Source organism: Sturnira hondurensis, unplaced genomic scaffold (genome assembly GCF_014824575.4).
Source record: "Sturnira hondurensis isolate 20B ecotype Veracruz unplaced genomic scaffold, ASM1482457v3 Scaffold0015596, whole genome shotgun sequence".
Lineage (NCBI taxonomy): Eukaryota > Metazoa > Chordata > Mammalia > Chiroptera > Phyllostomidae > Sturnira > Sturnira hondurensis.
In genome coordinates this window covers 15,314,241-15,386,329 of record NW_028088227.1, presented here as the reverse complement: position 1 = coordinate 15,386,329, position 72,089 = coordinate 15,314,241, and the positions used below count along the sequence as shown (strand labels likewise).

Sequence of the window (72,089 nt, the reverse complement as noted above, 5' to 3'; positions counted from 1 at the left end):
ACTCATGTGCTCATGCAGTTATATACACAAAAGAAAGAAAAAGGGAGAAGGAGGAGGGGGGAGAGAGAGAGAGAGATGAGAGAGACAGGGGGAGAGAAAAAAAGCAAGAAAAGGAGTTATAGATTGAGACTTAAGAATAATACTATACTGCCCTGGCTGGTATAGCTCAGTGGATTGAGCATGGGCCTGCGAACCACACAATCGTGGTTTGATTCCCAGTCAGGGCACATGCCTGGGTTGCAGGCCAGTTTCCAGCAGGGGACTCACGAGAGGCAACCATACATTGATATTTCTCTCCTTCTCTCCTTCCCTTCCCCTCTAAAGATAAATAAATAAAATCTTAAAAAAAGAATAATACTATACTTATACAAATGTTATATATACATAAAGATTGTGCCTGTGTTACTTCACAAAGCACCATTGTATATATATTTTTCATTTGGTTCTCACTAGAAACCTTCTAACTATGTAAGGAGGTAAGGCTTGTTTAGCTCTCTCACTTTGGAGACGTTAATATTCAAAGACAATCAGACTTTCTGAAGGACAATAGATCCCAGGGTAGGGAAGCAGGTGTGTCAACAGGTTCTTGGTGGAGACAAAGGGAGAGACCCCAAGAAAGCACAGAAAGCCAATGACCCTGAACACTAGTGTTCTCCATTGGGATCCAGTGGAGATTTCCAACTGTCTTCCTTTAACCTTGCCCACACCTAGGTTAGGGTCAGGTCGAGGATGCATCATGAGGCAGTAAGATTTTAAGGAGCTTGATCATTTAGATGAATCCTTTCTAAGCAAGTTCCAGGAAAGCAGAGACCAGGATAGTAGCACAAGCCACAGAGATTAATTAATTAATTAATTAATTAAAACTAAGTCAAGAGTGAGGGGGGCTCTTTCAAAATATGAGATGCATGCAAGGGCTTCTGTGGGCCGTTGTCTAAGAATGGCTTATGTGTTTGATGTGCAACTAATTCTCTACAGACAAACAAGTTATTTTGATCTGATTTCAACCCAGAACTGAGTAAATGTTTCCAGAGAAGTGGCCCCAGGCTTGCTTCTGCAGATGCTCTTATCAATTCCTGCCTCTGAGGGAATGATCACCCTTCTCTCGCTTTTTTTTTTTCCAATTCTCACTTTTCTCAGAATCCAGGCTGTCTCAAGTCTGGCAGTTTAGCAGCTTTCTCCCTGTAGAAAACTTCACTATGTCGTTCTGCCATTTCTAAATCGAATTCAGAATTACTTTTCCAGTTTTTACAACTCATCCTGGGTTTGCTCCTCCTTCTCTTTCCAAATTCATTTCTCCTTATCTTCCATCAATCTGTCACCTTCAACTCCACCCCCTCACTCCACTTCTTGGCTTCTCAGGCAGTTACTGTTTGAATGAGAAGATTAAAAATCTCATTTATCACTTTTGAGATGTCTCACAGGAACATATTGCAAAGCTTCCCTCACACCCGAGAGAGAGGAAGAGAGAGAAAGCATGATGCCTAAAAATGAATCTCTAAAGAGGGAGCATCCCTAAAGTAGAGCAATATAAGAAATCGATGCTGCTGAGCTTTCTTACAAAACAAAATAAGCTCACAATGGAACATTCTCTTTGTAGCTGAGCACTTACCAAATCACTCTCTATTCTGGAGAAATTCTACAAATTGCTAATTCCCCTTAAAAAAGAGAATTCATGCTGTTCAAGCCACTGCAACAAGACACAGGGAAAAAGCTGCAAGGACACAACCCCACACTCACTTGGTACCAGCACTGCCCTGGTCTGTGTTACACCACTGAGAACACTTTATCTGTTCTAAGGCACACGTCATCGAAACTGCTGCCCCCATTAATAGGCCATCCGTTCACAGGCTTAACAAAAGGATGAATTCCTGATGGCCCAAGGTTACATTCAAATGGTTGCTATAGCCACCTCCTCCTTAGCAAACACTGTTTTCCCCCAAGGCAATAAAATGGAGATAATGGTGGACAAGTGTACAATGATGTAAATTGGGGACCCAGGCTCAAAAACAAACTTTTTTCCTCCTGACAGAGTCCTGCTGTGCTCATAATCTGTGCCCATATTCTGTGAGTGACAGCAGGCAATGAAATGCAAAGGAAAAGAGAGATATGTCCACGGGCTCTTCCCCAGCCCCCAAATGATGGCCAAGGGCTTTGTTTGAACTACTCTGTGGCTGATGGGAGATAGAACTCCAAGTTCTGAAAAAGACTGCCTATCACCACGTTAGGATCTTTATGATATCACTAAGGGTCTTTTGTCTTCCAAATACAATGAAATATCATTCAGTAAAAGAAAGTGATGTAAACTGCGAAATGCAGGCTACTATGTCAGAGTCAAGTGGATAGATGTATTCTGCTAGCAGGCTTCTATTTCTCTGTATAACATAGGAAAAAAAGATGAAACTGCTAGCAAAAATTAAAAAGAGGAAGGAAGGGAAAAAGAAAGAAAGAGGGAGAGAAAGAAAAGAAGGAAGGAAGGAAGGAAGGAATGAAGGAAGGAAGGAAGGAAGGAAGGAAGGAAGGAAGGAAGGAAGGAAGGGAGGAAGGAAGGAAGGAAGGAAAATTGGAAAAGACACTGGTGTTCAGGCTGCCTATCACTACCAAACCTAATAAGCAATGACAGCAATTGAATCTTGATGGGCGCTTTAATCAGGTGGCTGGCGATCTGAGAAGATGGTGGGTTCATACCCTAACAAACCATTTTGTCTTCTCTTTCCAGGCTAGACCTTTTATAAGGTGAGGGCTTTGAAATTCAGGGGGGATTAGGTGGGTGAAACTGCAGCATTCCTATTCTGGGCAGTTAGCTATTCCCAGGGTAGAGCAGTCGTCTGCTCTCCCTGGAACGCAAGGGCCCGGATGCCTCCAACTTGTTCCCAGGTGGTTATCTCTAGCCAGTGCCCCAGAAGGTCAGCTGTTTTCTCTGGAGCCAGGATGGGCCTTATCTGTAGTTTCTGAAACAAATGATTTAACATACACATTACTTGCTAGACTTATAAACTTTTACCTTAAATCTTCCAAGTCTTGAGTCCCCATCAGAAGGAAGGAAGGAAGGAAGGAAGGAAGGAAGGAAGGAAGGAAGGAAGGAAGGAAGGAAGGAAGGAAAAGGAGAGAAAGAGGAGAGGAGGAGAGGGGAGGGGAAAAAGAGAAAGAAAGTTGCCACCAGTGAAGAGAATTTCTGCTAAGTCAAGCAGGCTACATCCCCACTCACAGTGATTGACATAGACTCTGCCTTAAGCTGTGTTCACGTAGACACCAGGAGTCTGTCCTGGGGACTCTATTTGGTCTTCTTTCATCACGGTCTTTTCTTGTACCATAATTTTTTCAATTTTGCTTTTTGTTCTAAGTTGGCATAGGATTCAGATTTCTAAGTGTATCAAGTTGGGAGTATAGAAAGGAATTTCATTCTAATTTATTTTTGTATATAAAATTCAATGTAGAATAATGTGTGTGCTCTTTTTGAAAGAGGCTGTGAAGAATATTCTAGTAAAAATCTGCTTCCTATAGTTTTGTGGCCTCTGATGTGAAACAGGAGATAATCTATTTCTATTTTCATTAAAATGTACTCATAGTCTTATTCTTGTCCCTTTAAATAATATGTCAATATGCTTGTATTGCCCGCTATCAGAAGCAACTTGAAACATTTACTTCTTAAAAGGTCGCGTGCTATTCAGTTTACATGTTCTCTAGTGACACACTATCGTCCCTTTGTGTCCACAGAAGATTGGTTCTAGGACGCCCACAATCCCCAAGGATACCAAAACCTGAGGATGCTCAAACCCTTAGATAAAATTGTATAATATTTATGTATAACACATATCCTGTGTATACTTCAAATCATCTCTAAATTACTTATAATATTTTATACAATGTAAATGCTATGCAAATAGTTGTTATACTCTATTGTTTAGGGAATAATTACAAGGGGAAAAGTTTGTAAACAAAACCCCCACAGGCTTAACTACATAGTACATGACATCAATAATGTAACATTTTTAGGTAATAGTTTCCATCCACAGTTTATTGAATCTGTAGATTCAGGACCTGCAGATACAAAAAGCTAAATGTACTTGTCTTCTCTACCACCTTTTCCTCTCTTGCCAACTGCTACTTTGAATCACATTTGGCTTTTCATTACATTTTCCCCAATTCTACATTTCCATTTGCTTGCTTCCCTCTCTCACGTCCCTGCTAATTCTCTGGAGGGTGAAGGGCAACAGAATACATCACCCCAAAAATGCACCATTCTGGTCAGCGGATTATTTGGGACTGAAGGCATTCAAGACCCAGTAGACTAGAAACGAAACTTTTGCCTCTCCCTTTACTGCCTAAAAGGATTTAGATGGGGAGCCGGGCCCAGAAAGAGGGCTGTTATGAGAGAGAACTCTTATCTGAAAGACTTCCCTGCGTGGCAATGCAAACTGATTACCAAAAATCTGCTCTTTTCATCTCCCTGTGAATCGTCTTCCTCCCCTTTGAAGTCCGGGGCCCAATTTCATTCCTTAGCTCAGGATGGCATAGAAGCCTCATTGCCTGACTGCTTTTGGCTCTCAATTTTTTGTGAGGCTCCTGTATATACAATAATAAATTTGGTTTTCTCCTGTTAATCTGTCTTATGTCAATTTAGTTATTAGACCAGCCAAAGAAACTAGAAGGGTAAAAGAAAAAATACTTCCTTCCCCACAAGGGGATGAGGTTCTACCGACATTGTCGCTTTTTTCTTTTTTTCTTCTAAAGAATGGAAGAGCGAAGCTGAAATATTTAGGAAATGACTAGCTCCATAAATATCAAGATTGTGGCATATTTTTGGTGGCCCACACAAACTATTTAAAATCCAAGTGCCCTTAATTATTTTTTGGAGCTGAAATCAAATCAGGTGCCTCAGTTGTACATTTATGACAAAGTAATTTCATGCACTATGATAACCAATAGGTAAACCTTACTATTGAGTACTTGAATCCTGTAAAAGTTACCAAAATAAAAAATCCAAGATTGAAACTTGTTTTAGTTAATAAGATAAAGATTTTATTTTTAAATTAAAAAAAAGTAAAATTGGTGTCTCAGCTTAATGGCATTGTCTTCAAGCACGAAAGGAAGGGAAAATCCCATCGGAATGGGACCCATCTGCCTCCTTTTTGTTTTCTGAATCACTGGCTCAAAAGGCTGCTTAAAACCTGCTTTAGTGTAGTTTTCCGATGGTGATTTCTCCCCCTTTAAAAAAAAGAAGGTGTGCTTTTAAAATGTAAATGCAGGACGAAAGCCTGGGCCTGCAGGGAACTGAGAGGGGGTCCACAGGAGCCCACCACTGCTCTCCCTGGGGTAGCTGGAGAGAGCAGAGCCTCGTGCACAGCAGGCTGGAAGCCAGCAGTTAGAACGGGCTGAGAGCGACCTCGGCTGGAAGAAACGGGAAGAGTCTCTCTGGTGGAGAGCTGTCTGGTAGCGCTCTTAAAATTATTGTTGCCTCTGATGTTAGTGAGCAGAAGAATCAGATCAACTGCTTAAATTTTTAGATCCCTAGTCCCACCTCCTGAGTCTTGGGGCCTGAGCATCTTTAGTTGAAATCAACCACACAGGTGACTCTGATGCAACTGTGCCAGGAACCACACTCTACAGACCCCTGGCTGTAGAGAGAAGAAAGAGAAGTACTAAATGATTTCATTCATACAGGGAACCTGGTGACCAAAATAAACTAACAAACAAAATAGAAACAGGCTCACAGATACACAGAACAGGCTGACAGTCGTCAGAGGGGAGGAGGGTTATGGGGCTGAGTGAAAAAGGCGAAGGGGTTAAGAAAAAAAAACTCAGGCACAGACAACAGTATGATGATTACAAGGGGGCAAGGGGGGCAGATAAAAGAGGGGACAGGGGGATAAATGGTGATGGAGGGAGACTTGACTTCCAGGGGGTGGTGAACACACAATTAATACAATATACAGGTGATGTATTACAGGGTTGTAAAAGAAAATATTTAGGGACTATGTCACTAACACTTTCATCTCCCGATTTCTGACCTCTTGTCAGACAGTGTGTCCCAGGTTGGGGTGTTTGTTTTAGGAGAAACCACACTCGCTGCTGTTACCCCAGTTACTGGTGCTTGTTACTGTTCATTCTTAAGAAACGGAACTCACGTGAAGAGAGTTGCCCAATTCTTGCTTCTTCCAGTTGTTCAGAAATAAAAAATAATAATAAAATAAAATAATTTTAGCTATAACTGAGCCTAAGCAAAACTGAGCCTGCCTGGAAATGCCTGTTTGAAGTGCTTGCACGGGACCTGAAGAGAGTAATTGTTCTCCAAAGGGCCACTTTTATCGGGTGCGTTTCCCCCGCACTGTTTCTGCCATTCAGAAATACTGCACCTTGGTGGCTCTTTATCGTTGTCTGTTCCATCCATTGCTTCACAGCAGGCCCCAGAGTAACTGCTTAAGGACGTTTCACTTCAGCATACGAACACATCTTGTCATGCGTATTTTTGTGATCAGATGGAGGATTTGAGTTGGCACCGTACTCAGTAACTGCTAGATGCAAGTGCGGTAAACCCAGAGAAACAAATCAAAGGAAAGAAAAGGGGCCTGCAATGGAGTCACTTTAACCATCTGTGTTAGATTGGCAACATTTCTTAGAGTTATTCTTGGTAGGAAACTCAGACTTTGTCCAAGAAAGACAGTGCTATCACCTCCCCCCAAATTCATATTCTGCTATTGTGTGCAGGTCAAGGTGAAAGTCAGCTCTGAAAGAATCAGCCATAAATCTAATAAGCGGTAAAGAAAACTTGGATGGTTTTATGAAAAAATAAGTTCTTTCTAGGCAGCCTGTAAAAATGTGCTGACCTTGAATCACCAATTACAAGGTAATATTAGAGATACGCAAGACTATTGAATTTTAGAACTGTTTTCAAATGCAACACAAATACAAAACTGTTTTTTCAAAGTTCTAAAGCTAATCATCAGTAAATTATCACATAATTGAGAAGTTTAAGTGAGCTGGAGCATTATGCCTTGGACATATGGAAGATTAGAAATTCTGCTACAGGCGCTCATTGGGTCATCAGTCTTTCCCAAGTGGGATTTGCATCACCTGTGTCTTCCGTGGCATCTTTCGTGGCTGCCCGTACCCTCTGCGGCAATGGAATAGCTGACAATTGGTGGTGAGGAGGAAAGTACTGAGACTAACGAGGGGTCAGACTGGGAGGGAATTTGTGGTTTTCCTCTTGGTAATCAGAGAATTTGACATGCACACAACTTTGTACATTTCTTATGGTTGCCATAGACACTGACCCAGAGATGCCCTTGCATCCTCAAATTCTCTTTCTGAGCACAGGCAGACTGTGTGGCAAAGGACAGTGCTAACTCCTGTGTGTAGAGCACTGGTTAGAAAAATTTGGATGGCATTAATATTAAAGGGGAAGTGGTCTTGAAAGACGCCAACACCCCCTCTCAGCCCCGTGGTCCCTGGACTGTGGCAGAATGAGCAGCCTCTGCCAGAGGCTGCAGGAGAACTGGACCTCTGAGGATGTGCAGAGCAGGAGATGGAATTTAATGCAAGAAGGTTGAGGTCATAAGGGAGTTAGTTAATCAGAGATCAATAAAGTTAATGCTAGGCAAATGCTGCAACAAATCAACCCCCAAATGTCAGTGGCTAGTTTTCTGATCTCCAGGTTAACAGTCCATTGCAAATATTTTTCACTGGCTACAACTTTTCTCCATGAAGTAGTTCAGAGATCCAAACTCCTCCCAACGTGTGGCTCTGTCGACCCCTAAAGCTGCAGAATCCTTCTTGTCCAGATAGGGCTAGAGAGTAGGGAAGTCACAGAGTCTTTTAAAAAACCCATCTGTATGGTGACATAAATCTCTTTCTGATTTCATTGGTGAAAACTAGTGGCCACATCTGGGTGCAGGAAGAGCTGGGGGGTGCCAGGTCCCAGTGACATCTCTATCCTATGAAAAGGGGGGCTGAACGTTGGGAAGCAGTTGGCCATCTCTACCACATGAAGGTTTGAGAGGGCAAAATCGATGGAAATGAGAAAAATCAACAGCAGAAAAAGCAGAGAATATTATAGGAACTAGACAAGACAGTTAATGTCCAGTTAAAAGAATGGCTTTTTTGCTGGTGGTTTTGCATAACCAAGATGAGATGTATGATTAAATTAACTATCATTAAAGTTTTCAGGTAAGGAAGACTAAGAATTCAGGCTTGATGAGGTTTAAGAAGTTTGACTGGGTGTTCGAATGGAATATAACTGAGAACTAGTTCTGGGGTCTCCAAAGAAATTCTTCCCAGGTTTAGCATGACTGCTTCAGAGTTGTTCATGCCCCAAAGAAATCTGCTGTTTGCAGTAGCTAAAATGCTAAAGGCTTTGGGCGCCAGAACCAAAAATGTCTGAGTTCTAGACAAGAGCTGCCCAATAGAGATGACTGCAGTGATGACTGCAATGTCCTCTATCTGTGCTACTCAATACAGTAGCCACTAATTATGTGTGGCTATTGAGCCTTGATATGAGCCTAATGTGACCTGAATGTCTCATTGTATTTAATTCTGAAGAACTTACATTTACAATGAAATGACCACCTGTGGCCAGTGTCCACTGTACTGGGCAGCACAGCTCTAAAGGGATGTGATGGAGAGCTCTTGGGTTGTCTTCTCAGGCCTCACCTTTTTCACCTCCTCAAGCTTAGTCAGGTGGCTCTGCCCAGCCAGGTTCACACAATCTTCCCTCCTCACTGGCGTGGATGATTAACCCTGGGGTGAACACTGGACCAAAATTAGCCGATTAGAGTCTCTTCCCTGAAGCTGGGAAAATGACAGAGAATCAGTCTCTCTCCAGTCGGATTTGGGAGCTGCTGGTGGCCGTGTGTTCGGCAGTGGGGTGGCAGAAGCAGAGACAGCCAGTCTGCAGAGAGAGATGAATGAAGCCAACTTGAAGAAAACAATGAGGCAACAGGGAAGTCCAGAATCCCGGCTTCCGTTCCAGCCTCTGATTCCAAGTTACTCCTAAAAGAGGACCACAGCTGCCCCTTCCCTTTTGCAACACACTCCTGGATTCTTTTGATAAATTCCTTTTTGTATAACCCCCTGACACCTGCATTAAAAAAGCCCTAGCTACTAAAAAAAGACCTTGGGGGAAGCACTCCTTGGAGCAAAGCCCACCAACCACAAGGTGGGTGAGGAGGGGTTGATGGGCTTTGCTGGAAGCTTGGCCTGAAGGACTTGCAGCTGACCTGACGAGTGGACACCGGAGTCAGGCTGACAGCCGGCCTCTGAGGTCCTTGCAAATCCTGGATCTGGTAGTCAGCTCTCAGATGAGAGTGTCACCCTCTACAGCGCATCCAGGCATAATCAGGGTCTGAGGAACGAGACAATCTGCCAGACTCACCAATGACTGATTGATAAGCAAGAACACCAATTTATTAATTGCCTACCTGATAAAGCACAGTGGTATTCAAAGTCTGTAATGATCTGACCCCAGGTTTTTGTAAAGGCTTGATTTCCTCTACCTTCTCCCATGCAACCCACTCCATTGCACAGATGACATGTAGGTTTCCTCCATTTCTTTGTTCCTACCATTAACTCAGCCTGGAATGCCTAACTTTTAACACCACCTATCAAAATTCTGCCAGTATTTCAAGGCCCATTTCAAAGGTCATCTCTTCCCATCCTTTTGGAGTAGGAAGTCTCTCTTCACGCTCTCCTCCCATTTCACTTGGTGCCTCCCTATGCATGTAGCCTGGAATGTTTTAGAATTATTTATAAATGTCACATATCTGCAATACTCCAAAATCTTTATCACACATATTTTTTTTAATTAATGCAGCCTATAATCACATTCGCTTTTCTGGTAGCTGCCTCATACTTTCATCTCACATTGAGTTCTGTGGTCAGTGTAGCCCCTTACTGTCATAATCCTGGAGGATTTACCCCAGAGCTGCAACCTCATTGGCAGGCTAGTGAGAAAGCGGAGGGAGAAACGCAATGGCAGTGGGCAGAGCAACACATTGGAGCATCGGGAAGGCAGCACTCACACTGGACTGATCAATCTAGTGAGAAGGAAATGACAGCAGGAAGTTGTGCGGAGCTGCAATAGTGGAGTCGCTTAGCTAACCACTGTACTTCAGGGGCCCACCGAAGTTAGACAAAAACCTGGCCACAGCCCACGGGAGCAGAGAAATGAGCTCTAGGCCTGACCACTTCAGAATAATGGTTAAAGGCAGGTGGGCCTTTGGGGCCCAGCAAGCTGACAAGTCATGTCAGGCAAGTACTGATACTGGAGACACACAGGCTGGGTTCTTGTTCCGGCTCTACCACTCAACAGCTGTGGGGCTTTGCTTCTTTAAAAGAGGCTGTTTTCTTACCCATAACATGAGGGGAAATATTCCTGCTTTTTGCAGGACTGTTGTGAGATTACCTGAAGGGACAAATGTACACCAAATATAAATTCATTTCCATCACAGGCAAAGACTTGGTGGCATGCATGTTCTGAGTCCAGGCTAATTTCAGGCAGAAGCTGCTTAGTGGAGGAACGGTGATCAGTAAAAGAATCAACACTGCCAGCCAGGCATGTAGTCTAAAACAGCGGGGGTTGGAAATTCAAATAGAAAGCTTAGGTAAGAAGATGCATGGCGGTTCCCACCAGCTGCTGAATCATAACTGCAGAGCCAATGGGCCATTTTCAGTGCCTTTGATAGGGGATGGCTCTGCCGAATCCACCAACAACAACCTCTCCAACCTCTCTTGACTCTCTCGCTTCCCTGGGACCACACTCTCCTGTGACTCCCTGTTTCTCCAGCTGCTCCTGCAGGCTCTTTTTTTACCTTCTCTTATAAACAGTGGGGCTCCTCATTCTGTCCCCTGTCCAGGGCCTCTTCTCCTCTCACTTTACACATTCTTCTCCAGTGATCGCGTCCTCTTAGCTTTGACTGGTTTATCAAATATTTGATGCTGAATCCCAGATCTTCATCTCCAGCCACTCCCTCATAATTCAAAACCATTCAAGGTTCTCTCAGAAACTTGAGACTAATTTGCATTGAAACTATAGTTATCCCTTTACCCTTCTGCCTGTATTTCCCTACTTTTTCTGAAGAACTGGGGTTATGGCTCAGAAATTATTATTGAACATTCAAGTCAACACTATAATCAATCCCATTACATTACCAGAGTTTTTAAAACCATAGATCATAACCCACTATTGGGAGTCACAACCAGCTTTTTCAAGAATAGGAGAATATTGAATGGAGTGAAATGGAATGGAATAGAAATAGCAGAATGTTTCCCTCCCTAGTCAATACCTAAGAATAAGTATTGTTTTCAATTTTTTTATTTTTAGTGTGTGTGCATTTGGGTCACAACAAAAATGTTATTTTTTTACTGGGGTCATAGACAAAAGGTTAATACTCACTGGGTTAGATTACTACCTCTTCCAGAGTACCCCAGATCAAACCATAAAAGGAAGAGTTCAGGAACTAATTTTGCTGTGCATAATGCACACTTTTTCCCCAAATTTTTTAGGGAAGAATAAGGATACCCATTATACATGGGTATAATGATTACATACCATGGGAATCTGTGCCAATTGTGCACGAAAATGTGAGTGCGTGTTATATACAGCAAAATACTGTACCTGGGTTTAATTACATGCTCCAGTGCTCACTAACTGTTTTATCTGACAAGTGACTTACTCCTTCTACTTCTCAATTTTCTCACCTGTAAAATGGAACCTCTTCACAGAACTATTGTGAAGACTAAACAAATTAATACAGTATTGCCTGACATGGATGGGTGCTTTTTAAGTATTAACTATACTTAAACAAAATATCACTCTACTACAGACATTAATGTTATCAAAGTATATTAGAGCTATCCATATATAGATAGTCATATTGTATATCAAATCGAAATAGACAAACTCATCAGATTCTTTCACCTTTTCTGTGATGTGACAAATGTGAAAAATGATAGTGTTCGTACGGCACAGTGACATAAAGTGCATGGCATTCTGGCTCAAGATGACCAGCCGCATGTGACGGCAGCTTCTGGACAGGAGCAAAGGGCAGCCCCAAGGCCTGAGGGGTCCATATCTCTACACTTGCCCCACTCTCGGCAGGAAGCTCTGGACCCTTCCCCGTAGTTATAGCTGCAAATGCAGGTGGGCCAAGGTGACTGACAGGAAGGACTTACACCCCAGTACGTCTCCCTCTAGCCAACTAGATGAGGCAAAGAAAGCTCATTCCCAAGTTGATGCCAGCCTGAGGATGAGGCTGAGTCTGTGGGTGCAGAGAAAGTGACCCAAGAAACCCAGATTTTGCCTCTGACAAAATCGCTGAGCTGCTGGATCAGCCGACCCTGAAGTCCATCCTGTTCTCGATTCCCTGTTCGAGGGATAGTTAATGTTTTTATTGTTTAAGCCATTTTTGAGTTACGATTTCAATTACATTCAGCCCAAAGCATCCTAACTGATTTCATGTCTTATTCTAATTTATAGAGTTTCAGTCCTATAATTCACAGAATAATTTTGCACTATGAAATGCAAAAGTATTACACACAAATTTAGTTTTCAGTCTTATGGGCCACAGAACCCGAATAATTACAAGCATTTACATTTGGGGTTTCAGGTTCTTCTCAGATCCTCATTAACCCTCCCACAGCCAAGATCGCTACTATAGCCTGCTCCATCTGCACCTCATTTAGCTTTTTCTGCTTTTTGGTGAATTCAGTGCACTCCCATAGGTCTGGATACTTCGAGTGTAAGCTACTGGAAGCCATGGGGTCATTCTCCTGTGTACCTGTTTCTTTGGTAGTCTATGGGCAACCCTGTCATGGCAATTCCATGTCTGCTATAAAAACACTGAAGTTCACGGAACTCAATAACTGCATGGACATTAGAGCCCCATGCCCTCAAGATGGCCCATGGCCAAATCTGCTTCCTCTGATGATGTGGCCATTTTACAGATGTCAAAAGCGTGCAGCTGCTGCAGATAGGAAGGGGCAGAAAGTCACCCGGGAGCATCTTCCTAAGGTGCTCGTTGCTCTCCCAATGCTTCTTCAGGCTGCTGCCTGGCACCACCCTCCCAATGTACTGGCAGAAATACGAGAGGCATCTGAGGCACGGGCAGCCTGGAAGTTCCCGAGACCCCCCTTTACAGCCAGCATTTAAGAGCCTCCCATGAGGGCAGGGGGATGGGCGGTGATTCCAGCTCCTGTGCCTGCCTCTGCAGGTGAGCGTGTGCCAGAGGAGAGGGGTGGACTGCCTTTACTCAGAGCCCTCGTGAGTGGTTGGCACAGTAATGAAGCAGTTTGGAAGCAGGGCTCACACTGTCCCTACATTTTTCAACAACTTCCGATGCTAAACAGTGGCAAACCCACATCTGCAGCCACTTTTTTTGCTGAATGGTATTCTGTTGCATGGATGTACTGTATTTGTCCATTCACTGGCTTGCTAATGGACATTTGAGTTGTTTCGAGTAATTGGCTATTATAAATTAAGATGCTATAAACATTCATGTCCAAATCTTTGTATAAACATATCGTTCTTCATTTCTCTTGGGTAAAAATACTTAAGTGTGGAATGGCAATATTAGATGACAGATACACGTTTAACTTTTTAAAGAAACTGCCAAATTGTTTTCAAGGTGGTATTGCCATTTTACATTCTCACCAGTGGTGATATAGTCTCTTTGCCACACATCTTTGCCAGCATTTGGTATGGTCAGGCTTTTTCATTTCAGCCATTCTAGTAGGTGCGAAGTAGCCTCTCATTGTGGTTTTAATGTAGTTTTTCCTAATGACTAATGTATCTTTTATGTGTAATCTTTTAACTGACATCTGTGTATTTTCTTTGAAGTGTCTGCTTAGATCTTTTGCCCATTTGTAATATACATACACATCTGATATTCTCTAATTAAAAATACAAATTTTTTGGCTAACTCAGACTCAGTTAATATGTTGAGGCAGATTACTACATCCCCCAAGACTTCATCTCCACAGCTGCTAAATACTCCTTACTAGCAGAAAATTTTAAGTCTCACCCATTCAAGGAGTAGAACATAGAAAGTGGAATCTGATTCCAAAAGTTTTCACTGATGTTAGAAACTTTCAGTATGAGAGTAGATGGTCTTGAGACAGGGCCTGGAGAAGTCCATTGTTATTTGATGTGTACACATCCTGGGACCAGAGTATAAATGCGGTGTCCAAAGGGAACCGAAGAAAAGGAGATTATAGAGTCCCACCATGCTTGTAAGAGGCTCTGGGTTTCAGGTCAGAATGGGAGTCTTTCTTGGCGTGTGTCCTCTGCCCACATGGCTCAGAGGATTAAGCCACCTCTCGTCTGGGTCATCTGGGTACCTGATGGCAGCAAGAGTCACACGAGATGTCTGTACCCAACAGATCCACTGGAGGTTAAGACCAAGGCTCCTCTGAGAAAGAACTCCAGTATTAAGAGGGTTCCCAGAGGCCCACAGTTAGACTGGACACACGGGGAGAGGTGACACTGCTGGGGAAAAGGGCTGTGGTTCCGTGGGCACGGTGTTGCCTAGTGTGGCTGACAGCATTTTTCAAAAACAGCTGCCAACACTTCCAATCCTTAACAGTTTTCAGAAATGTGACCCTGATGTTTTTCTATTGAGTAGTGAGCTCTATGTCCCTGGACCTTGAATTGGGCTGCGCCTTTGTGATTGCCTCATCCAAGGAAGGCCTGTAGATACAGAGTTATGTGACTTCTGAGGCAAGATCATAGAAATATCACATTCTGCCCTGGCTGGTGTAGCTCAGTGGATTGAGCACCGGCCTGTGAACCAAAGGATCGCGGTTCGATTCCCAATCAGGGCACATGCCTGGGTTGCAGGCCAGTTCTCACAAGGGGACTCACAAGAGGCAACCGTACATTGATATTTCTCTCCCTCTCTCCTTCCCTTCTAAAAATAAATAAATAAAATCTTTAAAAACAAGTGTCATATTCTTCGACTTTGTTCTCTTGGTATGTTCATTCTTAGAACTCAGTCACCACGCTGTGAGAGACACGAAGGATCCAGGTGGAGGACCTCAAAGAATCTCCCCACAAATGACTTATTATTTACAAGGGAAAAGATAAAAACTACAGTAGCAATATCTGGTGTATACCAACTTAACCAATTTAACAAACCAGTAATTGGGAAAAATAGCTATCACATGTCTCCCGATATGATACACTAAGAAAGACACAACCTTACTTCAGTGGTATTTCTACCAAAAAAAAAAAGATGCAATCTAATAATGAGAAACATCATATAAACCCAAAGAAAATGACATTCTATAAAATAACTGGCCTGTACTCTTTGAGAATGGTAAGCTCAAGAAAGACAAAGACTGAAGAACTGTTCCAGATTAGAGGAGATTAAACAGAAGTCATAATGAAATGTTATTTATGATCCTGGAGTGGCTCTGAAATGGGGAGGAAATGGCTATAAGGATATTTTTAATATGGTTATAGACACTTTAAAAAATTTTTAGATTATTTATTTATTTATTTTTAGAGGGGAAGGGAAGGAGAGAAGGAGAGAAATATCAATGTATGGTTGCCTCTCATGAGTCCCCTGCTGGGAACTGGCCTGCAACCCAGGCATGTGCCCTGACTGGGAATTGAGCCACAATCATGTGGTTCACAGGCCGGTGCTCAATCCACTGAGCTACACCAGCCAGGTAATATAGTTATAGACACTTTAATATTGACTTTGGAGTAGTATTGACTTTGGAGTATTTATAAATATTGTATCTCCTAATTTTGATAATTCTACTCTGGTTAGGTAAAGGAATGTCTTAGTTCTTAGGAAATACACACTGAAATGTTTTCAACCTACTTGTCAATGGTTCAGCAAATGTTTATGTGATAATAACAAATGTATCTGGGAAAATGGCATATAGAAGTTTCTTATACTACCTGTGCAATTATTCCAAAAGTTTAAAATCCTATCGAAAAAAGCAAAAAAGCTCTTTCCAACCCCCTGAAAGAAGAGTCTGAGTGTTCCTGCGGTACAGCTGGCTGGGACACAGGCAATACTTGCTCCTCGAAGGTTCTCTGAATGTGGCAATACTCCTAGGCTGGTTGTACTTTGGGGAAAAGTTTGTGATGCTCAGGAAATGAGAACGCACTGCATGGGGATGTCCTGGATTCTGGACAGTGATTTTTCTTTTTCTGTACATTAGACCAGCAAGGAGGTCCGTTTAACAGAAGGTGGGTGATGGGTTCCTCTGTGCAAGCCCTTCCTTCTCTGACATCTTGTGGCAATGACGAGCTATTGCACACGCCAGTGCCTTCTCTGTTGGTCAGCATTAACCTTTGAAATTAGTCATCCCCCAGTTCTCGGGCACTGTGGGCGGAAAGATGTGAAGCTGGGGACATTACGCTTCCTATTAAATATGGCACGTAAGTCTTCAAACTAGAAATGGAAAAATAAGAGATGTGTATCTTATTTTATGTAATTTGTGTATCTTATTTTATGAGGTGACACCAGTCATACTTCCTTGGCTTTATGTGCCTCTAAATAACAGTTGTGTCAAAGACTATGCAAGTACTTAGGTGATGAAAACCCAACTGGGTAAGTTCCCAGGAATGGGAAAAGTGCAACCTGCAAACAAAGTTACATAATAGTCAATATTCATAATATGTGTCTTGAAAAGCTATGACTAAATTGAATTTGTATAATGGAAACCACGGTTTTGCTGCACTATGAGGAACATTTAGAATATTATAGAATAACATTTTGAAATATGAAAAAATACTTTTTCATTTTCTAATCCAATTTTTGAAAAAAATTATGTTATCTCAGAGTGCAGTATTTCTACAAAGGTCGATGTTTAGATAGGTAGAAGCTAGTGATGAATCATGCAAGCTTGACAAAAGAAATTCTGTTTCTAAAACAGTGGACCACATGATAGGAAACAAATGTGTTTGTAACTACTAAAATAATGTGTTGACAAGACTGGTACATATTTATTAGTTTTAGTTTTTTTTATAGTACGTCATGTACTATCAAGGCTGTCTTGGTTATAAATGACAGAGATCCAAATCATCTAGCTTAAGCAAAAAACAGTAATTAGTTCATAAAACTGGGGAGTCGAGAGGTAGTTCTAAACTTCAGGCATGATTGGATACAGAGGTTCAAATATTTCCTTCCTCTCTCCCTTCCTCCTTTCTTTTCCTTCCCTTCCTTCCAACTATTCATCATTTTTCTACTTCCCTCTATATTTCTCTCAGTTGCTCTTTGTTCAAACAGCATTCTCCGTAAAGCCAGGGAAAATATTCAAATGCAGATAGAATAAATCTCTCAATTTGTACTACCAGCAATGTCTGGGGGGAATACTCTGGTCCAGTTTAGATCACAAACTCATGCTTGGGAAGGCAGGGAGAAGACCACGTAATTTACAATCCTCCCAGGATCATGGCCCAGTGTAGGGGGCAGAGTAGGATGTTACGAGATACACTTTATCTAAAGAACCAGGAGAAAGAAGGAAAAAGGAGGTAGACAGATAAAAACTATAGCTACAGTTTTCCCCTATGCTCATAAAGACACAGTTTTATAATATAATTTTAATGGACCTAAACATAGATGACTATGTATCAAAAACTCTTAAGGTAAATATTGGGAAAATGCATAAAGACCTAAAGGATACATCATTTTATAAGAGCCAAAGACTTACAAAAATCTAATAGATGTTTCGTGAAACAAATTTTACTTTATTTATGGAATGTTATTGCATTTATTTATATAGAAACTTATTATTGAAAAGAAAAAGGTAAATTTAAAGCAATATGTACTTATAAAACAGTATAAACAGTAAGTCTCTATTTTGGTTTTAAAATGTATTTTCTTAACTGCTAACATAGATATATATGCATTTCAAAATAGGGAAGTACATGCAACAAACAGTTACCAAGGTTTATCCAGGCCTGAAAGAGAGGAGGACAAATTATTTTTAAAATACTGACCTTTTAAAGACTATACTTTCAGGGATCATTTCTATAGTTGATTAAAATACTGACCTATTTGTATGTTCTTATTTTCCTACCAAACTATACATAAATCAAAACTCAAGTTCTATATAACTCAAAGTGTTATACATTCAACTTTCAGTTGCAATACTAATCCATTGCAAACTAGCCCGGTGCCCGGAGGATTCAATTTCACAATGGTGGCAGCAGGCGGGGGTCGGGCCCTACTACTTCCCCACCTAGCTTGTACTAAACGATTCCGTCAGTAAGAAACTGGTCACAGACATCAGTGGGTTGCAGTAACCTGCAGAAAAGGGATTGGATACCAAGTGTGAGTAATGCTTCCTGAAGTGTGGATCCTGAGTCTCCTGGATCACAGTTGTTTTTGCTAAACTGCAGATTGTTTGGCCTCATTCCAGACTTCCTAACGCAAAAATTTAAGAGATAGGCTGAAGAACTGGCATTTTCGGTGAGTCTCCCAGGGGACTTTTATGTACAGTGAAGCATGAGAACACCTGTTTCAGAGACCAGAACCGTAGGGACAGTGTGACAGGGAAGTGACTGTGCAGCCAAGAGAGAGTCGCTGAGCCTCCCATGCCTTTAAGTTACCGTTCTTATCGGTCTAACATTTCAGCTAGAACATTAATCAGACAACGGTAAATTGTTGTTAAGTATACTTTGATCTAAAAAACAGAATAATTTTATTACATATAGGGCTTAACATTTTATTCCTAGTAGAACACATTCCAAATTTGGGGGATCAAAATCATCAAATCTACAAAAATTCACATTTATAGAAACCATTCTAGGATTATAGTACCTATGTTTTAGCAAAATAATATTGAGAGTATAGATAGTTCTAAAAGGAATAGAAAGGAAAGGAAAGAGAAAGGAGAAGAAAGAAAAATTCATTAGGATTTTGCTAGGCACCAAGTAAGTACTGAGGGAAAGCACTTTTATAATCAGAAAATCCCATCGAGATTATTTTCTAGATGATTTAAAATATAACTTCAATATACCAAAGTTCAATTTACAAATTAACTTTTGATGAATCTACAATTTTAGGCATTTCCTATTATTCTTAAATTTTAGAAGAATAAAAATTAAATGAAGAAATAAAAGATTAATAATTAACTGTGCTTCAACTCTGCCTAATCAATGAGTGCATGCAAGTAATGTAATGGAAAGCAGTAATAAAGGAAATAATTTAATGAAAAGTTTTGTTTAATAGAATAAAATGAGCTAAGCTAAATTCTAGTGAATCTTTATCATAAAGATACTGAATAATTTTCCATTTGGAGTAGCAAAAATTTTTATTGCCTGTTCTAAGTACTTCTAAATTACTAGGAAATACCCTATAAAAGGAAACTCAGCAAAATATATAAATTAAATTATCTATTTAGTTATTGTTTCTCCTTCATTTCTGTAGTGTCCTAATAGCTCAAAGAAAGCCTTGCTGTAGGAGGGCTGCAGTGCACCAGATTTTAGTAATGTAACTCACATCTTACTCTTCAGCGGCACAGTATCCATCCTATGAATATGATTATATTAATCAAGGTTCTCCTGAGAAACAATGAATTAAGACGTGTGTTGTGGGGGCAACTTTCCTCGCAAGTCCCCCCCATGTGCCACAGATGAACGTAAACATAACTGAGACATGATGTGATCTGCTTGGGGAGGAGAAGTGGCCATTCTCCCAGAGGAAAAAGGCCTTGAGCAGTGGCCAGTTTCTCGGGGGCGGGGGGGGGGCAGAAAAAGGCATTGAGCCCTTCCCTCCAAGGGCTTTTATTGGGTTGTAGTACACAGGAATACAGGGTGGCAAGGATCAAACAGTAGATAACATTTCCAAGAATGGGGGTTCTGAGGGCTTAGTATGAGTCAGAGTCTGTCAGGAACAGAGTTTTAGGGTTTCCTGCTGGAACCCTTAACATATGAATGAAAGCACTCTTAGCAGAGTAGATTTCACAGGTTTATCAGCAAGTCTTTGTGGTGCCAGATTTTTCCCCAGGACATGCTCTAGCAAGGCAAGGAGCTGCACCCCTCCCCATCAGGTATTCAGGCTTAAGGGGATTAGAGCTAGGAAGCACTTCTCCAAGAGTACATGGGGACTCAGGCTTTGTCAAAGCCGGTGGGGTCGAGGGTCCACCACTCCCTCTTTGTCGCAGCCAAGTCCTTCCATGATGGCCTCCCAAGTGGTTGTGTCTGGCCTAGGTTGCCCCTCCTCTGAGGGATCTTACTTTTCAAGGACTTCCGACCATGCTTTGGGGGCAGGGAGAGGAAACTGAGGCAGCATTTGCTACCAGAGACAAGCTTTGTCCCCTGTGGCTTGCATCCCAAAGGTTGTCGCTTGCCCTTAGCCACAGGGGGTAGAGTTAGAATTCCTAGAATCAGGCAGAGTGGTCCACAACAGTGTGTATTTACAGAAGGAGATTTATTTTAAGGCACTAGCTCCTGCAATTACAGAAGTTGTCACATTCAAAATCTGTAAGGTGAGTCAATAGGCTAGAAACCCAGGGAATTACTGATGCTATACTTCAAGTCCCAAAGGCCACAAGGCTGGCAACCCAGAAAGAGTCGACTTTGCAGTTCAAGTCCAAAGGCCAAGTGCTGGCAGAACTTCCTCTTGCTCAGGAGGTCAGTCTTTGCTGCCCAGCCTTCAACTGACTGAATAAGGCCCCATCCATATTGTGAAGGGCAATCTGCTTTACTCAAATCTACTGACTCAAATGTTAATTCCATCTAAAAACACCCTCACAGAAACACTCAGGATAATCTTTATCCTAATATCTGGACACCCTGGTGGAAGAATCACAATGACCTAAGTTGTATTTGATGTCTACGAAGCGAGCAGTAGTTTTTTATGAAAAGAAAAGTAAGCCTTGCAGTATAGTAAGACAAAGAAAGCCATCAAAGTTAATTATCAGTCATTTGTATCAAGAAGTGACTTTCAGAGGTGGACATTCTTTTGACTGACCAGCACTTCAATCCTCTACTTATTTGGGGACAGTACCATTGGTGCATTTTGATGAAAGTCAAGCTCCCATCTCCCACCAAAAAGGCCAGACAACTTGATCCCATTGATTCCTGACAGCTGGTGCACGTGACCTCAAAAGTATTTATCGGATGGTCCTGCCCAGGACTTTTATCCTGAAGCGAAGACATAGAAAAGGGAGGGCTGCATGTTTCACTGGTATGACAGTGGCAGCTGGAAGTGGTGGTGTCAGCAATAACAGTTTCCAGTTCCCATTGAGAAACACTGTAACCAGCCCCCTCACATAAAGATACTTGCTGTGTTTTATCTGTTTTAAACTGGTTGATTCCTGTCAATTTTCCAAGCCTGTTCCTCTGACTTTCCCATCAATTTTGTCAGCTACCTATACCCTTCTGATACATGCCTTTTATGCTTATGGTAACCAGAATTGACACCCAAGAATTCTGACCAATGTAGAACGTTTCAAGGAAGTTTGGGGATATATTTTATAAAGTAGGTATAGCATGGGGGGGGGTGGTTTTGATATGTTACAGAGACTAGATTAATTTTAGAACATAGTGACTTGTCTCCCTTAACATCAGTTATCCCAAACCCAAAGACAAATAAGACAAGGTTTCCCCTGTTATGGGCTGAATTTTGCCCCCATAAAACTTACATACTGAGGCTGTCACCCCCAGGACCTCTGAATGCAAATTTATTGGTATTTTGCTGTGTATAATGCACACCCATGTTTTTGGTCCAAACTTTCAGGGAAAAAATCTTTTGTTTTAATTTTAATTCAATTATTTATTTATTTATATTTAGATACTTGGTTTTTTGTATTATAAAGGAATTTTACCATTTATTTATTTTTTTAAAGATTTCATTTATTTATTTTTAGATGGAGAGGAAGGGAGGGAGGAAGAGAGGGAGAGAAACATCCATGTGTGGTTGCCTCTCCTGTGTCCCCCACTGGGGACCTGGCCTGCCACCCAGGCATGTGCTCTGACCAGGAATCAAACCCCGTGACCATTTGGTTCATAGTCCGACGACGCTTAATCCACTGAGCCACACCAGCCACAGCAGCATTTATTATTTAACATACTGATGTCATTATTGATTTCTAGAGTTATATTGAGTTATAACTATTGAGTTATACTTTTAATATGTAATCATAAATAAAAGAATTAAAAACATTTATTTAGATACAAATTTAGTACTACACACGTGTAATGCACATCCTTATTTTTCCCTCAAAAATTTGAGCAAAAATGTGCACATTAAACACAGCAAAATATGGGACTTCAAGACAGAGCCTTTAAATCAGTAATTAAATTGGATTAGGGTGAGTCCTAATCCAATATGACTGGTGGACCTTATAAGAAGAGGAGATTAGGACACAGACAACACGAAGGGATGAGAGGAGAGGACACAGCAAGGAGGAGGATGTCTGCGAGTCCAGGAGACCGGCCTCGGAAGAAACCAAACCTGCTCACAACTGGATCTGGGACTTCTAGCCTCCAAAATTATAAGAAAATAAATTTCTAATGTGTAAGCCACTCAGTCTGTGGTACTTTGTTATGGCTGCCCTAGCAAACTAATAAACATGCCTTCAATGATCTTCTAGTTTTATAACGGGGCACAATATGGACAAGTACAAGAAAACATACAAATGCTAGGATACAAGTCGTATCGAGGGTGGTGGAGGATACACATGAAGGGTTAGGAAAGACGGGTCAGAAAAATGTTATACGAATTTAAGTATCCTCTGTATTATTTTTAAGCAAGATCATTTCTTGAATCTCATATAAATACTGGTTGTTTAAGAAGAAATGAAAATGTGTTTGGCTAACTAACATACCACCACAAATGAAACGTAATAGAATCACACTATAAAGCAATTGATGACAGAAAAAAAATAACCAAAACTTAACATCTGCTTTTGAAGTTTTGCCTGACAGATGCTTTCTGACATATTAATATACCAACAAATGTAAAAAATTATTGTCACAGATAGAACATGAAACTATTATCAAACTATTCCTGCAGAGCGAGGTGGTAAATTTATTAACAGTTGGTGATCCTGAACATCCTGTAAAGAGAGAGAAAGCCACTAGCATAACTAAGACCAGAGTCTACAGTGAAAAGTTTAACACTTGAAATGTGAAAATTTTACTATAGAAAAGAAGAGTGAGTAGCACCAAGGAACAGAGTTTCTACGTGCATTCTCTGGTGGAAGGACTGTGTTGCTAAGCAAGGTATGGTAATTTCTTGGGGCACAGCAATGGAAAAATTGAAGAAAAAAGAAAACAAGGTCTTATGTCAATTATATGTCAATAAAACTGGGGGGGGGGGATAAAAAGAAAACATGGACAGTTAGAAAAGAGAAAGAGGTGAAGAAAAGCTCATTTGGCAAAATCTGACCTTCACCGCTTCTGAATAATATCAGTTCTGGATTATCAGCAGTCCCTACATATCCTATGAAAAAAGATGTTAAATCTTCAATGATATCCGATTCAAGTGTTTTTGATTAATACCAAAACTTTGTTGTATTGATATTAGCACAAATGAGATAAGAGCATATCAATTTAGACAGTAAAACCTATCCAAAGCTAATGTGCGGTTTCCTAGAAATATTTGCATTTCTCCTCTATGATCAGGAAGAATCTAGGATTTACCCTGAGTCGGAAATAAAATCTCTGTGGGTTCACGGTATAAGGTTCTTCTCATTGTTGACAACGCTTTGGCAGTCCATTGCCATGAACTGCGAAGCATCCTTTCTTGCAAGCTAATAAGTTAACCTGCTAGTTTCATGGACTCTGGCTGAAGTCAGGAGACTCCTGAGTCACCAAGTACTTTATTGCTCACAGCACAACAAGAGGAATGAACATCAACATGTTTGTGTCAGTTTCTCTTGCTCCCAAGTCCTAGAGGGAAAACGTAATGGATGCAGATGACGCCAGCACACAGAGTAGGTTGTCTGCAGAAGAGAAAGCCAGGACCAAGGGTACGGACTTCTTGAGCAAGCAGCGAACAAGAGAGTTTTCCTCACCCTAAGAGCAGGCAGTTACGACAGTCAGAACACAGTCACCTTGACCTACTTAGTTGTCTATGTGACCAGCTAAAGAAACTGCTCAGTGTCAGTGGACAGTGAAACTTCACGATCTGGCACACTCTGCAAGAATGTGCAGGAACACTCGAGGCCCGACAGGTCTGCCTCTTCAAACAATCCGCCCCACATGTTCTTTGCAGAACTCTAATTTTCGTGTGGTTATATGACTCCATTGACCCTTCTGAGTAATCTAACAGTCATTCCATTTGTCTCATGTGGCATTTAATTAAGGCACTATCAATAATAGTCAACCAGCAGGATGGGGCCAATCTGCAGTATTAACTTCAAACATGTCCCCCAGATACCTGAAATCCCATAATCCAACAGGGTCTACCTTAGAAAAACCACCGGCTTTCTCCTTGAGGCTTTGATTTGACCTTTCTGCTTGGTCCAAGGCATTAATCCAGGCACAGCTGGATATATTACGAATGGTTCAGAATCTGCCCTCTAGGGCAATTCTATCATCTATGACAACTCAAGCCAGTTAGTGAAGGCAAACCTGACTCCCTTCTAAGGCTCAGTTGGTGTCACAAGTCACTTTTGCTAAACTCGGGAACATATATCTTGGGAACATCTTTTTAGAGTGCACATAAATGAGTTAGCTATCCCTCTGGGTTCTCTGACGGCTTTGTGATCTATTGGTGGTTCCTTAAACAGTCTCTTATGACAAAAAAAGCACGCGAGTTCAGTAACTTGGATCTTGGAAGTGAAGAAATTAATGCCTTATTTCCATACAAGAAGTACAGTCCTGGGAGTGAATAGGATGTCCCTAGAGAGTGTTGCTTACAGGCATTAGGGCTTCTGAGAGGGACTGACATGAGTCTGAGAGCACAGGTTAACAGCACCTGCGACATGGTGAAGTCCCCCACCCCACCCCAACTTGGAGAAGAGTTACAGCCTAGAGAAGTTACAGCCTGGAGAAGAGTTACAAACTGTTTTGCTATCTTTAAACCTACTTCCTGGTATTGAGCCTGCAAATCCCTCCACAATTCCTCCTCATTAACAGGCAGTAACATGGAGGGTCATTCAATTCCCATTTGACCATGTAATCTGGTCACTCTGCTTGCTACCAATTCCCATTAACTTGTTTCAAATTCACATTCAGTAAGTTGGTTACTAATCTCAGCATCCTAGCCCTACCACCAAAAACTGTCAAGAAATCTAAAGAGATTTTACCCTATTTGCAAGCTATTAGGCTAGCTAGCCATATTTTCAGTTGCTAGTATAAACACAAGAGTCCTGTGTTAAAGCTGTCTATGTTAATTTATTATTCAGGGCAGTAGCAGTGACCAGAGTCGCAGTATTAGTTTTTGTGCTGCTGCCCTGTTCCAATTTCTAAAGGCCAAGAGGAAGAGGGTCAGATGACACCTACACTTGCAATGAATTGCATTACAGGAGAGTAATACTAAATTTAGGGAACCCAAGTCTCTTACAATGGATATGAACAGCTGTTTCCTCTACACACACCTTGGAGGAAATTATTTGGAACAAAAAGTATTCAGTACCTCTGTTCTCAAGATATTCAGACACCATGAAATGTTGTCCCCAACAGAAACCCGTAGCTTCTTAATAGTCATTATCTTCTAATTCATACTTTATATGAGTTGGCATTGTGTTCAGCTGTATATAGCAAAATCCTGAGTAAAGCTATTTAAGCAAATGTACTGCTTATTTTCTCTGTTTTTCCTGAAAATAACCGAAAGTCCAGAAGCAGACACTCCAGGTCTGGCAGAGGTACAAAGGAGGTCTTCAAGGACCCAGGTCCCTATGCTTCTGTTCCACCGTCCTCAGTATTTGACTTTCTACTCGATGGTCCCAACACGCAAACACTGCCGCTGTACAGTTTTGATGCTCAGTGGAGAGGAGTGATAATCAGATCTGGAAAAAAGAGGAGGAATTAGATACATATATAGGGTGATTAGGAAACACTAGCAAGTAAATTTCTGAGACATAGTGTGAGTATAGAATTTTGCTAAAAATTCTGTGCAAGTAGATGGGTTGGATCAAAGTGACACCAAGTTTTGAGGGTCCTGAGCAAAGCATTTATCAATTAACAAGCTAACAGGGGTGACTTGAAAAGTCCAATATGGATGAGTCATTTGGTAGGTAAACTATAATTCAAAAGTATATTTTTAATGAAAATATAAACTCTACTACACAAATATATGGTTCAAATAACTCTAGAACCTTTCATCGTTTGGTGTTACTATCCAGATTTATGAGTCACAGCTTTTGGTAAAGACTGTGTGAAAAACAGGTACCACATTTCTGAGGTGAAAGTTCAGCTCAAGGCTGTTTCAGTAGGTGACAACACCCCTGGGTTAGCTACTGTATTTCTCCACTTTCCGTATTACCTTATGGAACTGCTACATAGAACTGAATACCAAGAAATCTACATTTCTTTAGATAATAGAATTGTTTCACCTATACAATTCTTTTATAATGATTAAAATTAAACTACCTGCTGCAGTTGGCAGCATGGTTTAATTTTCAGGACAAACGGAGGCAATTGGTTTCTAAATACAGTTATGCACCACATAACACTTTGGTCAACAACAGGCCACACATAGTATCTGTGGACCCATAAGATTACAATGGAGCTGAAAAATTCCTATTGCCTAGCGTCATCTTAGTGCAGTGCATTGCTGACGTTTGTGGTGGTGCTGGTGTCAACAAACCTACTGTATGCCAGTCATATAAAAGTTTAGCACATTAGTTATATATAGTCCATAATGCTTGTTAATAACAACAAATAGCTATGGTACTGGTTTATGTATTTAATATAGTATACTTTTAATCCTTACTTTATAGTGTACTTTCTACTTATGAAAAAAATTGCTATAAAACAGCCTGCCGTGTTATGCTGGCAGCAGCTTCCTATATCTTGTTTACAGTCTCTTGATTGCATAATTTTCTCTTGTGCTTGATTTAGCCTTGTGTTGTTTTATACAGTATCATGCTGCAGAGGCTTCTAGTTGAGGAGCAACAGGCTATTCCATAGAGCCTGGGTGTGTGATATGTTGTATGTACACCACCTAGGTTTGTTTATGTGCACTCTGTGGTGTTCCCATAAACATGAAATCACCTAACAACACACTTCTTAGAACATATCCACATGGTTAAGTGGCACGTGACGGCAGTCTTATTTCTAAATAATCCATTTATGTTTAACAAATCATTTCATTGAATAATCTCAAAGCACTAAATATCTTCAAGATTGGAAAAAATAAGTTTGTATAGACAGGGCAGGAACAAAAGAAAAACGGTTTAAGAATAAAGACAATTCTCAATTATGAAATCTATGAATGAACCATGTTCTCAATTTGTTTTCTTCAATATATCGGCTAAAACTTCCTTTTTTCTAATGGTAAAAAGATTTGCTGGAGATGAGTCTGAAAATAGTAAGTGAAGTTTAGAGTTTGTCAATAGGTTTTAATAACTGATTCTGTTGATCGTTAATGATCTAAAACTCATTATAGATGCTTAGGTATATAATTCTCATGGCCTGCTCTGATCACTGGATTAATTGAAGGAGTCCAATGCCAGTTTCAAATGGTAAAGTAATTTCCTTCTGATGATTTAAAATTATTAAATAATAAACAATATATCACATTCCTCAACCAATCAAAAATACATGTCTAGACTCTTCTTAGAAGTTCAAGGCTATGTGCTGTGGGTGCAAACAATAACAATACTACTACTATTAATTATTATAACAGTAATTGTAATAATTTATTCAGATGGTTCTATATTGCTTAAACACTATTTCATATTTACTTTTTAATTTGAGCTACTCATTATTCATATGAGAACTTAAGTGATATTGTCCCATTTTACAGATAAGGCAATTCAGACACACAAAAAAGAAAAAGTGTAAGTGACTTTTAGGCACAAGAGACATGATTAATGTGCAAGACAAAGAATCCCTCCTCTCCTGATACTCTGTTCTAATGAGAATGTTACACAGAAGTTGTGGGCAATTGTAACACGGCCAGTGTTGAGCTGGAGATACACAACTACCTCGAGAGGGGCTCAGGAAACAGATTTAGGGAGAGGGGTAGAATCAGGGAAGTTTCCTTAAGTCCCATTTCAGACTTCTCTATGTTGGCTCTGACAAGAACATCAGTTTCTACTCAATTAATTTATTGTGTTCTCAGAATGTACCAAGTTGATTTTGGACCTGATAGAGCAAAACTTTAAAAGTCAATACCACGTACTTAACTCTTCCTCCAAGATTTCTCATACTGTGGTTGCTGTACCGACAGCATCAATTACCTTCGGTGCTTGTTAAAAATGCAGGCGGGCGTGAGTGGGGGTAGGGGGGGAAGGGGCCGGCGGGGCGGGGTGCAGATTGTCCTGGATTTGTTTTTCCTAAATTTTGGGAGAGGTTCAGGAAAATTGCTGTTTCAATTATTAGCGCCTTGAGGATTTTGATGTCAAATATTAAAATAAATAAGATATTTTGGGTAGTGGCTCCAAAAGGTTCCTGCTTCAATAACGGTTTTTTGTTTGTTTTGTTTTGAATGGGTGGGGAGATTAGGAGAGTAGTTGGAGGATATTGTAAAGGATATAGTTGAGATAAGAGTGCAATGCTGAAGACAGTCAGCGGCCCATCCTCTATTTGCAAGGCGCCTGGCTTATCCTCGGTGCTCTACAAATGTTGACTCGAACACAGGGACACAGGTATTCGTAACGTCCGTGAGCGTTTAAAATCTTTTCTCTTAGCTTTCCGCTCTGGTCTTCAAGTGACCAGTCAGCAGCGGCAGTACAGTGGCGTAGCCGGGGTGTGTGTATTTTGGAGAAAGATTGAATTCAAACCCCACACTATCAAAAGTTGACAGGATCAAATTCCTTAATACCAAATTTTGAAGATTAGAAATAATACGTCTCAGCATTGACAGAAGTCTCAAGTAAGTTAACTACGTACAGTGAAACACTTTATAAATGAAAATGCTTAGGCCCGTGCCTAACACGTAAATGCGTTCCATAAATGCTCATTCACACCTGGCAGTACAGTCTATTCCTTAACGTCTGTGATGTCACTTAAACAGACCTCAGACCCTCGGAACAAGTCTCGGTGAAAATAAAATAAAAAAACATGAATAAACGAATAAATGAGAACACGGAGGCGCCCTGGCACAGAAGGGCCACGGGCTGCACACCAGTGAACTCAGGGGGACCGGGAGGCGTGCCACAGGGGTCTCTCCCCGGACGGCTTGCGGCACGTGGCAGGCTCCCGCAGTAGCTTCGCGACAGCGGTGGTGGGGGCTGGCAGGGTATCAACGCGGAGGGGGCTCGGGCGGCCAAGGCTACGGTTGGGGGAGGAGCCGACTGCGCAAGCTCCAGATAGGCGCAACCACTGCGCGAAGATCTGAAAGGGGAGAGCCTTCACCCGCTCTGTGCTTCTTTTTAGCTACTTGAAAAGCGAAAGCCTGCCTTTTAAAAAAAATTTACGATTATACTTGCCGCCGAATTCTCCAAATTGGTTTTCATTAGAAGGCCCCTTATCTTAAGACTGAATGGCCTGTCTCTAGTCGTGCCTCTTCCTCCCCCGTGGAGGCCACAGTGGAAGGGTCCTATCTCCCCTCGGCCTCCGGAGGTGGTTTGGCGGCTCCCTCCCCCTCCCCCGTGTCGCGAGTTGGCGCCGCAGCCACCCCCGGCTCCGCGCTCCCGGTCCTTCAGCCCGGCGGTCCCGAGCCCTTCCGGCGCCCCCTCCTCTGCGGCCTCCGGCCTGCTCTTCCCCGCGAGACGGCCGCCCCCACCTGAGCCCCAGCCCTTTTCTCTCCCCGCCGAGCCGCGGCGGCAGCAGCAGCAGCAGCAGAAGGAGCCCGGAGACGGCCGTGGCTGAGGAGCCCATGGCGTACAGTCAGGGAGGCGGCAAAAAGAAAGTCTGCTACTACTATGATGGTGAGAGGCAGAGCCGGCGGGAGGGCAGGGCTGGGGCGCCGGGCCCGCAGCCGCGCGGGGCTCTGAGGCCGCCGGAGTTGAGGGATGGGAAGGGGGAGGGATCGCCGCCTGCCCGAATCTTAACCCATTGCGGACCCATCTCTGGGTGTGGGACCCCCTCCGCGGGGAGCCGTCCCAGGGGACGCTGCGACGGCAGCCGGGTGGGCACCCCACTTTCCCTCCCGACGTTCTGTCTCTTGCAGTGCGGTCCGCCGCCTCTGGGACGGCGCCGGCCTACCCCGGCTTCTTGATGGCGGGGGAGGGGACGGTTCTCCCTGGCATCTCTCTCGCCTGCCACTCGTGGGAGCAGAGGTTGGGGGGTACCTGCTTCGGTCTTTTGCAGCCGACCCTTACCCCGGGGTCGAAACAGTACCCGGGCCCAGACTCCACACAAAGCCCGGCGGCCCCGGGAGCTCCGCCCCTCCAGTCCGCTTCGCTCCCCGCCTCCCCAGCCCGCTGGTTCCCCTCCCAGTCTGACTTCACGGAGCGCCTTCTTTCTCCAGCCTCCCGGGCCCCTTGAGCCGTGTAGGTGCTGCAAAGTAGTTACCGAGGGTGGAGACCCACGTTCGGCTGGGGAACACAGTCACCCCGATGTTTTGTGTGGGTTCCATTCCCTCTCCTTTGTTCGCCGGTTTTTTGAGCGCCACTTTCTAAGCATTCAAATGAAAAGGCTGCTTCACTTCCTCAATGAAAACGAGGGTTTTCGAGTTTGAGGCAGTTAGTTTTCACGGGAAATAGGACGGTGGCAGGGAAAGATGAAGCTGTTACTGTGTGTGTTGTAGATCAAGCCACTCCGTGGCTTGCCTCTCTGAGAGGTGGTTACCACCCACTTCTTTGTTGCTCTTTGTTCGATTAGGAAATACCACCCTGGTTTGGAGGTTTAGGTGGTGGGAGTCCTGGTCTAGGAAAACTTTGCATGGTGAAGAAGTATTGAATAATTAGATAACCTTGAGTTCATGGTACATGAAGTAATTGTAAAAGTCAGATTTTACTTTGAGGGTTTCTTCGAATTTGAAGTTGGAGTGGTAATGTTAGATCTGAATCCTGTTTCCTGAGCCAGCCTAAATTACACTAAGTAGGGTAGTAACCTCTTTTACAGATTTCACAAAGATCTGAACGTGGTAAATAGTTCCGAGCAGGTTACTCTCCAGAGACGGAATTCTAGAGTACAACAAAGAAATTAGGCTTAACGACCTGGAAATCCTATCTGATTTGTCTGAAGCAATACAAATTTTGGAAGCTGTTTCCTACATTTGGTGTATTAAAATACAAAAATCTTAGGTTTGAGAAGACCTTAGAAGACAGGGCCAGATTCTGATTTGGAAATGGACATCTTTTCAGTTAGCAAGGATGAGTCTTTTAATGCCTGTTTATATAAAATAATCACGTGTCATTTGTGGAAAAATCGAAGATCTTGCAGAAGAAATCCAAACTGATATTTGGTAGCCAACACTAGTTAAAGCCATGTTTTCAACATTGTGAAAGTACCACATGTATGTGTAATACATGCTGGTTTGAAATTATGCCATCGTGGAGGAGGGGATTACATTTTAACGTCAATTCTTAAAATTTTTTTAGTTTGGTTTTTAACACTTTATGCATATTTGGGGACACTGGCAAACCCCTGGCCTTGCATTCACATCGGAAAGTAAATAACCATGTAAATTAATTTTTTAAATTATGTTGTTTCTGAGATTTAGAGATTTGTTCTTGTCAGAGCTTAAGATAGAGGAGAAAAGTTTAAAAAGGTTGGGGAAACTGATTCTAAAGCTCTTCCTGCAGCTGTTAGTTGATGTTGGCAGTGAAGAATCCGCGTGTACCTTCTTGGCACTAAGCTTGAACTGCAAAACCAGGAGGTAGACTAGCAGTTTTATGAACAGCTATTTGTTCGTGGACCTACTTATGATGGGTATTTGTTGAGGGAATGGGAGTGAGCGCTGGTCTGAAGAACAAGCTGTAGGCTTCATAGGTAGAATGGAAGAGTGGGAATAATTTAAGCCCCGTGATTGTGACTTTCTTGTAGACCATTCATCTGCTTTACCTGATGGCCAACAACAGCTATATAATTGAATGCTTGGAAACTTCTGGTCGGGTTATCTGTTTTTGGTCTGTGGTTCTTCCTTGGCTCATTTGGACTATTTGGGGGGGTTTTGTGGGGGGGGAGGTTAATGAAATATTTTGCAGAGATTATTAAATTGGATGGGTATTGTGCTAACTATTATCTTGTGATAGTATGTCAGGCTTTACATAATTCCAAAAGCTCATGTTTGTATCACCAAAAAACTATTTTGTCAGGTTACATATAAAGGTAGCAAGTGTTTGGTTTTTAATTGTGAAAGAAGAGGATGTAAGTAAAGCAGCATCTGCACCAAAGAATTCTGTTACTAAATATACCACATGGATTAGATTGGGAGGGGATAGTATCGGTAGTAATAGGGCCTTTAGCTAGCATAGGTTAGCTGGTTTTAATTTGTTGGTAAACTGGAAGAAAGAAAGATTAAAAAGAGTAGAGTCGCAAATTCTATAACCATAGGAATCCTACCTTTAGGCGTACTGAGACTGTTAGGCACTCTTGGTGACACAGAAAGAATGTCTAGCAAGTGAAAGGGATTCTAAAGACAGGTATTTTTCTGTATTTTTCAGAAAAATACAGAAAGGGATTCTAAAGACAGGTATTTTTCATGTATACTTCATAGTCTTCAGTGCCATACCCTTTTGATCACTGGAATGCTGGTTCTAAGAGAAACTTGAGGCATCCTTAAACCTTTGGGAAAAGTGAGAGAAGTTCATATTTCTCATAGCTAGTGACTCATGCCTCACATTTTTCAAAACCATTATTTCTAGAACTTGGCCATCTTGTTGTATGTGCTGCAGAGTTATCAATGATCTCTAAAAAGATAGAACTTGTCTATCACTGAATCTCTTCTGGCTTTAAAAAGGATGTGATTTCTGTACTTAAAATGTAATTAGCAAACCAAGCTCTGTTAGGCCATGATTACAGTATGTTTTTAACCCTTTATCTAGAAGTGTTGACTTGTCTTTGTTTTGTTTTGAATTAAACTGGAGACTAATCACATTTAATGCCTGTTTTACTGTGTACATCGTATAACAGGGTTGTATACGGTTGTATACTTGACCTTTGGACTACACAGATCCACTTATACACAGACTTTTTTCAAATACACTCCATACCTGTGGATTCAACCAACCACTGCTTGAAAACAGTATTTTCAGTCCACAGTTGGGAATTTGTGGATGCAGAGGGATGACTGTATACATTGTTTCATGTCATTTTATATAAGGTACTAGGGCATCTGGGGATTTTGGTGTCCACATTGGGGGGCGGTGGTCAGGGGAATCTTAGAACCAGTTTCCTGCAGATATTAAGGGAGTGCTGTGGTTCAGGTTTGGGGAGTCAAAAATTGTAGGCAGATTTTTGGCTACAGGTGGTGGGGATCTGTGTCTCTAACCCGCATGTAGTTCAAGGGTCAACTGTATACCTAATTTATACAATTATGCACATATTGGTCTGTGCACTTGTTTTTTCCTCATTTTGGCAGGGTGCATTAAAATGTTTGGAGAGCCCTGGCTGTTGTGGCTCAGTGGATTGAGCACCAGCCTGCAAACTGACAAGTCCCCAGTTCGATTCCCAGTCAAGGCACATGCCCGGGTTACAGGCCGTGTCCCCATTCGGGAATGTGAGAGCCAGCAGATTGATGTTTCCTTCCTTCCCTTCCCCTCTAAAAAACAAATAACTTCTTTAAAAATATTTAAAATGCTTTTCTGTGCTACAGGAAAAGAAAGTATTAGTAATTCTTTTTAACAAACTTTAAATGCCTCACTTGACAAATCGTTACAGGAAATAGCTGGAATTGGGGAAGAGGAAGTAATCATAATAGTATTAAATCACAGATGAGGCCAGATTTAAAAGTTCAAGTATGAAGATGTTTATGTTGGTTAGTAAGTCTTACTTCTCTCTGTTTTAAATAGCATTTGGCTTATACTTGTCTGTGAAGTCAGTTTTGGATTCAGAAATATCATATGGGCTTAAGTCTCTAGTCTGCCAGGTAAACAAAAGATTGAGTCTTACGAAGGAAATGAAAGACTGTATGTTTGATAGTACGAGAGGACACCTTTATAGGGTAATCAGACAAGGGAAGGCCTGAAGGAAGAGAATGAGTGGGCTAGCCATGAAAAAGTTTTTTCCTACATAAGATATTGCAAACTGCACTCACTGTAAGAACCTGGGAACTTCCGCCAAGATGGAGGCATAGGTGGAAACACTGTGCCTTCTCCCACAGCCAAGTTTGAATACAACAAAGGTTTGGAGAACAAAAACACAGCAAAAAACAGAAAATTGAATTGTACAGAAGTCCGACAACCACTAACTGTTCAACCGGGACGGTAAGAGGGGTGGAGCCAGCAGCGGAGCTGGGTCGGGCAGGAAAGATCTTCAGACCTAGGCGCGCAGGCAGCCTGGACCCAGCTGGGGTGTGGGGCAGACTGACCGCGGTTGCACATTTGCACACAGTGAGATGGACCACGCAGGCCCCAGGGGGCGAGGGCTGACGGTGGTGGCACACTCGCGTGCAGTGGGACGAAAGGGTCGGGCCCAGTGACAGTGGCAACCAAAGCACCTGTGGGGGCCGAGGCGGCAGACGAGACGCCATAGTTCCTCGTTGACCCCGCCCCCACATACAACGTCACAACCCAGCGACTTAGTTGCCCTGCTCTAGTAAACACCTTATGGCTCCGATCCTGCTACAGAACAGGAACGGACAGCCTGAAAGATGGCGCAAGAAGAACTCAAAGTCCCAGAGCCCATAACTCTCAGCGACCGAGAAATTGCCAGCCTCTCAGAAGCACAATTCAAAACACTGTTTATCAGGATGCTAACAGAACTGGTTGATTTTAGTCACAAATTAGAGGAACAAATGAAGGCTAAACGAATTGAAATGAAGGGAAATGCACAGGAAACCAATAGTGATGGAAAGGAAACTGGGACTCAAATCAAGGGAGTGGACCAGAAGGAAGGAAGAAATGACCAAACAGAAAAATATGAAGGAACAAGAATTCAAAAAAATGAGGAGAGGCTTAGGAACCTCCAGGACATCTTTAAGCGTTCTAATATCCAAATTATAGGGGTACCAGAAGGGGAAGAGAAAGAGCAAGTGGAAAACTTCTTTGAACAAATAATAAAGGAGAACTTCCCCAACCTGGCAAAAGCAATAGACTTCCAAGAAATCCAGGAAGCTCAGAGAGTCCTAAACAAGTTGGACCCAAGAAGGAACACACCAAAGCACATCATAATTACATTAGCCAAGATTAAAATGAAGGAGAGAATCCTAGAAGCAGCAAGAGATCAGGAGACAGTCACCTACAAAGGAGTTCCCATCAGACCGTCAGGGAATTTCTCAAATGAGACCTTACAGGCAAGAAGGGGCTGGAAAGAAGTATTCCAAGTCATGAAATCCAAAGACCTACAGCCAAGATTGCTCTATCCAGCAAAACTTTCATTTAGAATGGAAGGACAGATAAAGTGCTTCTCAGATAAGGTCAAGTTCAAGGAGTTCATCATCACCAAGCCCTTATTATATGAAATGTTAAAGGGACTTATATAACAAAAAGAAGATAAAAAGTATGAACAGTGAAAGGACAGCAAACTCACAGTTATTAACAACCACACCTAAAACGAAAGCAAACTAAGAGGATAGCTAGATCAGGAGCAGAACCATAGAAATGGAGATCACATGGAGGGTTAGCAACAGGGGAGTGGGAAGAGAAGGAGGGAGAAGGTACAGAGAATAAGTAGCATAGACAGTAGGTAGAAAATAGATGGGGGAGGGCAGGAATAGTATGGAAGATACAGAATCTAAAGAATTTGAGACACGGGGTCATAAACTAAAGGGGGGAATGGTGGGGAAGGGGTGTGCAGGGTGGAGGAGAATGAGGGGGGGAGATGGGACAACTGTAATGGCATAATCAATAAAATATATTTAATAAGAAAGATGGTTTCTTATTAAAATACTGTATTCTATATTTGTCCTTTTTGTGTCAGGTTTCTCCCTGCCATTCTTTTCTAGTGACTGTAAGTGCCATTGCTCTCCCAGTAGCTGTTAACTTAAGAAGATTGGCTGAGTTGCCCTGCCTAAGTTTGAATCTTGCTCCTCTCCTGGCTTGCTTTGTGATTTGGCAGTATTACCTGACTTGTCTGCATCTCACCCTTCTTCACTGTTACAATAAAATAGGAACGGTAATAATACTACATCATAGGGTTGTTAGGAATATTAGCAGACAAAACCTGAAGTGAGCAGAATACTGCCTCCTAATAAGCACTCAGTAAATGCTAATTACTACCATTGTTATTTTTTTCATACACTCTTGTCGAGAAATTGTAGTTGTACTGTCTTTTTTATACAGATTATTGGGGTCTTTTCCATTAGATTGTTGGTGGCTTTTCACTGGATATATTCAGTATGTTCATAGCTAGAGGATTTGATCTTAAGATGTAGTAGTATTAGAAACATTTCAACTTGGTAATTTTTACACAGGCAGGTGGAAGTTTTGTGAGTGAAGACTAGAGTTTCTTTATTCTTCTTTCATGATCTTTGGTGGTGATGGTAATTTAGAAATACCTTCCTTGCATTAACCTGTGTACATAATGCTTCGTGACATTAATGGGCTTTCCATGTGTAAGAATTCATTGAGATCAGGCTGCTTTCAAGGAACTACATGTACTGCCCCGTGAAGGACAGCGCTTTATAGCAGATTCTTCCTTGAAAGGTAGATTGTTTTCCACACTCAGCCTCTGAATCTGAATTGTGATAAATGGACAGGCATGTTACATATCCCTATAGTTCAGCTTTGCTACTTGTCTATATTGTTTTAGCTTTGTTGTTGTCATCTGCATTAAGAAAGGTGGCTTTCTATATGACCATGTATATATCAATTGTTTTCAGAAGGGAGCTTGTTTGGAAAATGATGGGTTAAGTAAATTAGAGGTATCATATCATGGACGAGAGAAACAAAAGCCTTTTGAGTTCTCAGTTACCACTAAACAAAAATAAAGGTATGTGTTGAGGCAGGCTTTTGAAAGATGTTTTTATCCTGAAGGTGGGTAAATGGCATTATTTGTCCTTAGCTTTTATTATGTAAACCCATGTTGAAATAAATTACTTCAAGCCAGTAAAATCAGCTTGGCTATCCTAACAATATTTTGGAGCTGCTCATTTAAAACTAGAAATAGTACTGAAGGTAATTTCTAATATAGACTATTATAAAAAATGCCTATTATGTTAGAAAAATAATACATATGTTTAAGAGGCTTCCTTAAAATGTTATTACAGAAACAGTAGAACTTTACCTAAAAGTATTGACTTTTTTTGAAGTTATATGTGACTTTGGTGTTTATTTTTAAATAAATCTTAAGAGTTTGGAGTATAAAGTGTTATAGAAAGATAGGCCAGGAATAGGCCACTTCAGTGCTGAAGAAGAAGACAAAATACATAAGTCAAAGTAGAAAATATTAAAGCTAGCGTTAACTTTGAAAAATGTCATGAGATATCATCATTGTAAAACTTTTGTTTAGGATCCACATTTCAGCTATGAAATTTCCCTTGACTGTGATGTGGGTACAAAGTATGTTAGTCCCCATAATACTAATTAGAAGGGATTTCTGGGATACTAGCAGATCATTCAAGAAGTAATATTGCTGTAAACTTCTAAAATCATGTTAATGAAACTCAGAGAATTTACCTTAACCATTTGAATTTACCAATGGATTCTAAAAGGTATCATTTAAAGGAACAAAAACTTTGTTTTTAAGTGAGTAAAGAGTATTTCACTTGGACTAATCTTAAATAAGAAATTTTAGTAAACTGTAAACCAGGAAAACTTTCTTGCTTTAAACTCTAAATAAACAATATTAATGGAGTCATTGGCATACAGAAGTGTGCATAATAATATATTGGTTTTCTAATACAGTCTGAAAGTTGCAAAATCTAATATTATTTAAGATTTTAAATAAATCTTGTTTCTGTGGTAAATGCCTTCTTAATGGTGGACATATGTAAATTTACATAGTTCATGAAGATTCTCTTGTTTGTATTGTTCAGTTTGTCTCTTTTTCTATTTTAGGTGATATTGGAAATTATTACTATGGGCAGGGCCATCCTATGAAACCTCATAGAATCCGCATGACCCATAACTTGCTGCTAAATTATGGCTTATATAGAAAAATGGAAATATATGTGAGTATACGTTTTGGTAAATACTCATTTTTTTTTAGCTACTATGAAACTTTATTATTCCCTTTGGTGGAGGGTATTTAATGGAAGAAAAGGTCTGAAAGAAAATGGAAACTTCTCTTTTTGTTCAATTCAGGGAAAACTATACCTCTCTTTTTCTGCCTGTCTTCAACAATTTAAAAAATGGTTTCCCCTACCACAGGTTTTTACATTTCTGGAGAACAACTCTGTTTAGCATACCAAATGTTTTTGTTGCAGTAATAGTTGACCTGTCTATGCTGCTGAAGAGTTGATTTAGGACACTTACAAAAGAATTACACAGAAAATTCTGCATGTATTTATTGTTGTACAGAAAGAACACTGTCAACGCACAGAGTAGAGAATAACATAAGATGTAACTGTCGTGTTTTGGTAGATAAAGATGAGAGTATATGTAGACAGATATAAGACACAAAAATTCTTATCTATTTGGGGAGAAAAAAGTCTTGAAGCAGTTAATGGTATCAGGGAATATTGTGAGTTTTTTTCTTTGGGTGTAGACATTTAGAGAAGAGGTAGGTTAGCTTTCAGTCAGAAAGCTTTGGGGAGAAAGTGTGTCGTAAATGAAACTGAGGTCTTCAGAACAAAGGCAGTTTGGTTAGGCATCGGAAAATGAAGAGATTGTGAACAAAGACTTATGGAGAATGAGTTCCACTCTGGGAGGTCATTGATAAAATCAGTGGATATAGAGCAGGTTTATGATGGAAAAAGAAAGCAGCATTTATGAACATGGATTTGAGTTTAATGAGGATTGGCCCATTTTTACTGAAATAAAAAAGTGATGTAAGTCATAGTTTGTGTTAGACCTGTCTAATGCTTTTAAAGTAAGAATTAGCTTTAGAACTTACTTTGTTCTGGAAGACCTATTTCTTTTGAGAAGACTGTTAGAGGAAATTGTGTGCTTTATGTTTGATAACTCTGATATAACCAGTTGTAATTAAACATTTCTAACATTCATTTTTCTTCACAGAGGCCTCATAAAGCCACTGCGGAAGAAATGACAAAATACCACAGTGATGAGTACATCAAATTTCTACGTTCAATAAGACCAGATAACATGTCTGAGTATAGTAAGCAGATGCAGAGATGTACGTGTCTGTTAAAAGTGTATAATTAATATTGTCCAAATCTGGGTATTTTCTCTGACCTAAAATACAGTTTTAATTATTTATTGACATGAAAGGTCAATGTAAAAATATTAAAGCTACTTTTAAAAACAACTCACTGAAGCCTTCTGGTCTGCCAAACTGCCAGAGAGCTATTTGGATGTTTCTTTGTCCTTTGTTTTGGTCCCATGTTAAGTTTAGGGTAATGGCTGTTAGTAGGGAGACCCCACGCCCCTGCTTTAAAAAAAATAATTATACTTTGGTTGGCCTTAGCTTGATGTATATGCATATATACCTCTTGTCTTCTGTTTGGGTAGTTTAGTTAATCTAGACTGTCATACATGTTCTTTGTTACTTCCCTTTGTTGTAATATGAATGAAGATTTAAATTTTATTCTACAAAATTCTCTTTTTAAAAAGTACATTACTACAGATTAGTTGGCTTGAAGGTGGAATGCAAAATGTTAACCGAAAATTATTGGACCAGTGTCTTTTAAAGCTTGATACTGGATTACATTCTCATCATTGTTTCCATTGATGGACTTCAGTGATAATTTTTAAAAATGAACGGTTTCAGCCCTGATTTGTGTAGCTCAGTGGATTGAGCGTGGGCCTTCGAACCAGAGGATCGTGGTTTGATTCCCAGTCAGGGCACATGCCTGGGTTGCAGGCCAGTTCCCAGCGGGGGGGGGACACATGAGAGGCAACCACACATGGATGCTTCTCTTGCTCTCTCCTTCCCTTCCCCTCTAAAAAAAGATAAATGAATAAAATCTTTAAAAAAAAATCTACAGTTAAAAAAAATGAACAGTTTCAGTAATACTAAATTAAGTGTATTTGTGCCATTCATAGAATTTCATATACTTTGCTATCACATATTTTGTTTAATAAAATGCTATAATGTAAATAAAATAGATCTTTTTTTTCCAATGGACATTCAGGCTTAGATTAAGAAATCATGAGTAGCCCTAGGGCAAAGGAATTAAGGTTATTTAAAACTTACATAATACTGAGTTGTGTTAAGATTATGATTATGTCTGAACAGTAAGAAAATAAAATTTATGCATTGTGGTTCTAATAAAATTAAGACTGTACAAAGCTATATATAAGATTATGACTTATTGAAGAGGTTATACTTTGGGGGTGGGGACAGTTTAAGAATGTGTTACGCATACATACCTATATCCCCTTCGTTCTATCATTATTAAGGAACTAATATATCTTGAGGGGTCATGTATCTATGTTTTGTTTCCTTGTGCCTTACGGGACCCCTTCTCTACCTTGACTGCCATGAACTGACCTAGTTAGTTCTTACCATTTTTTGAAGATCACAGTTAACTATGGGCAGGGGCAACCAACTGTTCTATCTTTTTAGTACTCAACTAAAATACATTATGGTTATAGATGTTTTGCATACTTAGGAGTTGTGTGTGTGTGTTTTAAATAAATTACAAAGCAATTGAAGTTACTCTAACTTTTTAGAATCTCAATTTATTATGTTTGAAAATGTGTACAAAATTTAAGTTTATATTTTAATTTAATAAAGGCTAGTACCTTTTATATTTGAATAGATTTTGATTTCTTGTTAATAGAGCAGAGGTAGTCCACAAATAATCCTGGTAAGATTTGGTAGTGGTGTTTCTATTATAATACTTTAGTTATATTGGATAAAATTATAAATTATATTTTTAAATTGCAGACTTTAGATTACTGTTATGATGTGTGCATGTTTTATGGTTGCAGCAAATAAAAAAGTATTTTGTGGGAAATGGTTTTTGTAAGAAAAGGCTTTTAATAATTTACAGAATGGATTGAAATTAATGAAATCCATCTTTCACAGTTAACGTTGGAGAAGATTGTCCAGTGTTTGATGGACTCTTTGAGTTTTGTCAGCTCTCAACTGGTGGTTCAGTTGGTAAGTATCCTGATTCAGTTAAACTTAAAGTTGACTTACACTCTATGCATCTTTTGGGTTATTTGTTTAGCAGAAGCCTCTCACCCCCATGTTTCATGATCATAATGACTCTAAGGTTTTTTGTTTTTTTGTTTGCTTGCTTTTTTTTTTACCTTTTAGTTTCTTACTGCCATTTCATTTTCACTTTCAGATTTCTTTTTTCTTCCTCTCTTCTAGGTACCATTGTTACTCTAGTAACCATTGTTGCTACCACTTTCCATATATGCTCTTATTTAGTCAAATCACAGCTGTAGGAACATACTTATCTAAGGAGAAACTGCTGACTATTAGAGTTCTGAACAATGATTCTTGCCTTTTATGAGTTTAAACTCTTGGTTTACCCATGGCATACTTTTTCCTATACTGCTTTTGTCTAGGTATGTTAATTTTTAATTTTAAACATTTAAAAAACCTGTCCCATCTTGATTCTTAGCTGGGGCTGTGAAGTTAAACCGACAACAAACTGATATGGCTGTTAATTGGGCTGGAGGATTGCATCATGCTAAGAAATCAGAAGCATCAGGATTCTGTTATGTTAATGATATTGTGCTTGCCATCCTTGAATTACTAAAGTAAGTTAACCTGTGCTGATATTTTTCCTGTGAAAAAGTAGTTTAATTAAAACAATAAATGTATGACTTTTAAAACAACATGTAGTAAACAGGTTGAAAATAGTTAATGGTGAGTTTTTGACAGATTTATTACAAATCACTGTAGAAATAATAGGAAATTTGCTAATTTCTTGGACTGTTAAGAATGAGAAATGCATAATGAATGTGTGAAACTCCCATTAGGTACCCTTTTAAAAAATAGTAAAGATAGTTCAGCAATTTAAATTTGAGTTACAGTTTCAGGTAATGAAAAATGACATGACCCTGAAAGTTTATGTTCTAAAATTTTGTAAGCTTTTTAACTTTTGATGGCAAATATTTGAAACCTGTGTTAAAGAAAATTTGGTTACCTATTAAATTAAATGTTAACTGCCTAGCTTCCTTAGAATGGGGCTCTGTTTTCTAAAAATGGGTATTACCATCTCTAAGTTGCTAAAGGAATTAAAGTTATCCTTAACTGCAGCTTGAGAGAGTATCTCTAAAGGTACATGAATGTGAATTTGGAGTTACTAAGTTAGATTTTTTCTTTTTACCATCATCAGTTGTGACACATCTAAACAGATACCCTTTTATATTGTAGTTAGTGTTTTCTTGCCTTTGAATGTGTTGCCTGTAGCTATTCCACACATACTATTTAAAGAGACTGATTTTTCAGTCATTTAAAGTTTTGTGTTGACTCCTCAGATCAGCAGCTGGGCTGTGGCAGGTGACTAAGAGCCCAGGAAAACCCCTTAAATATTGCCTTGTTATTAATTTGCCATTGATGTTGGTACCTGTGTCTTCATCTCTGAGCGGCAGTTCTTGTTCACATGCTAATAGTCTTAAGCCTAAGTTTGTTTTTCTGGACACATTTCTTCAGTTGGCACAGTCAGACATGATTTAATTGACTGTTGATTAAAAAGCTTATGAGCCACTCAGAAACTTTTGCTCACCGCTTTATTTTTATGAAGAAACTGTGCTATGATGAGATAGACTCTGTTTTTTGCATTCTGAGGTTTCTGAATCTTGCTTCCCTTTGAGTTAAGAATGAGTACTTAGTCTGGTAGTGCCAGTTTATATTATAATCTTTTAACACAGCTGTGGTATCATTGTACACTAAATACAGTGTTCTGCCAGCTACTTCAGTAGTAATCCTCGCTTCACAGTGCCTTGAAAAGATGACATTTGAAGTTCACTTTCCTTTTTTCTTGTTTTGACATGGGTGTGCACTGGTAATAAGATGTTGCAGTTTGTGATACCTGCGGCTTTTAAAATGCATTTGAGTTACAACTGCTTACTGGGATTTGTAGTTTCTAAGCAGCACTGTGAAGTGGTGAGAGTACCACGTGTGGTTTCTGTCCTGACAGCTCAGCTCTGCAGTTGAAGCACAAAAGCAGCCCTAGACAGTAGGTAGACAGATGAGTATGGCCATGTTTCAGTAACATTTTGTTTTTGGACATTGTGATTTTTCTGTCATTTATTGATCATGTATCATAAAATATGCTTGTTTTGATTTTATTTTTTGAGTCATTTAAAAAATATAAAAACTATTCTAATCTAAAAGCTGTACAGAAGAGGCCATTGGCCAAATTTGGACAGACCAGACATTGTCAAATCTTATTTTATAAGACTGATTATTTATTAGAGACATATTTTAAAGTAACAGTCTTAAAAATGGTATGATCTTCAGTTGTTAATATAAAGAAACATGTACTTACTATGTTTTTAAAGCACGTAGAATAGGACAGATTTCACAGCAAGTGTATTTTCTCACCTAGATAGCACCTAAAGGGAGGATTTAAAGGTTGAGATTCATATTGTAAGTTCAGATGTTTGATTGGTCTCTTAGCTAGAATTAAAGTAAGAAAGGGCATTAAGTGTTCTGGAATTCAAGAGTCCATGGTGGTTCTTTCCATATTAAAACTTTTAAATAACTTAGTGTGGCTTCCTTTTCAGGTACCATCAGAGAGTCTTATATATTGACATTGATATCCACCATGGTGATGGTGTTGAAGAGGCCTTTTACACAACAGATCGTGTAATGACTGTATCATTCCATAAATACGGGGAGTACTTCCCTGGAACAGGGGACTTGAGGGTAAGACTGAATTCTGTCTGGATAAATATGAGATTAAGCTAGGAGGCTAGTAATTGTGTACTTAAACTAATATTTTTCTTGAGTTACTAATTTGAACCTTATACATAGAATTAAGTCATTTATATGCTATAACATCTGCTAGATTTGTTTTGCTTAATACAGGCTAATTTTTTTAAAAATCAAATCTTTATTGTATTTTTTCCCATTACCATTTAGTTCCCTTATACACACCTCCCCTAACAATCACCACACTGTTGTCCATGTCCATGAGTCCTTTTTCCTTTTTGCTCAGTCCCTCTACCCCCTAACCCCTTCCCTACCCCATGCCATCCAGATAAGCAAGGTTTAATGAGACCTTACAGGACTTTTCTTTTGCTCAGCTATTTTTAGTTGAATAAATATTTCTTAACATTAACAAAGCACAAAGCCGTTGTCTTGATGTATACAGTTTGAATCTTCAGAATGTCCTTATTGATAGCCTACATTGGTATTGATTAGAAAGACTTAAAGAATAAAATACTTGACTAAGTTTTTCAGGTTCTTGTAATGCCCTCCTTTTATGATTGGTCTTGCTTTAATGGGTCTGATTTTAATATCTTTTTTCCTTAGGCTTAGGAAATTCATTGCAGGTAAATACCATAGCTTATCTTGGCTGCCTGCTATATTAAGTGCATTTATTTCTATTACGTATCTGTTATCTTTTTTCATGTGGTACTCTTGTATTTTACGAATATAAAAACCAATGTTTAAGTCCTGTTCCTGCAAACTTCTTGAAGTTGTTCTTTTTTTTCTTCACTAGCTTTTTTGTTTTGTTTTGTTTTGTTTTTAACCAACCCACATGCATGTTGAAGTTTATAGTTTATTTAGCAACTGAAAGTTTAACACGCCTTTAATGTATTCTTTAAATGTGTGACTTTTTATCTGACCACAAGGTGATGGTCTTTCCATAAGTTGTGATGGTAAAACCGTTTTTTATTATAAATGGGTAGGTTAATTATTTAATTTATTTCATTTTCAGTTATGTGGCTTTTAAAATCACAAATTTAAATTTTCAGTTCCTTTCCAGATAGCTCCTTCAGTGCCTTTCCCCACTTGGTTTCACTTTATAGACCCAGTGGTTCTCACAGTATATGATCTTTAAACTAGCAAAAATCAATATCCGCTGGGAACTTGTTAGAAGCACATACTCTCAGATCGAGAAACACTAAGTTATTCTGCACACTAACGTTTGAGAACCACTGCTCTAAACCAGTAGAATTCGCTTGTTTACAGTCATTGCATCCCTGTAGAAATGAAGGGGGAAAGGGGGCTTCTTAACATTAAGCTTAAGGGAGAATAGTGTCTTCATAATATAATTCTAATTAATCTTAGAAATGGGGGTATGTTAATTTTTGACAGAATTCTTTTGATTGCTTGAAGTTGTTAGAGAAGGCGTGTCTTTAAAAAAAGACTTGAGGGTGACTTTGAACATCTCTTCCTCACTAAGCTTTTTTACTCTATATGAAAAGCCATCATAATTTTTTCCTTTTGGCTATTACATAGGTGTCCCCAAAATTTTGTAAGGAAACTAAAATCAGTCGTTACATTGTATGTATAGTTATATTTGGGTATTTGTGAAACTTAAAGTGTATCTTTGGATGCTATTTTCTACCTGAAAATTCATTGTAAATCAGAAAAGAGGGCTACTCTGAGCTTAAATCATAGTTAAAACCCTGTTTGCATTTATTAGCTCAGTAGTGTCTAGGTGGAAGAATAAAAACAGATGTGTGATAAAATAGCAGTTGTGGAGTAAGAAATGAAAAAGAGTAACAGCTCTGAGTTGCCAGCCTAGAGTGATAACTGCTGATCAACTTACTGTATGAGACAGGACCCCCCAAAAATGAGAATTGACTTTTGGAGGGCGGCCCCTTGTAGTACAGGATTTCACCCCTAGGTGAGTGTTCTAGGAACCTGTGTGTATCAGTGCACTAGCTGGCCTTGTGAGACACTGTGTTCAGCTTCAGTGAATTTTTTATTTGAAGACTCTTTCAGCACCTTTGCCCATTTCATGATGGATGATTTACAAGTGCACCTGTGCACACTGTACTGAGTGCTCAGCAGTTTTGGACCAAAAATGGCATGACATCTGTGCCCCACCCTCCTTATTCAGCTGATCTCACCCCAAGTGACTTTTTTAGTTTCCACAGACGAAAAAAAGTTCTCAAAGGAAAATGTTTTGATGTGGAAAAGGTGAAAGTAAAAAGAGCAGAAGTAATAAAAGGCATCAAAATTGACGAGATCAAAAACTGTTTTGAGCAGTGGGAAACTGTCTCGATAGGTTGCAGCAAATGCAGAGTACTTTGAAGGTGACTGAAGTTTTAACACGGAAGAATAAATACACGATTTTTTATGATTAAATTCTGGGTTTTTTAGGTTGTACTTAATGTGTGACCTAAATGTACAACCCTCTCGTACTTAATGCCAGAGTTTATTCCAACTTATTTTTAGTGCAGGAGTCTAGGGATTCACAATACTTCAGTTTATCTACATTTGTATAACTTTTATTTAGTTACATAATAAAAATTAATTTCTTTAAGAAAAGTTGTGGTGGGTGTAATTCCTCTTGCTTTTTCTTCATCGAAAGTTGGGTCATTTAGGGTGGTGAACACATACTACAATGTGCAGAGGATGTGTTGGTGAATTGTGTACCTGAAACCTGTATAACTTTGTTGACCAGTATCACCTCAGTAAATTCAATAAAAAGGAATGTTGAGTCATAATCACACTAATATTGAAGGACAAAATATGCTTTTCAAAAAATGGATTCAGGCTAAGATTATTTCATGAAAGATAGGGAAATACAAATATTAATAGTTTTGAAGATTCGGATTTATTGAAACACTGCCATTTAAAACGCATAAGAATCAGTCACCCACAGTCCAGTCCTTTTGTGGTGTTAAGGCACTGTTTTGTAGAAATGTTTTCTATCTCATCTCTCCTAGGAATATATACATGTGTGCGTATATGTCCTTATCTACACACACAAAGAGATATTTCTGTACACACATGCATTACATATACAAATAAATATGCATTGTGTGTGTGTGTGTGTGTGTGTGTGTGTATTATGTGTGTATAGCTGGAACCTAGCCATCACCTCTCCTTTGCTTCTTTTGGGAGGTATTAAATACTTAGAGTGGTATTTACTCAACAAGTAGAAAACAAACTTATTTCAAGCCTGATTAAAGAACAGATACTGATGCTTTAGTATGAAGCTGTTAAAACTTCAAGAAAATCTGGAGCATTTCTTTATCTTTTTTTAAAGATGTTACTTATTTCTCGAGAGAGAGACGAAGGGAGGGAGAGAGGGAGAGAAACATCAATGTGTGGTTGCCTCTTCACATACCACCAACTGGCACGTGGCCTGCAGCCCAGTCATGTGTCCTGACTGGCCCCCTCTGGTTCACAGGCCAGCACTCAGTCCACTGAACCACTCCAGAGAGGCCGGCTTTTCTTTGATCATGTGTAAACTCATGCCAGATTGTGAGCCACAAGAAGGATTCTGCGTCACAGAAAGAACCCTGTCCCTCGGGGTTCTTTGGCTTAGTATTATTTTTTATAGTTTTACTCATGAAAATTTCTTGCTCTGTTTATGGTGAATTTCTTGGGTTAATGTATATAACTTAATATTGCCTTGTTTATGTTAAACTCCCCAAAATAATCATTACAGGTTCATTGGAACTGGTTCTTTCAGCTTTATAGCAGCCTATAAATGTTAAAGCATGCATTTCCTCTATTCTGTGTTATTTCCTTTCTCAACCTACATAATGAATTCAGAATTGGTCCTTGTTACCTGTTCTTCTAATCTCTTAAACATATTTTAATAAATATATTGAATTTTTATTATAAAAAATTCTCTAAGACCTATTTTATTTCATATTTTAGGATATTGGTGCAGGAAAAGGCAAATACTATGCTGTCAACTTTCCAATGAGAGATGGTATAGATGATGAGTCATATGGGCAGATATTTAAGCCTGTAAGTATTACTAATTTTAAAATTTGAAACAAATTTGAAAATCAGATTAGAGGTAATAACATTTGTTATCTTGTACATAGATTATCTCAAAAGTGATGGAGATGTATCAGCCTAGTGCTGTGGTGTTACAGTGTGGTGCAGACTCACTATCTGGTGATCGACTTGGTTGCTTCAATCTGACAGTTAAAGGTAAGCAATTTAAAGGGTAGTATGAGTAATACCTGGCCAGGTAACTTAATTAGTTAAGAGCATCCACCCAATATGCCAGGGTTGCAGGTTTGATTCCTGGTCAGGGCATATGGAAGAATCAACCAGTGAATTCCTAAATAAGTGGAACAACAAATGGATGTTTCCTTCCCTCTCTTCTTCTCCCCCCTCCCTTGTCATCCTCACTGCCCTCCTCCTCCCCCTCCCTCCCTCTCTCCCTCCCTCCATTCCTTCCTCTCTTTCTGTACCAAATTCAATAAATAAAAATTTTTTAAAGTTAAATAAAGGGTGATAGTCCCCAAATTACTGTTAATCTTGTTCCACTATGGCCTTGTTGTAGTCTTTTTTGGGGGGGGTCATTTATGTCTACATTTATACATGAATAATTTTATATGGCCTGTTGCAGTATCAGCCAGGACAACTCTTTTCAGTGTTTTTGGTTGATTCTTTTGGTATATCTTTCTCTGAATAATGTGCACACTTTAATTTTTCACGTCAGCCTTGTCTATTCACTTACTGTTATGAAAGAAGAGGGATTTAGCTTGTTTTTATCGCTTTATCCCCAGTGTTGTGCCACAGCCTTCTACTCTTGTATCTCCCATTTTTACCATTTAAATCTGGTGTTTATAACAGAACTTTCATTATGGTATTCAGTGTTATAGTATCGTCAATAACATTTAAGTACGTTTCAGCTTACCAGTTTTTCTTTATTGCATAACTCGCTCTTTTTATCCAATATGTCATTTACTTAATTTCCTCTTTACATATTATTAAAAAGCTAGTGTCTGCGTAGCTTCATATGTTCAGATGCATTAAGTATCCTGTCAGTTTAACCTTGAAGGACACCTTTCTGATCTGGTCCTGTTTGGATGAGTGTCCTCTCTAGACCTGGTAGAAAGTAAGCTGCTCTTGGCTTCTCTGTTTTATTGGCTCCCCAGATTGCTGTTTCCTCTGTCTTCCTCTTAATTTGTCTCTCATTTTGGTGGAGCACATTTTTAAGTGGCTTCCTGAGAAAAGTTGTATGAGAGATTAGGAGATTACATTAATTCCAACACTTAAATTGATGAAGTGTTGACATCCACATATGATAGAAGTCCAGATCAAAATAACAAAGAAATGACCATTATGGAATGAACTTATAGCAAAAAAAAATAAACTTGAAATTTTACTTAATGAGTTCTTAAAATCATCGTGAGTGTTGTACATGATTTTAGCGGGGTTTTTTGTGTTATTTTTGCTAGCAAGTTGATGATCTGCTTTGAATTCTCTCATGGATGTGAAGAGTTCTCAAATAGAACTTTTTCTAGAATGACTGTTGGCCTAAATATAATTAAATACCTAAATACTAAAGTTAAATATTAAAGGCTATTTTATTTCATGTTAATTAATACTCGCCACCATATCAAACAGTGTTAGTTATGATATAATGTTTTATTCTGCTTTTTTAGGTTGAACTATATGACATTAATCACCCTTATTCTTGGTAGGTTAATGATGCCCAAATAACAGCCACTTTACATTGTTGAACTTCATATGTGTATGATAACCATCTGTTGCCTCAAAATGCATATGATCTTCCAAAAATGATCACCAGATGTACTCTTAAGATAATGTATTAACTGTCAGATTTTCAGCTTATCTCTTTGAAAGTTCTCAGTGCTTTCATAGTTAAAAGCAATAGCATTTATAATTATAAACTGCAGCCTTTTACTTATAATAATCTATATATTTCAAGTGACTGATAGGATTTCATTTGTATAAAGTATATAAGATTAGTAATCCCAAATCTTAAATTTGAGTGTAAACTTTTTCCACTGCCATTCAGGTTTCTCAGGTCTGCTAAAGTCAGTTACCTCTTGTTTATTTCCTTCCTGCCTTCATTTATGTCGTTACCGTTGTGTTCAATCTTCATTTTCATAGATTTTAGCCCTTAAAGAAATCCCTTTATAGTCATTTTTATCAGGTTTTGAGATATAAAAAAAGCCAATTTCTTTGTGTAGCCAGCTATCCATACTAGGAAAGTCTGTAATTAACTTTATATTTTGTTTTAAAAAACACTCAAACAGTTATTATCTTTTATAAGAAAGTCATGTTTTTCCAATAGCACTAATCAAAATTGGGTTGTGAATTATATAATACAACTACTGAAAAATACTAAATGAAGATGTTCACAGTATATAATTATAAGAAAAAATATTACTAAACTATAACTCAGAGGGAATTGAAAGGGATTGTTTTTTAAAAAATAACTTTGGATGATGGAGTTTTATGTAGTTTTTCTTTTTCTGTTTTTCCAAATATTTTTTAACAGGTATGGCTTTATTCCATAATTAGAGGGGTTTTTTATTTATTTTTTTATTTAAAGATTGACTTAAGTGCCTGAATATTCTAAAAAGTTACTAGTAACTTGTAACCGATTATTAAATTATGCCATTTATCCAAGGGAAGTATTGTGTTTTTATATTAGGTTTACTTTATATTCACATTTCTACACATAGAAGTTTTTAATAGTAATAGGCATTAACTTTATAGTCTTTGTTAAGAAAATTTTCCATAATGCCACTATTTAAAGATAACCTACAATTAAAATTTGTTAGCTAGTCTTCCATTGTGCATAATGTTTATTGTTACTTGATTTCTTTTCCCCATGTAATCTCGCATGAATAGAACATCTTCACATCACATAGCATCTTCCTTTGTTAATCAAAGTGTTATATTTAAATTGTAATCTTAATATAGTTGTATGTTTCACTTCTGTATCAGGAACACTTGCTAAAATAGCCAGTATGTCTTACTGGATTTTGTGTATCATTGTGAAAAGTGCTTTGATAAAAAGTTTTAGACTGGAACATTCTTGACATTTTTACATGTTATTTAGAAAAGCCATTTTAGTTGATTAAAATTTTGTGTTTGCTATCTTTTTAAAATTCTATTTTTCAACTATAACAATGCAGACTTACTGTCATCTAAATCTCTTTGTCTTAGGTCATGCTAAATGTGTAGAAGTTGTAAAAACTTTCAATTTACCGTTACTGATGCTTGGAGGGGGTGGATACACAATTCGTAACGTTGCTCGCTGTTGGACTTACGAAACTGCAGTTGCCCTTGATTGTGAGATTCCCAATGGTGAGTATTCTTATTATGATATATTTATTGAATTAATTCTCAATGTATAGAAATAGATGTATGGATTAGATTTTAAAATTGTGAATAGGAGACTAGTCAGTTAATGAATTCACTTTGCATTCACTTTTAAAGATTTTCTTTGGAAATATTTCTCAAGTTGAATCTGGATTTTTGTGCATGGATTTGTGTGAAAACTGAGCTTTTAATATGTAACTTTATTTCATTGTTTTTAATAGAATTGCCATATAATGATTACTTTGAGTATTTTGGACCAGACTTCAAACTACATATCAGTCCTTCAAATATGACAAACCAGAACACTCCAGAATATATGGAAAAGATAAAGTAAGACATTACTGAATTGTTTTCATAAATATTTGCTACAGCTTTAGAACCTTTGGAGGGCCAAGTGCAATAAGTTATTTTAGCTTTATACATAATTCCTTTGTCTTTTTCAAAAGCATTTGAAGCCATAAAATTATTGATTTAATATTTTAACATAATGGAAAATATATGGGTTTCATAGCTCAAAAATATTTAATCTTCTGTTAGTTAAAATCCGCTTTTAATTTGCAAGGGGCACTATAATTCTACACCTTTGACCCCCCAACCGTTAGAAGAATTTACTTATTTTTAGAGAGAGGGGAAGGGAGAGAAAGATCAGTATGTGGCTCTGGCTCTGGCACACCCCCTGCTCAGGACGTGGCCCTGCAACCCAGGCATGTACCCTGACTGGGAATCTAACTGAGGACCCTTTGGTTCTCAGGCTGGCACTCAATCCACTGAGCCACACCAGCCAGGGCGATACCCTTGTTTTAAATGGAAGTGAAATGAAATGTATTTTCATTAAAACATTTCAAAGCTTTGTGTCAAAGAATGAAGTATTTAGAGACATGGTAATACAGGCCTGGATTTGTGTTGTCTCTACCACACATTCGCTCTGCGACATTTGGCAAGTTAATTTGCCTTCGTGTTTGTATTTCCTCAACAATGAAATAATGGGAGAAGAAATAGTACCTACAATGTAAATTTTGAGGGTTAAATGGGTTCATAATATGTAAAGTATAAGTGCTCAGTGAATTTGTTCCTTAAGTCATAGGTTAGCTAAGTAAGATAGGAAATTTTTGACTTAATGTTTTCTCTTAACATTTAAAAGGAACTTGAAAGAAAATGAGTTTTGTCTAATAACTTTGCATGTGTAATTTAGACAGCGATTATTTGAAAATTTACGCATGTTACCTCATGCACCTGGTGTCCAAATGCAAGCTATTCCAGAAGATGCTGTTCATGAAGACAGTGGAGATGAAGATGGAGAAGATCCAGATAAGAGAATTTCTAGTAAGCTGATGCCTTGATGAGTATTTTATTACATTTTTCTGTTTTATTAAAATAACACTACAAACTGAAAGCTTTAGATGCTCAAGAACACAATGGGTCTTGTTTCATTAGCACACTATTATTTTTGTCTCTTTTCCGTTTTTAATTTTACATAGTTTAACTTCCTTACGTCTCGGACTGATTTGAGTGTCAGCAATTTCAGTTTCTATGACTATATATGATCAGAAGTTTCCACAAACTACCTGCTTATATATATTTGGGTATAAATTGAAAAATAAACCATTTATTTAGAGTGAGTTGAGGAGTCTGAAACACCTTTTGTTTGATGCTACAATCTCATTTCACTTAAGACAAGTGCTAGACTTATAACCTAATGGTATGCTATTTGGTATTAATGGTATATTTATTTTATCTACTTCCCCTCTCAGCTCTAAAATAAAAGGTTACTTTTTGAATTATGGCATCACCCTTGCCTCCTATTAGAACAGTTTTTTTCTCTATAAAAGTTTTTTTGAGATCCCCCAAATGTTTTTCATGTTTATTTGAATTATTTCTTTCTATATCAAAGCTAAATTTTTAGTATTTAGCAAACCATGCATTCAGTTCTAATCTTGACATTGTTAAGTACCTGTTATTCTGTACTTTTTAATGTAATGGCGGATTACTATTTTTGTTAAAACTGTAATTATATATATATATCAGTTCGAGCATCAGACAAACGGATAGCTTGTGATGAAGAATTCTCAGATTCAGAGGATGAAGGAGAAGGAGGTCGTAGAAATGTGGCTGATCATAAGAAAGGAGCAAAGAAAGCTAGAATTGAGGAAGACAAGAAGGAAGCAGAGGACAAAAAAGCAGGTGAGTTTTTTCTAGTAAATGTGCCTTAAAATTGTACTTTTTAAAAAAGTAAGTATTGGAGGTGTGCGGTGCTAGGTAGGTGACTTTTTCCCAACTATCTTTTATTTAAGAGCTCTCTAAATGTTAATCACATCTGCTTTTGTAATGTAGGAAACCTTACTGCCTTCTCTTGGTTTATATGGGCTTAATATAGTGAACATTCTACTGTGATACAGATGAGGTGAGAGAGAAGACCAGGTGATTATAGATCATTTACAGTGTGTGAGCAAAACTGAAATCTAAGGTAATTTTTGACTCCCTAAAGTTTATTTGCTGGGAATAAAACACAAGATTACATTATCCTTAGAACAATTTGATCATTTTGGGAAAGCTCAGATAATAGACTTTCTTCAGAATTGTTTGAAGAAAACATAAAAACTGTCTTGAAGACAGTGGAGATGTCTAAAAGATAGGAAGGGGTATTCATAGCATATCTTGACAAATCTAGTTCTGTTCTTTTACTTGTGGATTTACTCCTGGAATATACTGTTCTCTACCATTTTATAATTTTGACTTCCCAATGTATTACAATTATGGCTTCAGTCTGTTCTTCTGTACTATTGACATCCAGAAGTTTTAGTTGTGATTGAGGTAAGGAGTACTGGAGCTTTAGCTCTTGGATTTTTCTACTGTTTTTCTTTTTTCCTCACTCTCAGTGTGTCATCTGTCCTTTTTGGGTTTCTTTTCCTTTTCGAATCTTTTTTCTTTGCTTTTCTTCCAAACGGGAAAGTAGGTACACTGGGATGTTTGTCTTTCATTGCTGTGTTAGCTAAAGGTGACAGTACCTCTTGATCTGTCTTCATGGCCTGGTAATAGATTAATCTTAGCTCCACACTTCTATTGCCGGTATTAACTGATATTTTTTTAACTTAAAAAAAGTTTTTTATAATATTAATTCTTATGGGGCTTTGCAATTGTTAAAATCCCTTGGCCTACAGATAAAATATTACCATGGAAAACTTTTTGAGAAATTTAAGTTAGGGCCATTCCTTTTCTTTCCTTTCCTAATTCTGTTTTTGTACTTTTTAAGATTACATATCCAAAATTAAGCCAGAGTCAAAACAAATGTTAATGTCCACAGGTTTGTATTTTAGCTGAGAAGAGTCTCATGAAATGTCTATGTAGAATGCTTAATAGCAATATTTATAATTTACTGTATCTTTATTATTAGGTCATTGCCTCACAGCTTTGATTATTTGCTTATTTAAAGAACATATTCAGTCCCAGGTGGTATAGCTCAGTGGATTGAGTGCTGGCCTGCAAACCAAAAGATGGCCAGTTCATTTCCCAGTCAGGGCACGTGTCCGGGTTGCGGCATAGATCTCTAGTTGGGGGCATGTAAGAGGCAACCATGCATGGGTGTTTCTCTTCCTTTCTCCTTCCCTTCCCATCCCTAAAAAAATGTATATATATATATTAAACTTAATAGGAGTAATTTTAATTTTAAATAATAAAATAATCATATTTGGGCTTTTTTCCCCCCAACCTCGAATTACTACCATTATTCCTACCATTTCATTTGATTATTATGTTAAAGTTTCAGTATTTATAATGAGGGTTAAAGACAAATGATACAAACAATAGGATTTAGCCTCTGCTATGTCTTTGGGCTCATCCGAATCGAATTCGCCCCTCTTCTGACAGTGCTTGAGTCACATTGGTCTTTCAGTTCCTACCGCCAACCTGCTAATTCCTTCTTGTATCAGAGTTCTTTTGTTTGTTTGTTTGTTTTTTTAAATATATTTTAAAACATTTGTTTATTTCTAGAAAAGGGGAAGGGAGGGAGAGAAACATCCATGTGAGAGAAAAACATCTATTGGTTACCTCTCACATGAGCCCCAACTGGGGAACTGTACGTGCAACCCAGGCATCTATCTGCCTCAACTGCATATCCAACCAGCAAGCCCTACCCTGGGGAACGATGCCCAACCAACTGAGCCACACTGGCTAGGGCATTGTGTCGAAGTTATTTTAAGTTTTTCCTCTCTGTTCAAGATACTTCTCCCCTTTTTTACCCATGAGCTATTCTTCAGGAAACCTTCAGATTTCACTTTCTGCAGCCTTTTCTGATCGCCGAGTGCTGGGTTCATGTCCCCTGGCTCTACAGCTTCGTAGCACACACTCCATGTGTAATACTGAGATCCCGCAGAAGCAGAACTTGCAAGAGGACAAGGACTGTTTGTTACATTGGTACTGTGAACTTGGGTCCTTTAGCATAGCACCTAACACAAAGCCTGGTCAGTTATTATTGAATTCATAAATGGTAAGATTATATATGACAGCTTTTTATCCTTTAAGTAAGGTATACTTTAAAATGTGTTAAATTTCAAAAGTATTTCTATTTCACAATAGGTTTTAACCTCTTCTAATTTTTGTTACAGATGTCAAGGAAGAAGATAAATCCAAGGATAATAGTGGTGAAAAAACAGATACCAAAGGGTAAATTATATTACTTACCTTGTCATTTTTATATACTATATGAATAATAAACACAATTACTTGGGTATGTATTCTTCTTAGAGGTACTGGACTGAGCCTGAGAACATCAGTAAGCCTGTGAGCTGCTCTGAATTGTGTCTGTGCTGGCACACAAGACACCAGGCCGTCTTAACCATCAGTTGATATGTCATCTGTTTAGCTGCCCATCTGTCACTGATGTAGCTTGCTTAAAATCAGAGATCAATACTAATCAGTGTTGTAACTGAAGAATTTGTATTCTTTTACTGAGACCTCTTTTGCTATTAGCATTTGTACAGCCACTTCATGGTCTTCCATGGTGCTTATTTCTGTATATAGGATTTCATCCTTTTGCAAGGTGGGTACATTTAAGAAACTCTGGGCTAGCCTAACTTTTTAAAAAAACATAAGGTTTTTCTTGTCAGAAAGCTTATTTAACTGCTTGAGCACATACAATCTTGTGCTAGCCTTTATAGGATAAGTTGAAAAAGATTATAAAACTACCGGAAATATTAAGGCAGTCAGTCAGTACTTCAAATATTAAAGCGCTTCTGTCAGCTTCTGTGTTTCTTGGCACAGGTGTGCAGGGCCTGTGTTTAAACTGAGATTATATTATTTTTAATATTTCACATTGCCTTTTTTAACAGAGCCAAATCAGAACAGCTCAGCAACCCTTGAATTCGAAAGTCTCTCCAGTTTCAGAAGACATTAAAAAATGAGAAAATATTGGGAAGAAAATGTTTTCTTTTTGAAGACTTACGGCTTCATTTTATACTACTTTGGCATGGACTGTATTTATTTTCAAAATGGCTTTTGTTTTTGTTTTTCTTGGCAAGTTTTAGTGTGAGTTTCTAATTATGAAGCAAAATTTTTTTCCACCATGCTTTATGTGATAGTATTTAAAATTGATGTGAGTTATTATGTCAAAAACTGATCTATTAAAGAAGTAATTGGCCTTTCTGAGCTGATTTTTCCATCTTTTGTAATTATCTTTATTAAAAAATTGTACTTGGATTGTCTTGTCTGTTTTTTTATAATATGAAATTCTTTTTCAGAGAGGAATGACATTCTACATTTCTGTAGAATTAGAAAACACGAGAGGTGAAAGATACTGATTACAATTCAAAGACATCCATTCACTGTTTGTGCAAGAAAGAGTATTTGCGGTAGTTACTATTTTTAATGGAAGTTCTACCACCTTGTCCTCTATAGGGTTAGCTCAGGGGTGTTAAACTCATTTTCACCAGGGGGGCCACATCAGCCTCACGGTTGCCTTCAAACGGCTGAATGTAATTTTAGGACTATGTAAGTGTAACTACTCCTTAACTCGGGGCAAAGAGGTGGTGCTGCTACCAGGTAGAGACAAGGCGCAAGGTGGAGGGCCAGATTTGGACCTGGTGTTTGCCGCGTGTGTTAGCTAGTCACTATGTGATTTCACTTCTCATTATAGTCATTTACGTCTGAAATTAGTAGTACAAGCTATATAATTGTATAATACAAGTTAATAATAGGCATTATCTTTGTGGTGAACCAAAGATTCCCCAAAATTGGAAATGGAAGTTCTGAATTGAAAGAAGGAACCTGTAACTTTAATACAGATTCTGCCAACCCTAACTATACGAGTTAATATGGTTATGTTTGACCAGAACTTTGCTGCATTTGTTTTAAGAAGACAAATGAGGTAATTTCTAAGATGTACAAGGAGGGGAAGTATTTTAGGGACTTGCCAAAATTAGTGAACCCTCTTTTTGGCCATGCCCAAATCGATTCTTTTGAGATAAAAACTATAGCATGCCAGAAGACAGATCAGTCAAAATGATTGTAAGCCCAGTGTCTGATGGGAGATATTTCCAGCATTGGCAGAAGTCCCTGGATTTTTATCCTGAACAGTCATTCAACCACCATGATTTAACAGATTCTACAATTTGGGCATGTTCACTTCATTTTTCTGTTAAATAACCCAGGAGTCACAGCACACTGCACTTCTCCGTTTTGACCCCCTCCTGCTCTTCAGAAGGGACCAGTGTTCTGAAACTTGAGCTCATCTTACTCTTTTTACTTGCTGCATATCTGTCAGCGTTTTAATTTTTATGACATTAGGGGTGGTGGAATTTAGGAAGTAGTGAAATGTAGTGTTTGTGAAATATGGTATCATGTATTTACGTAAAACTAAAGCCTCAAGGGTATGAGGCAAATTCAGCGAGGTCAGTTGGTACGAGAATACACAAACTGGCAATACGCCAAAATAACCGGAAGATGCCTTGGGAGAACAAAGACCCCGCTTGTAACAGCAATCACAATTTCCAGAAGTGAAGGCGGAAAGCTATGGTTTTGGTGTATAATGAGAAAGATCAGCACTGCATATGTTGAGATAAAACACCCTAATACACTTGGGAATTGACACTGGATAAGAATGAAATTTCCTTCTAGAAGATTATTCCTTGAATGTCGGGGGTAATGGGCAGCCATAGTGTGGGGGAAATGTATTATGACTTAGACCAGGAAAATCTGATTGGAAAGGGAAGTTAAAACACTAGGAACTGCTGCCTTCCTGGGCATAGCAGCAAACCCAAGGCATAAGACAATTGACACTGGACTACAATTTTGTGAGCCAACATTTAAAAGTGAAGAGGGATGGTGAGTATCCAACATTGCAGAAGCTCACAGTTCAGAAAGTCAATATCCATCGATAGTACAGAAAGGGTGGTTTTTTTAAGCAGGAAAGATGTGAGCAGTTCAGGGCCAAAGGTACTTTTAGCTCTTAAATATGAAAAGATACTTAACTTTAAAAGCTATGATGATACTTTCTATTTTTAAGCTAATTTTTTTAACGTTATAAATTGCAAAGCATCTGCGGGCAGACATTGAGGAAATTGTCCTTCGGTAGGGTGAGTCAGCATAACCCTGTGAGCTTCATTTGACATTCTATGTCAGAATTATAAATACATGTAATCCGATTCAAAATTTCATTTTGGGAAATTTAACAATTTGCAAAGAGTTTCAGAATTTATGCAACGTTTAAAATAGAAGATCAAAACAAGCTACATGATCAGTAGAGGGTGGATGGGTTGAGTACTAACTACACTGTGGGAAGATGTTCAAGATACGACGAGTGAAAAGGGCAAGGGAGACTGGGACACAGGACATGCTGCCTTTTGTGGTAAAGAAAAAGTACACGGTTACACAAATAACATCCAAGAAACATGACCATAAATCTGGTGCTATTGGAGCATCAGCTGTTTTCATGGGAGTTGAATGCTGGACCATGTCAATATGCAAGCATGTAATTTCTGATCAAAAGAATAGAAATTTGACACCAGCTTACAGCTTCCTTATCCATGTCTCCCTTGGGTGACTTGCGGATACATTCAGGTCAGTGTTGCTGGTACAGCAGTGACTGTCTAGTATCATTTCTTACAAAGAGAAAGACTTGCCCCGTGGCTAAAGCCCCAACACCACACAAAGGTAAGGTAAAAATCTGGAAAAAAATGGTGTTCCAGCTGGGGTAAAGTAGCTATCACTTGTTACTATCATTTTATTTATTAAAATGGCACTTTTTAAGACCTCAGCCCTGGGGGGAAAGTTTCTTTAATAAATGAAGACCTCTTTTGTTCTTGATTTTTCTCATTTCTTTGTGGCATGAATAATGCTGGTTATGGAAATAATCTTAGCCTTTCTATCAAAGCTACTAGTGGTGGAAGACTTAAATTTGGGGAAAATTTTAGTTTCAGGTAATAGCTCATAAGCTTACTAATCAATGTGTGTAAAAGCTATTGATGCAGGAACTGAAGGTATGACCCGCCCTGACTCCAGGAGACCATAAGCAGTCCCACCTTTGTGCCCAGGGAGAACTGCAGGCAATTCAAGACAGTATCTGAGCCACTGTGCTCCAGGGTGAGACGCCCGCTGCCCAATACCAGGACACAGATGAAAGAATGCTGCAGCTTTTCTCTGACCTTTTCTCTGAATTCCAAACCCCTTACCTACATTTTTCTAAAAAAGGGGTTGGTTAAAATAGAATTTAGGATGATCTGTTATGGCACAAACCCACAGTCTTCTCAGATGGGGGACCATCTGAATAAAGCGCTCAGAAAGATTCAATCCCTGTCTCTGCTTGTTGGGTCTGGTAAGTGACAGGCAGTACGAACGCAGCTTTTCCAGCTTCACTAGCATTCTGTCCCCAAGAGAGTCTTTGAAGTTCTTACACTGAAGTAATTTTAACCTGCGTCTGGTTTCTGAGGCTGCTATAGGAATACTGCTGAAGCTTCTCTGATATCTGGGATTTCGTAACATTTCCTACCTGTAGTGTGATGCCAGTGTCAACATAAGACATTCAAACCTTTAGAGAATTTTTGGTGGGTTTGTTTGAGCCAAACCAACTACAACTGCTGGGAAGCAAAATCTCAGTGGATTGAGAAGTGCTCCAGAGAATGGCAGTGTAGCACCTTATTTCATACTTTACAAGCAGAGGAAGAGACAAGGGGGTTACATGAAATCTATTGGTGGAAGATTAGGGAGGCAGGAGAAAGCCAAGTGGGGTGCCGGGGGATCCTCTAGGATTGGATAAAAGATAAAATGATAGAGACTTTTACATAGATGAGCAAAGGATAATTAACAGTCAACAATTCACATGATAATGACAAATGAGGGGATTTGTGTTCTCGGCTCTAGAGGTTGTGCCAAGAGTTTTTGGAAAAAGGGAAGTTACCTTGACATTCCAAAGGTCTGTTATCATAGATGCAAAAAGATAGGCCCAGTTAAGGTAAAGACTGACCTTTGTTTGGGAAAAATACAGGCGTAGGACCCGACTACCCGCCCATGAACTGCTTTTAGTTAGGGAGTTTTCATTTCAGACCATCCTTTGTGGTTACTTTAGGTCTCAGTTTGTAAGGCTGTCACGCAGGCCTCCCCTAACAGGTTAGCACGTGTCCCCCTTTCTTCCACTCGAACAGGATGGGTTTTCGAGGTTTTACCCGAAAGCTTGTTCGTATGCTATCGTAAGTTTCAACTGCTTAAGATCCCTTTTTCTTTTTCACCATAATCTTGTGCAAGTTACTAACTTTGTGCCTCCGTTCCTTCTTATTTAAAATAAGGACAATAATAATAGTCCTTACCTCATAGGATTGTGAGGACTGAGTTTAATACTCAGTAAGTGCTGCCAGCTGTTGTGATGGTGGTTCCAATACTCAGTTCAGGAAGGTAGGTGGGGAGTTCATGCTTCAGGTGTCCTTTAGATACAAAATGGATTGCACTTGAGCCTTTTTGTTGCCTAGTAATATCAAAGTACTAGATCTCAATTCTTTTGAGAACAGAATTTTAGCAAGGACACTAATAAGGTTTGACACATTTAGGGGAATCTTAATGCCACTGCAATTTACTTGAAGATAATTTACTTCACAACAAAATGGTTGTGAAGGGATTATGGAAAAATAAGACATTTTTATTGGTTATTTACATGAGTAGCAATGTTAATGGGATGATCATTAGACTATCAGGATGATCAATGCTCAGGAGAGTTAACAGTATTTAGAAGCTACTCAACAATTGCTGCACTTCTCCACTCAGCCACAAGGTGGTGATATTCCATTGTTTAATTTTTTTCTATTGTGCTTTTTCTCTTGTAGTCATTTGGTCCATTTAACAAGGTGAATTAACAGGTTCTTTCAAATGCAATATTGAATTCAATACGATTTGAATTAAGCTACAATTTGGTGTACTGATTTGGGTTTTTCTTCAAGTAGAACAATTATAACACTATTCATTAACTTTACATCCATAACACACATTAGAGTGTATGGTAGGAAATGGTCACTTGTGGCTTTCTAGTCAAAAGTGGAGTAGAAATGATTATTAGAACCAGAATAATTTTCTACTTTGGATGGGGGTGGACTCATTTAATATACATAATAGAAAAGGGAGAATTGAAATTTATTTCTAGGAAAAGTAGATCAGTGTAGCAAAATTAATATTCAGAGGCATTGGATTCTTGTTCCACAATTTCTGTCACTGAAATGAATATCTAGTCTCTTTATAATCTCTGAGATTATGACATTTTATAGCATTGTGGTTAGAATTATTAATAAATTATTTTTAGTGGAATAAATTATGAAGGACAGTAGATTCCTTGATTAGATTCTGTTATTTGCTCTTTTACTTAATAATTTATGACTGCTTAAAAGTTGAGAAAATATGTGTAAGTTAATTACCGGTATTTCTAAAATAAATGTAATATAATTATGAATGGGTAATTTTTTTTGGCCAGACCCACCTTGTGCGCAGTGGTTTATGTGTTTAGGAATGAGTTGAATGAGTTGAACAATGTTAGAAATTGAAATCTGAGACTCTAATCTCTTTTGAGTTGTAAATTTTTGGTTCTATTGGTAAATGAGAAGCTTCTAGCATTTCTTATGTATTATGTAACTTACCTGTTTTTATTTTTTCAGAAACCAACATTTGGAGGGATTAGGGATACCAGGCAGAGGGGGCCAAAGGGGGGAAGTTGGGACAACTGCAATACCATAACCAATAAAATATACTTTTTTAAAAAGAGAAGAAAAACACTTGACAAACTTTAAAAAAAACATTTTAAGGGTGACCTCCACTCATGTGGTATATCCTAAATAGGCTGATGTACAGGTAAAACTTCTCAATAAATAGACAGATATAGAAAGAGAAAAGAGAAAAGAGAAAACACTATCAAAATTGCTTTTGCTTAAACACCAGCAAAAGATCATCTTGTTTTGGTAACCAGTAAACTGATTTAAAAAAACAAAAATTTATGCTTTTGCTTTTAAAAATTGCACTTATGCTTTGACCTTAGGTGAGAAAGCTACTTCAAAAATCTTTTTATTCTGCCATCGAACAGGAGAGTTTGGACATGTGTTGCCTTGACCGAATCCAGTTGAGTTCGGCATTCTTGAGGACACCTGTGTGTCCTTGGGTGGTGCAGAGTCGTGGGTGTTTGAGCAGCCACGCTCTGAACGGGCAAATGGGCTCAATGGGCTAAACCAGCTGCATTTCTGGTTTCCATAGGATCTTCTGGAAATGGACATACACTATTTTCCAGGAAAAGATTTTCTCTACAAGCCAGACTATTGGATTGTAGAGAAAACTATTATTAGCTGAGCCCAAACTATTATTAGCTGTCATTCTCCCATCCATCTCCCCATCAATCAAATGCAAATAAAACATCTTTTTCTTTGCAAATAAAATTTCTTGTGGTAATTTTTTAAAGTATTATATCCAGAAACATTTACTGATGGAGTTTAATGTTTACAGGAATAGGCTTAGGTCCAATTTCTGTGCCATTCCTTCTTGATGGCAAGTGCCATTTTGAAATCTGCTTGAAACCCAAGTTAAGGTATGATATATCTTTAAGTAAATGGCAATGCACTGGGCTCTCTTAATGACCCTTCTTCTTTCCTATTTCTATAGTCAGAAAACTCTGTAAGTTCATTTTATTTCATATCTATTTATGATGTGGTGGGTAATAAATCTGATTGCCCAAATAAAAGGGGGACCCCCACAAAACTGGAATTATCTTCTGGAAGGCAAGCCTCTGGTAGTGCAGGCTTTTCCCCACTAGGTAATTGTTCCAGGATCCCCTCTGTATCAGTGCGCCAGCTGGCATTGCTGTGACAGGCTGTGTTCAGCTTCAGTGAATGTTTTTTTTTTTAAGACAATGCATTTGCCCATCCCAGGTTAGGTGATTTACAAGCGTACCTGCCCACACTGCTGAGTGTTCAGCAGTTTGACCCAAAACAGCATGACCCCCTTGCCCCATCCTCCCTATTCACCTGATCTTGCCCCAAGCAACTTTTCTTTTTGTTTCCCTGGATGAAAAAAATTCCTCAAAGCAAAATATTTTGCCAACGTGGAAGAAATGAAACAAAAAAAAATGGCAGGAGCACTGAAAGGCATCAAAATCAATGAGTTCAAAAACGTTTGAGCAGTGGAAAAAAGTCTCGATAGGCATATTACATGAGTGGAGAGTGCTTTGAAGGTGACTGAAGTCTAAACATGTATGAATAAATACACAATTTTTATAAATAAATTTTGTGGGGGGAGTTGGACCCTAATAGTTATGTAAGGTAGGTGTCCTATCTTAAATTTGTGTTTCTTCCCTGACCTCCAAACACCATCAGCCTGTGGAGCAGGAGCAGACGAGCGAGCGGCACTGGAGATCACACACGGAAGGCCAGACCCAGCCTGCACACGACGAGTTTGCTTGGGCCTACGCACTCAACTCTCTGCCTCAGTTCACTGGTCTGTAAAGCTTGTTGAGTAACAGCTGACGAATAACCACGCGTTTTCACTTCAACCTGAGGCAGACATCACAGACTGATCGCTGCTTTCTCGCCTTGATGCCCTTCGCAGCCCAGACACCCACCACGGCCAGTCGGGCCTGGCATTGAGGATAAAACGCGTTTGCCATTTCTGACCTGCAAGGTCCTTCAAGTCCAAGATCGACAGTGGACCTTTATGGCGTTATGCGTAATAGGTTTGTAACATAGTTCTTGGTTGTTAAATATGATATGTTCATTAGAAAGTCTCTTTTAATGTTAATCTTTTCCTCACATCTAAACATTAACCAACAGAGATTCATTTTTAAACTTTTAAATCAGTTCTTAGGCCAAGAGGTGCTGTTGTGATAATGTCAAGGTCAGGGAGACCAGAGTCTCCCTGGTTCAGAGCCCAATCAGGAGAAACCACACTAATTTGAACATAAAACATTAAATATAATCATTTATTATAATAGGATTGGAGTAATGAGGGTTTGCCTAGTAAAAAAACAAAGAGAATGCAAGAGAGAGAGAGAGAGAGAGAGAACCCAAAGAACACACCACCCCCACCCAAGAATGGGATCCAAACTCTGGAGGGGACACATTTATGGCTCACCGCATAATGAAGAGGTTGCTGGGGTATTGCATAAGTGAAACTTGCCAGGAATCTTCCCTATAGGGTGCTAGGGAATGCATGTCATGGAAGAGTGTCTTGTGGGTGGGACTCTGCCATGAAAGTGCTTGAGCTGCCCGAGTGGGTACAGGAAAGCCACTGGCTGCCAGTGCTGCTGACCATTGTGCACAACAAGGGCCACCTGCTAGAGAACCGGCTGGCGGTGCAGGGGCCAGGTGTGGAAAAGCTGCCTGTGCCGCAGATGTCAGGTGCCGGAAAATGCTGCAAGGCACCTGCCAGATCACACCAGAACCAGAGAAGAGAAGCCCCTTCCTCCTCTAGCACCCTGCACTGACAAATCTTGGTGTGGTGAATACTTCAAAGAGTCAACTAATATTTCAGGGCAGGCAATGAAGGATGTATCTGCAGCCGAGAGGCAATAAACTGGTAACTGACCTGTTCCTCTTTCCAAAGGCTTTTGTGTGCAGTGTAGTGTTGGCTGTTGTGAGCAGTGCAGCGGTAAGTCAGCCATTCTCTGATGGGCTCAGGGTGGCTAGAGTTGAGTCATTTGCCTTGCCCTCCACTCCCTAGAAGCAAACCCATTCTTCCTTCCTGCACAACTATTCTCTCTCAGCCACTATCGCCACCAGTTGGTTTCCTCTGTTTTGCCTTTTAACTCTTTGCTAGTAATCACCTAACACATTTCTGAGTCTCTAGGAGCACTGATTTTGAGTGAAGGTTAAAAAGTGAACCTGTCTGGTCTTAGGGTACGAGCCCTAGACAGATCAACTTGTTGGTTATTGCCATAGGAAACAGAGGGAACCGCACAGCGAAGCTTGTTTTAGAACACTTGTTGAAGCCAGGCGACATCGGAGTAAATTGTGTCTACTTATGCACAAAGGCCACTGAAACTGGGCTCCACCACTTACTATCTTTGCAAACTTGGACAAGTTTCCTAAACTTCCTGAGCCTCAGTTTCCTCATCTATAAAATGGGGACAATATCCATATCAAACAGCTATAAAGAAATTAAATGAGATATGAGTTCATCTTTGTTCCTTTCTAAAAATCTCAGTAATATATTAAAAAGGAGCAAAGACAAATTCAGAAGGAGAATGGAAGAGGAGACCACAGTAGAAAATAAATGGTCATTTTGGAAAGTTACAGACGAGTAGTGACTGAAACCTACCCCAGCAAGGGGAGAAGCCAGGAAGCAGTCATTTCTTTGCCAAATCTGCCTACAAGCTTTTGATAACTGCTCCCATCCAGAGGTGATGTCTATGTTGTCTCCACTTGGATCTAAGTAGGCTTATTACTGCTTCAACCAAACGAGTACAGAATTGACACTATATGACTTCTGAGGCTGAGTCATAAAAAGAACTTTTGATTTCTTCTCACACTCTTGGGACACATACTTTGGGGGAACCCAGCTGCCATAACTGCACTGCTGGTGAGGCTCACGCAGATGCCACAGTTCGTAGTCCCAGCTGAGCCCAGTCTTCCAGTCCCTGTCCCCACCTCCAAGCCCCAGGCACATGAGTGAAAGCCATCTTGAACCCTGCAGCCCAGCCCACAGTCCAGTGAGGCCAGTGAGCTGCCTCAGTTAACTCACTGAGGAGCAGGACAGTTGCCCAGCTCAGCTCTGTGTGGAGCTGACTTACTCTGCTCAGACTCTGACTCTGAGTGCCAGGCTGCCACCCAGGTGGGTGGATGCCTCTTCAACCTGCTCCGTCCCTGATAATGCACTTTGAGGCCTGCCCAGGTGTGGGCACCTACCTTGGCCTGCTGTTCCTCGTAGTCATTGGATCGATTTTTTTTTTCTTCTGGAAAGAGAAGGTAAAAGAAGGAAAGAGAGTGAGCAAAAGGCCCAAACTGGAGTCTTGTCTCTGTCACTATTAATGCCTGGCTTCAGTTAACCTCATTTCCAGTTACCTACCCCAGCATGGAGTAGGTATTATTTATTTTTGTGGGAGGAAAAACTGTTCTGTGGTCAGTAAATTAGAGAAATGTGTGTGACTGGGCTATTTTGCATCTTTGAATACCTTTTTCTTTCACTCTATGTATTCAGTTCACTGGCATTTGTTTCTTCCTTCATAATGTCTTCCAAATGTGTCCACTTCAAATCATGTATTAACATCAAGCTTCTGTTATATACTAGGCATTTTTAAAACTGTAATTCGGTCTTCGCAAGCATTATGTATATTAATTTTGTATCTGTTTTCTAAGTAGAGAAACTGAAGTTTGGAGAGGATAGGTACCTTCCCGGTTAGGAGCTGAGAAGTGATTGAGCTTTGATTCCAACAGTACTTTCTGACTCTCACACCCACGGTTTTGCTAGTGGCACACGCTGTTTTCTTTCAATTCCACTGCAACGACCTTCCTCATTTTCCCCACGGGCAACAGCATGTCTAGTTTATCTTCCTTTCCTCCAATCGCTTTCTGCTTCAGTCCACCCTGCTACACGCTATATCCCCTGCTGCCTAGGTCAATGTCTCTTCAACACGTATATCCCCCAAACCCAAGGCCCCAAGAAGCTTTTGATTTGATCTGGTAGGTGAGGGAGCTGTGAGGTTCCCCTAGCTTCACAGAACTTTACCTGTGGGGGGAAAAATCGGCTTCCATTACAATTTTCAAAGAAAAACAATTATAAATTAACAGAAGAAGGTGAGGCAGTTAAAATCTTCACGAGTACCGGAATATGAGCCCTCGAATCAGGTGGGACCTAGCGAGGCAGAGGATGTGGACTGGGGTGGTGCCAGCGGTCCCGAATTGCCAGCTTTCCCTTCTGTCCCCGCCCCCTCACTGAGGGAGGGGCGTCGCTCTCTGCGGTGCAGGAGACCAGGTCTGGAAAACGTACCGAACAATCCACGATGGAAAACGGGAAGAGGAAACTGATGTTTTGATTAAGTGAATATTTGAAATGATTTCATTCCCAAGGAAAATATCCCAATTAAAATGCCAAACATTCAGGATTCACAAACAGAAAACAGATGCAACATGTGTTCAGTTTGAAAATGACTTGGGAATAACTCTCCCGAAATTGTGTGGACATTTTTAAACAATATAATTCATAACAGAGCTCTAGAGGAGTTTCTAAGAGGAGACAAAGGAGCACTATACACAGATTTAGCTGTCCCTGGAGTATGGGCAGTACCGAGTGTCACAAAATACACATCCACCATTTGGCTCTGCAATTTCCACATGCTTTTTAAGTGACTGCATTACTGATTACATTAGACACTGAAATCTGGTTTTTAGAAATATATATATAGTGGTAATGTTTTTAGAACCAAATTATAAAAATAATTAACCAGTGGAAAATATATTTTTCCCTACTTCTCAAGTTCAATGCTTTCCTAAAAAAAAGTTCTGCTTCCTGATTTGGAAAATGAACTTGGGGCCAAGATTTACTTTCTCTTAGAAAGGAAACTTCAAAACAGTGTTCTCATCCTTTCATCCTTTTAGAAAAATGAGGCTTATCACTCCTCAGAAAAGTCTGGTAATTTCTTGCATTCCTTTTGCATCAACGTAAAAGTGTTTCTAGAGCACACAAAACAGGATGGTAGTTGTTGTCTTTTTTAATTTGCCGTTAGGATGACTGCATTTTAGCCCATCTTCCATCCAAGTGAATCAGAAAGTTTTAGCAGGGCCTAAGATGCTTCCACATGTTTCTAATCAGAAAGTTAATGGCAAATACCTAAGTGTAATATTTTACAGCTCATACTGTCATTAGTATTTTGTAAGTATTTTTGTCATATTTCTTTGTCTCAATAAATGAAACTTTTCATAATTTGTATGTGTTATTTTAGCAACAGTTCTCACATTCAAAATAAATTTACTTAGAATTGATCAGCAAATATACAGGGTGGGACAAAAGTAGGTTTGTAGCTGTGAGTACTTGAAACATGGAGTTTATTCTTGTATTAATATTTATTATTGTATTATTTTCCATGCGAGCAACCACAAACTTACTTTCGCCCCACCCTGTATATTGAGTGCTGACTACACATGGAACATACCGTGTGGTTATGAATGTTCCCTTTGAATTATACTTTTATATGGTTAATTATGTGTTAACTTTATTGACTGATTTTTATGAACAAATTTTCTATTTCATTGTCTTTAGTCCCTCACAAACCCATATTTTAAGATTTGACTATTTTTTAAAATACTTTATTTATCTTTAGAGGGGAAGGGAAGAAGAGAGGGAGAGAAATATCAATGTATGGTTGCCTCTTATGAGTCCCCTGCAGGGAACTGGCCTGCAGCCCAGGCATGTGCCCTGACTGGGAATCAAACTGCAATCTTTGGGTTCCCAGGCCTGTGCACAATCCACTGAGCCAGGGCCCCATACCTATTTTTATAAAAAAGTTATTTATTATACATATTTTAAACTGCTTTTTAAATATATTTTCAGGGCTGGGAATATAAGACAGAAAACTGTACTTGAACAAGAATTTTTTTAAAAATCTATTACTAAAAATAAATAAATATATATATTTTCCAGGATAGGGTTCTAATATAGAGCTGCATCATAATTTTAATAACTGAATAATATATTGTTTTATCCTTTACCATAATTTATTTACAGACTTCTATTGACTATTACTTAGATTGCATTCATTTGTCATGATTGTTTTCCCATTAAAAAATGCATTCATGTTTCTTCCTAAAATGCTTTGAGATTTGGTGTTGAAAAAACAATGCATGTGGAGACTATCGCTACTCTAACTCACTGTAAGACTTCCACTTCTTCCAACTTCACATAGATGGTTTTAACCGAGTATAAAGATGAAAATGTATTTGGCCTTAGGCTAAAGATCAGTGAATTGAAATAAAGGTGGTGATAACAGTGGCACTAATGGGTTATGAAACATTATTCATCAGTATCTATTGAGTGACCCACCAAGCGGGTGCAATGGGCCTTCACGCTGCAGAATGAGGCAGAGGAGGATGTGGCTTCAAACACCTTTCTGCAGGCAGGGCATCTGGGATGTGCACAGGTGATGCTGTGCTCAGGACTCACCGCCTTAAGTCCATAACGCTGCCTTTGGGATGATGAAGGAAACTCAAATGTAAATGTTGAAAGAAAAACCCTATTTTTATAAATTCAAAATTTGGAAGTAACATTGGTTTATAAAATTATATAGGTTTCAAGTGTACAATTCTATGATACATCATCCATGGATTGTGTTGTGTGTTTACCACCCAAAGTTAAATCTCCTCTGTCACCATAGAATCTGATGACCCCCTCATTTTATCTTTACTAGCCTCCAACCCCCCTTCCCTCTGGTGGTCCCCATATTATCATCTGTGTCTATGAGTTTCCGTTTAATATCCCGCATATGAGTGAAATCGTATGGTTCTTGACTTATTACTGTTTTTCACTTTTATAATTGGTAAATTATACATTTTTAAAAGAACATTGCTTTTCTTCTTGGTCTTTCTCAATTAGAGAAAAATAAAATGTTCATTTCCCTGACATTAGGATATATTCAACCATCCTCCCTACCTTTCTAAGGAAGAACCTCCTAGGCCAGTATTTTCTGAGGTAGGTGGTTACCTTCCCCCTGCAGCTTTGGTCAGTCATCTGTTAATCATGGGTCTGGTTTCTTCACTGCCTCCGGCTGCTCCCTCTCAGTGCGCCGGGCCACAGCGGGCGGTCGCACGGACCATGCCAGGACACCTCTACCCTGTGCAACTCCACTCAGGTGGCCACGCTGCTGCTGCCACTTCATCTATGGCTCTGGGAGCCATCCTTGGTTGTGGCGCAGCGCCAGAGAATTTGTACTTTTGGAGGGGAGGTGGCGACCTTCTGGTGTGATTTCTCCTCCCGAAGGCAGGGCCGCTTGCTCTGCCACCCAGTGCACTTCACAGAGGTATTTCTCTCTGCAAAACCGAGAACTTCCTGGGAGGGAACAGCATTTCTGTCTGAACACACTGAATTAAGGTTTGTGAGACGCAAAAATTGTGCAAAATCTACGCCTGCCTATTTCCTTCACTTTCATCAGTAAACTTAGAAAGCTCTGACTCGGGTAGCTATATCAAGTTTTTACTTATTTTAGTAACGCTGTGTGTTTTCAATGCCAGGTGTCTCAGCAACAAATACTCATGCTGTCGGACAATGTAGATGGCAAGTGTATTCCCCACATCCTTCACTTTCCTCTGGATTTTCACTGGTCAACAGCCTGAGAGGCAGAAGAATGAGCAGGAGACCCACGGTGATGACAAAGAGGTAACTGACGGAGATGACAAAGATCTGGGCCAAGGAGATCAGATTTTTTCCCTAAGGTTTGTTAACATAGTAAATATAGGAAGTGGAAGATAAAGTTAGAGTCATGATATTAATAGCAAGAATGACAATAATCACAAAAGGAACACTGGATGTGGCATCATCCATTTGCGCGTTCAAACAAAATGGAGAAACCGTTTAGAAGACATATAACTAAAGAAACAAACAAAAAAACTCCCTAGTACCCAAAATATTAATACTAGTATAAATCAACAGCCAACTACTCAGAAGACCGGAGTAAGCTCTTTGCAAAAGAAGAAGTCAAACAGCTAATAAATATATGAAAGGTATCAAAGTCTCATTAGTAGCCTGAGAACTGCAGATTACAACCACAGCATTAAACAACTTTCGTATTGGACAGTATTTTAAAAGTCCACACTTTATCAACCCTTTTCTGATTTGTGTTAGGAGAGAGAAAAAAAATGTCTTAATACCTTTTCCTTTGAATAAAAATAGGTTCTCATTTTTCTCCATGACATGGTAATACCATTGTATTGAAATGATTGAAGTGTTTATATAAAAATGCCTATAAACTGTTTTCCTTATTAATGACTTGTCAGATGCTCTTAATTAGAAAGATAAATTACAACATTGGATAAGTTAAGCTATATCAACTTTTATTAATAATGTTAGCAATTATGAAGCTAGGATATCGAAAGGAATATCCTTAATCCAGTAATTAAATTCAAAAGAACTATAATAGAACATGCTTTTATACGTTTCCAGCTAATTAATTTGATGAGAGTACAAGAGGCTATGGTTTCACCCTTTGCATGCATCTAACCAAAAATAACTGTTTTCATGTTTGAAAGGGTAAAATAGGAAAAAAAATAGTATTGTCCTTTAAGAT

At 39.2% G+C, this 72,089-nt stretch overlaps 1 protein-coding gene across 1 annotated transcript; it reads left to right on the top strand.

The window, feature by feature from the left end:
- Window positions 1–29,634: 29,634 nt before the first annotated feature.
- HDAC2 (histone deacetylase 2) lies at window positions 29,635–57,067 on the top strand. The gene is made up of 14 exons (XM_037065076.1): window positions 29,635–29,940; window positions 38,116–38,228; window positions 39,235–39,352; window positions 41,210–41,284; window positions 41,757–41,895; window positions 43,870–44,011; window positions 47,936–48,028; window positions 48,109–48,217; window positions 51,221–51,361; window positions 51,598–51,706; window positions 52,569–52,699; window positions 53,402–53,557; window positions 55,978–56,035; window positions 56,701–57,067. The coding sequence occupies exons 1-14, from the start codon at window positions 29,889–29,891 to the stop codon at window positions 56,729–56,731; spliced, it is 1,467 nt and encodes a 488-aa protein (XP_036920971.1). The 5' UTR covers window positions 29,635–29,888; the 3' UTR covers window positions 56,732–57,067.
- The last annotated feature ends 15,022 nt before the right edge of the window (window positions 57,068–72,089 follow it).

Coding starts and splice junctions, on each gene's coding strand:
- HDAC2 (XM_037065076.1), top strand. CDS start 29,889: ATGGCGTACAGTCAGGGAGGCGGCAAAAAGAAAGTCTGCTACTACTAT. Junction 29,941..38,115: donor AGTCTGCTACTACTATGATG/GTGAGAGGCAGA, acceptor TTTCTATTTTAG/GTGATATTGGAAATTATTAC. Junction 48,218..51,220: donor CTTCAATCTGACAGTTAAAG/GTAAGCAATTTA, acceptor TCTTTGTCTTAG/GTCATGCTAAATGTGTAGAA.